Source organism: Vicia villosa, linkage group LG2 (assembly GCF_029867415.1).
Source record: "Vicia villosa cultivar HV-30 ecotype Madison, WI linkage group LG2, Vvil1.0, whole genome shotgun sequence".
Classification (NCBI taxonomy): domain Eukaryota; kingdom Viridiplantae; phylum Streptophyta; class Magnoliopsida; order Fabales; family Fabaceae; genus Vicia; species Vicia villosa.
The window spans coordinates 119,917,059-119,989,147 of NC_081181.1; the positions used below are offsets into that span (position 1 = coordinate 119,917,059).

Consider the following 72,089-nt stretch of genomic DNA (forward strand, 5'->3'; position numbering starts at 1 on the left):
CCCAATTTTTGACCTAAGATACCACCTCATATCATAGCATATGCATCATTTGCATCTCTAACAAATTGCATAGCTTGTGTTTGCTACTTGTGACTCAGCAGGATTTAATCAGGAAATCACTCATCAGTACAAGTAACAATCAATTAGGGTTTTGTTCTCCCTTCATCTCAAAAGAACTATCTTCATCAACAATCAACATTTGGTCCTCAGAGATTCATTTCAACAAGCTCAACAGCTTTGAATCGACTGAATTAGGGTTTTGACTGAAGACAGCATACTCCTGACTTTTGCTCAGAATTTGACCTAATGACTTGGGACATGACCTCAAGGCCCAAGTGAATCATTTTGACCTAATCCATTGGCTCAGAACATCTCCTATACAAAGATTGATCAGACAAATCCTCAGAATTAGGGTTTTGAACTATCAGGGACTGAAATCAGGGATCACATTTGGGAAACCCTAAAAATCCCCAGGAAGTCAATCAAAGGCTTCAATCATCTTCAAATAATCCCTATGACAATATACAATGGAAATTGTATCTCAATTCAAGATCCACAGGCATCAATTTCATCAGGTCGACAATTAGGGTTTTTGACCTAATTCACTGAACAACTGACTTTTTAATCAGGACATGGAACCACAACTCAAACTATGATTCAATATCCTCTAATGCCTCAATATGATCCATTCATACCATTCATTTGATGAGGATAGCCTGTTTCATTTGAAATCTCCAGAAACGCGATTCGTCTGAAAAAGTCAACTGTACAAGATCACCATTGACTTTTGGGGAATTTTGGTCAACCATGACTTTTGAAGTTTTGAATCATCAATATATGATATGAGAAGTCATTTGATCAAGGAAAATCAAGAAAATCAATCAAGAATCAAAAGTCAAAAATTTGACTTTTCATACTTAGAAAATTTTTCTAAGTGTTTTTCATGGTTTTTTCCAAACTTTGGAAGGGAATTTCTCAAAATTTCACCTACAAACTGAAAAAAACTTCCAACATGAAAGTTGTAGATTTTGATCCAATAAACAACTTTGACACATATAAAATTTTTCCATAAGATCAACCATTTAAGAGATATGGTGCTTCAAAGTTGGTACTTTTTGAAAACTTCACTTGAAATCTCATTTTCTTCAAAGTTCATGGATCTTTTTCACCCATTTCCTTAAAGGTCTTGAAGAAACTTTCAACTAGGGTTTTGAAGTGTGTAACATGAGCTTTCCAAAATGTCCAAGAGCATGAAAAAATATGGAGTGTAGCTATGGTTTTGAATTTTGCCATTAGTGAACTTTTCACTTGAAATTTCAAGTCATTTTGCCAAAGTTATGAACCAAATTGCCAAATGGACCAAGTAATGATGCATAGAGGCAATAATTGGAGATATTTTTTCTGATTTGAGACAGATGGGAAAGAGATAAGAAGCTTGGCCAAAATAACCATGGTTTAGTTACTTTAACCATTTGCATTTAATGTGAAAGATTCCATTTTATCTCTTAAGCCAAATCACCATTCTTTGAGCAAGTTGCAAAGCTTTGTATTCAGAATCCATGGCCTATAAATAGAGGTCATTTCCACTCTTCAAAATCACACCAAAACCTCATAATCATAGGTTTTCTCTCTTCTTTCTTAAGTTACAAGTTTCATGAGTTTCAAAGAGGGAGAATTGCAATTTCCATCTCTTGCAATTTCTAAGCAAAGTGAGGGTTCTAACATCCCATAAACATCAAATGTGAAGTGTTTGATCCATCCACACACCCCAAAAACACCCAAAACTCAGAATCACTACCTCACTTCCATAATTGCATAACCTAAGCCTTATCATGCCAAAATCAATTCCAGGTCATTTCTATCCAAACTAACACTTCAAACACCATCCATATACTTCATATGAACTATCCAAACACTCATCATCAACCTGAAACATCAGAATCATCAAGCTCGATTCTCACTTGCTCCTACTGCAGATCGGGTTCCACCAACTGATCCAGATGTTTTCAATCCACTCCAAGCATCCAGACACCTTCCATATGGTCCATTGAAGCTATCCAGATCATCAAACAACTTCTGTAACACCTCTACTGCAGAATTCGATTCCCAGTTTGGCCGTTTTTGAAGGTAAGTCACTTGAACTTCAAACTCATATTTGCACGCATCATAAATGAAATATTGTTTTGCCATCATGTTTCTGCATACATATGGATCATTAACCCTCAATCAATTGCATCATAACTTGCACATACACGATTTCAGATTGAATCATAGAATTAGGGTTCTTCGTGTTCATCAGAAAATTAACCATCTTAGAGCAAAAATAAATGAAATTAAATGGTACCATCATGTTCCTGGTGAAAAATCGAGCAAGATAGGCTATTCACTTGATCAAAACAACACAGTTTTAGAGATTTTCAAATTTCAGTTGGGATTGTGTTCTTGGCGCGTTTTTTGGTTCAGAAATTTCAAATATCAATTTCAAAATATAATTAAATGAACGCGTATGTTTAACAAGCCACAAGCGTGGCTCAGTTGGTCCATGTTTTGGTCTGCAAGCGTGGGTGCGTGGGTTCAAACCCTTGTGGAGACAAAACCAATATTTTAGCACCTATTTTCTTTCATTTTCTTCACAACTTTAACATTTAATTTAACCAATCAAATTAATTTATTTTCTCTTCATTTTTTACACACCTCTTATTTAATATACATATTTTGACAATATCAAAAAAAATCACAAAAAAAGATTTATTTAATGTGTTTTTAATTAGGTTTAAAATGATACATTTTAAGTGTTTTTAAATACTTTAAATATTGTTTTTCATTTAATTTTCAAACCTAATCACTTGTAAATACTTTTTTGATCAAACCCTAATCACTTAGGTCTTAATTAAAACATTAAAACTTGTTTTAAACTTAATTAAGTTGACTTTTGTCAAATTCAAATCGTTTTAAAGCGAGCGATCGCGATTCTTTTCAAAAAAACGATAAACCATTTCTTTTTGAAATTATTGATTAAATCTTTTTAATTGATCAAATGATTTTCAAAACGAAGTGGGGCCTCTCGAATATTAGAGAGTATAAGACCCACTCTTTTTTTTTTTTTCCTTTTACAGTTTTTCTTTGTACAGAAAACTTTTTCAAAACAATACTTTTCAAACTGTTTTTTAAAACAATAAATCTCACATCTTTTTTTTCAAAACCATCCACCCTGTTTTATGTAAATAAAACAGGGGCCTCTCGAATATTAGAGAGTGTAAGTCCCACTTCTTTTCTTTTTGTACAGTTTTTCTTCAAACAGAATAAACTTTTCAAAATAACAAATTTTCAAACAACTGTCAAACAGTTGTACAAAAGCGAAACCTCGCGTCTGTAAATAAACAATCAACGATGTTTTGTAAATACCACGGGCCTCCACGTAGGTATAAGTCCCAAGCCCTTTTGTACATACCCATTCCTGTACATGAAATTAGGTATTTCATTGTACACACACATTTTTGTACATATCTTAATTTGTTTTTTAACTTTGAATAACAAACCAAAAATGAAGGTTTCTTTAAATCTTCCCAAAAATATACCATGGGCCTCCATGTAGGTATAAGTCCCAAGCCCTTTTGTAAAAACCTGTTTACATAGCTTTGAATAAACTCAAGTGGACCTCTCCCCGAGTGTGAGTCCCGAGCCCCTGTGTATACAAATGGATCATGCTTACAGGTATATTTCCTTCATAAACTCCATTATATACACACACTCTGTCATATATATATATATAATTGTTCATACCTGTTCATGTTTGTTCATACTTGTTCATGTTTGTTCATATGTGTGATATGTGTGCTTGTTCAACTTAGTACAACACTAGGTTCCCCATAGCCTCCTATTGGGCTTCGTGCAAAGAATCTCCCTAGTTTAGGTTAGGACATAGAGTATGGTTTCCCGGTGAAATCGCTCTAAGAGCTCAGACCAACTATACCATGCCTCCCCTTGGGCTTTGTACAAACGAGTGACTCTCCCATAGCCTCCTCTTGGGCTTACAATGCAAGGACCCTCGATTGTCCCTCCCATAGCCTCCTCTTGGGCTTACAATGCAAGGACCCTCGGATAGCCTCCTCTTGGGCTTCGTACAAGGACCCACGGGCTTCTTATAAGCATCCCCAATATCCAAAACAAATACCCTAGGAGATTAGACATTTATCATCTCTATGATAGGAGTATCTCTTTTATATCATCACAAACAATCAATAAATCAAACTTCTTTTTGCCACAAGGCTGGCTAATCAATCAAACAGTTTTGCCACCATACTGGCTGATTAATCAAAGTTTTTGTCACAAGGCTGACTTCATTAAAACTTTTGCCACGAGGCTGGCTGATTAATCAAAACTTTTTGTCACAAGGCTGACTTCATTGAAAGTTTTTGCCACAAGGCTGGTTAAACAACAAAAAACATCTTTATCATTCTAAAGCGCCATAAGTGGCATGGCCCCGGGCTTATAATGAAAAGATTTTCAAACAAAAATCAAACAGATGTATGTGATGATATAGATTAGATACATCGAACATTTAGATGACATTTGTCTCTTATCCTTTGCTTCCACTAGCATAAGTGGGAACTACGATTGCTCTGACTTTCTCAACATCCCTTTGAGAATACGTAGGCACAAGGTCATATCCTTGGCGAGCAAAACTTCTCCCTCAAACCACTCAAACCTTAGCACCCGTAGACCCCGAGCTACAGATGCTCTGATTCCCTCTAGGGGATATGTATGCAGAGGATCGCGATGATCTTTGCGAGCATAATCAAACAAACACCTTAGGTCCCACCTATTTCACAACAGAACTTCTCAATAACATGGAATGAAAAAAAGCAAAGAAACCTATAGAGTACTATAGATACGTTGGGTGCTAATACCTTCCCTTCGTATAACCAACCCTCTTACCCAAGATCTCTCCCCCACTTTTAAGGTTATTGCAACTTTTTTCCTTTTCCTCCTTTGGAAACAATAAAAAGTTTGGTCCGTACAAAAGAAAAATCATTTTTTTGAGCACTCGAGCCCAAAGAAGGCATCAGGTGTCTCACCCCGAAAAAGGACAAACGATTTTTCCCCGCGACAGAGGTTACCTGCGGATTTCGCAGGTTCTTCTCCTTCTAATTTCGTGATTCCAAAACCTCCATGAACGACGTCACACGAATCCAAATCTCGCCCAGATCCACTAAAACGGTAGCTGGGAGTTCAATGGGACGGTCGTTTTGGTTATACGGAGCCTTGAACATGGAAAACGAAGGGTCTCTTCTTGGAAGCCCTAATAATGGCAAATGTCAATCCAGGGCTCTAAACCTCCATGCTACACGTCATACCTCCTCCAAATCACGGCATAAACTCAAAACAAATGTTAGTTCAGGGTATAATACGATCAAACATGCAAAACGAAAGCAAAACTTATATGGACATGATGAATGAACAGTACGTGTTTTTGGTTGTTTTCATCATCTCCTTCGGTTTATACTTACTCTCTTATACCTTATGAGAAGAATGGATTGAATTGGAACCCTTGAGATTGGCTGCACTAGGGCATACGAATTTTTCACCTTTTCTTAACTCTTTGTGTCTTGTAACCCTAGCCTCTCCTCTCCAAATTTCGTCCTCCCCCAATCCCTCAATATTTTTAGAATATATATGGCTCTCTTAGGGTTTCTTTTGGGCTTGGATACTAGGTTATCAAAAGAGAAAGAAAATTAATTAAAATCTCATGATTTTTCTCTATTTTTATCCAATATTTTTCTATCATCAAACCAAACTAATCTCAATGATATTATGATAATGACTTGAGTGAAAATTATCCTTGTTCATTCTTTAGAATATCTCCATCATTTATTTAATTTAAATTGAGTTTATTCGACTAAAATTCAATATAAAAGAAATAAAAATAATAGAGAATAGAAGAATGGATTTAGGGCTCTTTATTTGGGTCATCCAATGATTAAAATCGAAACCATATGAAGTGATTCAATAATTTTATATTTTTATTCGATTTATTTGTTTTTAAATTCAAATAAATATGAATAATAAACAAAAAATACCAAAATTATGAGGATGATTTTATGGTCCTTTAAATATGTCATGGATGTGTTTTGAAATAAAAATTCTAGGTCCATTAGTTAAAAAACCAAGTTTTGGGCAATTAGGGTTTCATGCGTATCCTGAAAATTGCCCAACTTCAACCATGCGTATCTCACTCAATTTTAACCCTATGGAGGTGTTCTTGATCGATTTAGAAAGCTTAGAGTGTCTTCTAAACGATCCTTTTTGTTTCATCTTAATTGAGTCTTCCATATTCATGTATGCTTCATTTGAAAAAGATGACTTCTAATTGACTTTCAAAAGGACCTGTAATGTTTTTGTCCGTATCTTCCAAATGGTGCATTTCTTGATTTTGGGCCCAACATCAAAGTTGTAGAGAATGAAATTTCCTTGAGAATAGGCATTGGTTGGACAATCTCTGACAAACCATGTGAAAGTTATGACCGGTCAAAGTTGAGTTGACTTTGCAGTTAAAAAACCCTAATTTGAACCTTTGATTAGGAGAGAGTGACTTGAGTTTAACCATTGAGCCTTGAACCCTTGAAGATGAAATAAGACGGGAAAATTTTGGGGTATGACATATACTCTCCTTGCTTCCTCTTAAATCACAACCTTAGAAGGTTGTGTGACATACACCTATTCATCTAAAGTACCATTCAAAAATGTTGATTTCACATCTAAGTGAAATGTGGACCAACCTTGCTTACATGTTAAGGCTAACACTAGTCGAACAGTATCCAATATTTGCTATTAGAGCATATACTTCAGAGTAGTCAACTCCTGCTCTTTGAAGAAATCCTCGAGATACCAATCTTGTCTTATGTCTTGCTATCGACCCATCAACATTGTGCTTTAACTTGAGCACCCACTTCACTTTGATAACTTTTGTGTGTGTTGGAAATTCGACTTACTCCCATGTGTTAATTCTTTTGATTGCTTGTAACTCTTCAACCATAGTTGTCTTCCATTTCTTTGTTATTTAAAACCTCTATATAGTTAATTGGTTCATCAACTACAAGTAAATCAAAATGAACTAATTTTCTATCTAGTGTGACTTCATCATCACCCGTCACTTCATAATCTTGAAATCTTGCTGGATGAACTCTAGTTCTTTGATGTCTTTGGCTTGTACTAGCCACACCCTCTTTTACTTCGATTGTGTCAGGAATGTCAGCAATAGCTTCAACTTCGATTCAACGGGAATATCATCAATTTCTTCATCTTCGACTTCATCTGTTTCTTAGATGTAGTTTATATTTTTTTCCAATAAAAATATGATAAATACATGATTTTTTCCTATATATACATATGTAATTTTCTCCTATTTTTACTCCTTAAAAAATATTTAAATATATTTATCATATTTTTATTGGAGAAAAGTATAAACTGCACCTATGATAAAATTATATCTAAGTATTCTCCATCAATTATTTAAAAGATTTGTAATTATCAACCTATATAGCAACGAATGAGTAGTTTTTTTGAAATTTTATATGCATGTTCAACGTGATAATATTAGATAATTTAAAGGTTAAATTTATATAATTCAATTTATGTATATAGTTATTAAAATTAAAAATCAAAATTTCAACTGCCATTTACTTAGTTTATAAAATAAAATACTAGTAATTGATCATACTAGTAACTGATCATGTGTGAGGAAATAGAAGGTTGAAAACGACGCAACGATTACAAAAACTGTCGGGGTAAGGTATGCAAGTTTATGTCGTTTATGCAAGTTGGCAAAGGGAGTTAGGAAGCTGACACGTAGCACCCACTTCCGCTTTAATTAGGACTTGACATTCTCACGCGCATATCTGCACAAATCATTTGGTGGCGCGTGGGATCCACCCATGTCCTTCCACTCACTTTGATCTACCCCAGTTAGTCCCATACACACTTGTACAGTGTTTTATAGACATCTTTTTTATTTCCTCATAATTCAGAAAACCATTACACACACTAGTGTAAATGTAATGGCCCAATAGGTACTAGCATTAGCATGAGTAGGGGTATAATTGTACTTATGTGATTTTTGTGTAAAAAACATTTATTTACAAAAAAATTATTTGATACAATTTGAGTGATTATGATGAATGTTTTAAAAACAAGACTAAAAGGTGGAATTGAAAAATATTCAACTAAATTATCTTGCGATTAAATTTTGTTTGCAAATATACTTTGTAATTTTGTATTATTTTGTTATTTGTGATACCTATTCTAAAAATTTGAATTTAAATTATGAAATTGTGAATTTATTTATGATATGATTTTTTCAAAAAATTTAAGTGTTAGTTATATTTTGTAGAGACTGAATCATCCAGTTTGACAAGTTTTATACCTATATAGTTTTGTTATAACATCCGGTCTATTCAATTGAGTTATCCGGTTAAATCCTGTGATTCGATTAGTGATTCAGTTGTTTGATCAATAAATCTCAATATCCTTGTCTGTTTGATGCTCAATCCAGTTTTTAAATCTCTGATGATTATGATAGATTTTGATAATATAATCAATTAATTGGATCATTGATTTTTCTCTCACACCATTAAATGAGAGTTTAAAAAACTCAATAATAAGTAATGTAAGTACATCTAAACAAATTTAAAAATTTTAATTCATATTTTTTACTTAGGGCCGCCAAATTTATTCTTAAAAATTAATTTAGTTATAAAAATAAAATAACATATAATTATATATATTTTCATAATGGAGTGAGTAAAAGAAAAAAAGATTAATTAATTCAACTTTTAACAACTATAAAATTAATATTTTATATATTTTAAAAAGTTTACTTTAAAAGTAATTTTAGCCTCTAAATAAATTACATCGCCATTTGTATCTACTTGAAAATATAAAAATATTTTATATAATTAGTTAATTATAACTGTTAATTATAATTTTTTTAACTGTTTTAAATCCATTGTGCAAAATCCTTTTATCTTAACATTACATGCAAATTAAATTTAAGTCAAGTCTTACATTCAAAGACATAAGTTATGACAATAGTTTCCAAAAATATTTTCTCTTTTTCCATTATAAATGGAATGTTGTAATATTTTTCTTTTTTTAGTATAAGGGTTCATATTTTTTGAAAATTATTTATTTATAAATATCAAATAATTTATTTGTATCAATAAATATAAATTAATATTTTTGTTAGAAATTAAATATTTGATCAATAATTTATATCCATTTTTATTTCTTTTAAATAAAATTTGGAAAATAAATTTTAACTTGTGTCCTAACACATGAGTTTAAAACTATATTTTTTTAAATTTAAATTTATATTTTATTTTCTTGAATACATATTTTTAGGATATAAGTTATTAAGATTTATAAAATTATTTGACTTATGGGATTGGACACCCAAGAATAAGGCGGATTAGACCTTTGCATGAACCTTAAAAAAACAATTAAAGAAATTTTAGGCCTAAAACAACAAAATTTAAGATTTGTTATATATATATATATATATATATATATATATATATATATATATATATATATATATATATATATATATATATATATATATATATATATATATATATATATATATATATATATATATATATATATATATACTTTTATCTATAGTTTCGAGGCTTTTGGGAGTTTGAAGGGGAAAAGAGGAGAGGATTTTGAAAAATAGGAAGAATTGGGTGAAAAGGATAAAAAGATTTTGGATAGGAGGGTTTTGGAGGATTTGAGTTTATTCATAACACCAAAAACCCCATAAAATGGGAGAACTCAAAAATTGTATTAAAGGGGGGTTTTGGAGGGTTTACATAAATTTTTTCAATATCTTTTAAGTTGTTATAGTATTCTAAAAATTAAAAATTTAGTAATGATAATGACTCTTTTATCGTTCTAAACAAAATAATTTTTTCAAAAAATAACAAATATTTTCCTATATTTTTTTAAAATTTGGTTTTTGGAAGTCTTCCCATCACCTCTTCTCCAAACTCTCAAATACTTATATTGGCAGGTAAAATGGAAAGAAACTGCTAGAGGTCTTATGGAGAAAATATATATCAAATAATATCTAATTGAATACTTTGATGAGTTAACTTTTCTGATTATTAGGTTATTTACAAATAAAAAATAATTTTTATCTATTTAATGATGGAGAAAATCTACCTATAATTTTTTAGGTGAGGTTTACACTATTCGTCAATAAAAATATGACAAGTATACTTTAACATCATTTAAAAAATAAAAATAGAAAAAAGTTGTATATGTATAAAAAGAAATTGTATGCTTGTCATACTTTAATTAGAAATTGTACAAACTACACCGAAAAAATTGTATATAAAGTATTCTTCTTGAATTATAATATTAATTTGATATTCAATTTTAAATTTAAATATTTTTAATATCATTTTTTTTAATTCTTACTTTACATAAAAAATAAATTCAGAACTATTTGATTATTTTATGTGAACTTAGATTATATTTAACTTATAATTATACTATAAATAGACTATTGATAGTTATAAATTTTACTACTAAAAATGTTTTAACTAATTTCTTAAAATTTATTTTTTCTTCTGTTACTTTTTTTAATAAAACAGTTTCATATAAATTGATAAATAAAAAAGATATAGTACATGAGAGGTTACAATACGATTCGCTAACTTTTTGTTCTACTTCTGAAGTCTTCCGTTTGAAGAATAATTCAATTTTGATAAAAACAAAAAAAAAAAAATTTAATTAACATTAATTTTATAGCCGTTCTTAACAATATTTTATGATATCTCCATAAAGAACTTTTAGCTTTTAGCTTTTCAGTTTTCATAGCTTTTAACTTTTAGCTTTTCAGTTTACATTAATGAAAAAGCTCTGTTTGGTAATTCTCTTTTAGCTTTTAGCTTGTAGCTTTAATTCTCTTTTAGCTTTTAGCTTGTAGCTTTTTTACTAACTTTTAACTTTTCTTTCAAAAGCTATTTGAAATAGCTTTTGAGCTTGTAGCTTTTATCTTGTGACTTTTTATTCCATTTATACCCTTATTATTTTAATAAAATATATTATTACTCTTATTAATTAAAATGTCCTTTTATATCATTTAATATCTATCAGCTAATAAAACAGCTAATTTACCAAACACTCATGTTAGCTTATCAACTATCTACTACTAGTTATCAGCTACCAGCTACAAGCTACAAACTACAAGCTAGTTTTACCAAACAGAGCGTTAGACCGTCCCTACTAAGAGAGGCAATCAAATTGAAATGAAGCGAAACTACAATTTCAACATTCAAGCTTTGTCCCACTAAGATAATTTGGCTACTTGAATTTATTTTTGTTATAACATTCTATCTAAAACAATAGTTCTATCTAAATCATTTTAAATTAGGCAAGACTAATAATTTAAAATTCAGATTGATAATCAACTCGATCATTAGATTCTTGGTTGGAACACATAACTAATGAATATATCAATATTTTAAACATTCTAAAGATAATATGACATAAATTTTATATTTTAAAAGTTAAAAGTTCTAAAAACATAATTTTTAATTCGTTAAAATAAAAAATACTATTTTTATTTTCCTTAAATTTAATTGTTAATAAGAAAAAATTATCTTAAAAGTTTCCTTCTCTTAAAAGTATTTAAAAGATTTTTATGTTTTGTCGATTAGTTGAAACTGAAAATTATTTGAAGTTAATTCAGTTTTTGTATATGACAGTTAGAAAATTTTGTTGGAAATTAAATCAATAACAATTAATCACATATACATGTTCTGCCTATTATATCATATACTTTAGTGCGAAATAAAATAAATAAATATGAACATGTGTATATAATTACAGGAACTAGGACATGTTAGTATATGAGAGATTAGAATTCAAGAATACTTGGATTCATAAGATAAAAGTCTTTTGGCAATGATAAATGTGATCCTGAAACATAAAAATATAGAGACAAATGACCGACACTTGTTAGCTTGTGGATCTTCATCAATCGGTACTCCTAATACCTTGAACACTCTTCAGATGGGAAGAAGTAAACTATTTGTGTACGTGCTATATTGGGCCCCATAGCCTATATATAAGGTGATAGCCAATTAGGGTTCCCACTATTATGAAATGGGTCATCCTGACATTATGGAGCTTGAATCTCACAGATCCAACACCTTATTGACTCATCATGGAACTTTAATCTCACAGATCCAACACCTACAATCTTGCAAGCTTTGTTGTTTCCCAGCAGTACGAATCCACCATCTTGATCACATAATTCTTCGACACAAGTTTTTGTTTGGAGTCATGTGCCAAGTGCAACCTGAATCCATAATCCACCCTCTTCTCGAGTCACTGCTTGAAACCACAAGAACATCAGATGATTCGAAATCATCTTGAACAATGGCTGCATTGCCATTATCCTTACCTCCATGATCTTTCATGCGTTCAGGGCACACTTTTTTTGTGTGACCCTCCATCTTAAAATGATAGCATTGAATGCCAGATGCTTCGCCACTATAAGACTTTTGCTGACTTTTGCCTTTCTTCTTGTCGAACTTACCATCCTTTTGCAATAATTTTCCTTTAACGGCCAAACCTTCACCAACCGTCGAAGGTTTATGCTCCTTTCATTCATTCAAGTCCTTAGAATACAGGGCTGATTGAACTTCCTCAAAGGTCAGGGACTTCCTTCCATACAAGAGAGTTTCTTTGAAGTGAGCATGTGATCGAGGCAAAGCGCACAATTGTAACAACGCTTGATCTTCATCATCAATCTTCACATCAATATTTTCAAGATCAAGAATCAGCTTGTTGAACATATCCAACTGCTTAGCCAACATTTTGTCTTCAATCATCTTGAATGAATACAAAGCTTGCTTCAGGTAGAGTCGATTTACCAGCGATTTGGTCATGTACAAACTTTCAAGTTTCACCCATAACCCTGATGCCTTCGTCTCCTTTGACACCTGTCGAAGAACCTTATCACCAAGGCTCAACAAAATTGCGCTGTGTGCTTTCTCGGTCATAGTCGTCTTCTCCGCTGCCGTTAATTCAACATTCATGAATGCCTCTTCCTTCAACGCTTCCAAGCAACCTTGCTGAACCAGTAGGGCTTTCATCTTCAAGCGCCACAGACCGAAATCATCCACTCCAGTGAACTTTTCAATCTCATACTTTGTTGAAGGCATCTTCTCCATGCTCACCACACCAATTTGTTGTGAATTCAATGCCAATAACAAAATATAAAACAAGGGATGAATAAAGAACAAGGAAGAAGAAGAACACAATAATTGGTTATAACTACTATTCTTTTACTTTCTTTTAGAAAACAAGATTACAAGAATAACAAATAACCTCTCTCACCCTAAATTAGGATTTGCAGTATGCAATGATGAGAGACTAGTATGCTATTTATAATAAAACCTAACATACTACCTAACGGGCTTTTCCCACAAGACTCATTACACAAGCTAACTTAATAAATAATCTAACTTAACTAATTAGGGTTTAAACACTAAAACCTAATTTAACATGCTAACAACCCTAGCATCTTCGACACCAGCATGTGAACAACCTTCGACTTCATGCTTAATCCTGTCGAACCAAGAAGCTACCCTTCGACCATACTAGAGTTCAATCCAATATCTCACACTTTTAAACTTTATTTGACCACTTAATCAATTAGGACTCTTAATTTGATAAATTGATAATATAATTCATATAAATATATTTGCCACATGATAATTATTGGAATATAATAATTAAATAATATTTAAATATAAAATATTCCACCACGTTTTGCAAGTGAAACTTGCAACATAAGAAAAGAGTCACCGTTTTTTGGGTTATTTATTTATTTAGTGCTTCCTTAACAATATAAATAGCTTTCTCATTGTATGTGAATTCTAATTATATTATAATAATACCCCTCTCTCTCTCTCTCTCATGCACACAGGCGAGCGCAAATACACACACACACAAACACACAATCTATGTATTTCTCTATTCTCTCTTAATTTCCTCAATTTACAAAAAGTTAGAATATAAATTATCCACCAAATTGGTAAGAGCACAGATTCGATCCTCAATCTTTATCCACGACAAATGAAAGTACAACCTCCCAACAATTCCCAGTAAATATACCATTTTTAAAGAGAGAGCATTATGATAAATGGTGTGCATATGTGAAAGTAATATTCATATTACAAGATATACTTGAAATCGTGAAGGATGGTTTCTTGGTATTAGAGGAAAATTCTACTGAGGAGCAAAGAGATACTCATTCGTGAAATGAGCAAGAAAGATGGGTAAGGCTTGTTCTTGATCTATCAGTGTGTATTTAAATATTTTTTAGAAGATTATATATTGAGCAAGAAATGACTAAAGATGTGGGGGATACTCTAAATAAGTGGTATGATGGGGATGATAAATTGAAGAAAGTTAAGTTGCAATACTTGAGGAAACAATATGAGAATTTGAAGATGAATGATGGTGAAGCAATTGATAAGTTCTTCTCGAAATTGGTGGTATTGAATAATAAGATAAAATCACGTGGAGAGAATATTTTCTGAACTGTAGAAAATGGAGAATGTTCTAAGAGTTCTTCATGCCAAGTTTAATCACATTGTTGTGGCCACTGAAAAGTTCAAAGATAGGTCAGAAATGAAGCTTGAAAAATTTCAAGCATCTATTGAAGCTCGTGAGTTGAGGTTGAAAAAGAGAATTTTGATAAGGTGCCTGAACAAGCTTTGCAAGCCAAATTCTTCAAGAAAATGAAAGAAAACTCCTCAAAGAACAGCAAAAGTAAAGAAAAAAGAAAAATGGAAGAAGAAGTGGAATGAAATTGATGGTGCATAAAAGAATTCAAGAAGACAGGGCGAGACAAGCAAGAATGGTTCTCTTCTCGATAAAAAGTTTTAAAAAAATGTGGAGATGAAGGAAGTCTAATGTTTTTGTTGCCAAAAGTCTAATGTCATATGACTAAAAATTAAAATTGGTTCATTAAGCTTGATGAATCAATGAGTAGATCCATCAGATTTGTAGATAATTGCATGGCCACATCACAAAGAATGGGGAACATTCTCGCGAATAAAAAGGATATACAACAAGCAATCATATGTGATGTGTTATATATGCCTTTTATGGCAAGCAACTTGACCAGTTTGAGTCAATTGCTTGACAAAGACTACACAATGAAACTAAAAGATAAAGAAATCAAGGTGTTTGATGGAAGTTCCAAGCTAATCTTGAAGGAACCCTTCTTAAAAAATAGGACATTCAAGATTATGATCAATATGCTAGACCATCAATGTGTTGCATCAACCACAGTTGGAGATCAAAATTGGACTTGGCATCAGAGGTTCGGCCATCTCAATTTTAGGAGTCTCGATTTGATGCACATAAAGGAAATGATATTTGGCCTTCCTAAAATCATTATGCTAAAGCAGCTATGTGAGGAGTGTTACATTTCCAAGCAAGCAAGAAGGTCATTCAAACATGACTTGCCAATGAAGTCACAAAATAAACTTAAGATAGAGCATTCAAATGAGTGTGGTCCCTTTGAAGTGAAGTCACGAGGAGGTAATTGTTAATTCTTAACCTTCATATATGAATTCACTAGATATGTGTGTATTTATCTTTTGGAGAAGAAAAATGAGGCGTTCACCAATTTTAAGAGATTCAAGTTGGTAGTTGAGAATCAGGTTGAATGTGCAGTCAAAACTCAATTAGTTATACTAAATGATCTTGAGAGGTTTCCATATCAAGCCATAAGAGTTAATGGTGACCTTATTGAAGAATCCATGATGGCTGAATGAAAGTCAATTGACCATGTTCTAGCCATGAAAAATGAGAATTTTCAAGGTGCAATGAATGAAAAGATAAACGTTTATTGATTCATTAGTTAATAAAAAAGGTAATAAATGTCATATGGGTTTGTAAGTTAAAGATGAAGCCAAATGGTGAAATTGTCAAATATATGGCAAGATTGGTGGCAAAATGCTTTTTTCAAAATCCTAACATTAATTTCAAAGAAGTATATGCACGAACCGTTAGACTTAACACCATAAGACTGATTGTACCTATTACAACGTATAGAGGTTGAAAGATATACTAACTTAAGCATATAAATGGCTCTCTCACGAAAATTCTAAATTCATTCTAAATAATATCTTTCTCACAATAACTCTTAATTCTCCCTTAATTTTCTCAATTTGTAAGTAACTTAAAATATAAGTTACCCAACAAAAACCACTACTTTTTATAAATGATTATTGCTCTTCTATTAACTTTTTAACAAAAATTTATTAATACATTAATACTTGAATAAAAACTTATCTAGATATTATAGTATTATACAACCGTTAAATTGAGCAACACATGTCAATGAGGGCAACTTGACATTTAACTTCTTTAGGTAGTTTTATATTTTAGCAATATCTTTTTTTCTCTTTACTTAGGCTGCACTGAGATATAACATTTTATAATATCATATTGCATCTTGGATTCAAGTACTATTAACTTATGCGTTTCTTTATATAAAAAGTAGCATAACCGTCATTCATAATTTTTGTTAATTTTGACAGATTGAATGTTAAATTAAATTAATAAACAGATTTTAAATATTTCAAGAGACGCGATGCAAAATTAAACCGGTTTTATTATGTTTTCACCGTCGTTGGAGAAACCACATTCAAGTTTATAAATGCATATTTTCTCTTTCTCATTTATATATTAAAATATTTGCTGATTTAAAAGTCGATTAACCTAGTTGATTCAGTAATGATTGACGATCTACTTGATAGAGATGACCTCAGTTCGATCATCTACAACTGCGATCGAGAAGGAACTGGATCCCTTGATGTCATTCGATCCCCACAACTGCGATCGGGAGAGAGCTGAATCCACTTGATATTAAAATTGACTTCCGAACCAGAACCAGACTATACCGATGATGATAAGAGAAAAAAAAAAATCGATTGAGAATCAACCAAAAAATTTACATGTTTTTTTTTTACAGATTCTCCTATACTTAAATATATCAAATAAAACATTTAAAGAGAGGTAATCCAATACCATAATTAATTATAATAATGATCACTTTAGCATTGACCCGATCATTAAACATTCGAACATCTCGAAAAAATTAGGAGGATCATCTTTGGGTTCATAAACTAATTATAATTAATGTCAATATTGGAGCACCTTTCAATTAAAATTGAGGAGGACAAACTACTAACATTGTATAGTTTAATCAACCAAAGCAAGTGGCTGATCTTGTTTCGTAATCTCATTATTATATATCCCAGTATCTTTGTCGTGTACTAATCTTCTCTATGATCTCACTACTAATTTGTATAAATACAATATCTTTGCAACACCACCATGTCAATGATGTGACACTACAAGTGATCCAACTTGCAAGTCATTTTATGCCATATTCCAGTATCTTAATGACTGATAGTTTATTTGTATATTATAATGAAGAATATATTTTAACTTTCTTTTTATAGAAGTACTTATATGCTCATGTCAAACTAAACATTATCTTCGACCTAAAACCAAAGCTATAATTATATTCGCATTTAAGTTTAAAATTTAAATAAAGATATATTGTAAGTATAATTTATATGATAGTTGTTGTTCTATCATTCACCAAGTATAATCAATTTAAATGTAAGTAATATTGTTTATGTTGGTACATAATATTTAAGAAGATGTAAATGAAGAAGAGAGAGAAGAGAGTATAACAAACTTTCTAACAAATTTTCTCTTAGTGAAAAACGGTTACAAGTGAAATCTTTTCTAAACTGAAACTTGAGTTTAGCATTTATACCACTTAAAACAATTAAATGAAACTCAAATTAAATTGAAATATAAATGTTGAAACTAAATGTGTTAAATTTGGATTACACTCAGGGCCGGTCTTGGGCCAGGACAACCAGGCCCACGGCCCATGGCCTCAAATAATCGGGGGCCTCAAAATCGAAAATTGGGTTAAAAAATTATAGTAAATTATTTTATATATAATGTTCATGCTATATTATTAACATGTAGTAATCATAGCTAAGCGGTAAAGGTTATGATTCTAAAGTTCATTTTGGTGTGATCGATTCCTACATGCGTCATTTTTACATTTCATAATGTTACTTTACTGAAAAAATCATAATTTTATTTTACTTGAATGTTACTACTTTACTGAAAAGAAAGCGTAAGAAAGCGTGTATAAAGACAACAAATAAACCATAAAGATTTATCATATAACAAATTTATATATTATCTAATACATTATTATTGTTTTAAAACTATATTATTAAATTTTATTTTATAATAAAAAATTAAAATTTTAAAAAATCAATATTATTTTTAATTAAGTCAACATAAATAAATGGATTATAAATTAAATTATTAAAATTATTCTGAACAATTTTATTAGAGTTAATTTAATTTATATTAATAAGATTCTATAATTTTATTTAACTAGGTTAGTATCCAATTCTAATAAAATCTTGAGGCTTATATTATTATGTCTTAATGTTTTGAAAGTTTTATTATTTTTAAAATACAAATTTTTAATGTTTATTTTAAAAATAATAAGTATTCTCATATTTTACAATTTTAAAATTTAGTTGTTTATTAATTAAAACACTTTGATATTAATAGTGAAGAAATAAAAATCATAATTGTATCATTTAGTTTTTTATTTTTTAATGTTATTTATAGTTTAAAATAAAAATTGAGTTAAAAGGTTTGCACTAACCGTGTAAAATAATTTTACACTGTCATCCAATAAAAAACTATCAATTAGCCATGTTATTAAATTATTTTTTAAATAAAAGAGTGGTTTAATTAGATACATGGTGGTGATTGGTTGACAGTGTAAAATTCATGGATGACAATATAAAATTCACATCTCATGTATTTATCTCATTCCATTTGAATTGATATATTGTCTTTTTACTCTCTCCGAAAGGAAAAAACACAATAAAAAAAGAAAATAAAAATTTGCCGTTAATTGCTGAATTTTTTAATTAAAGCTTGATTTTTATTATTTTGCCCAGGGCCTCTTAAACACCAGGACCGGCCCTGATTACACTTCAACACCATCTCTTAATTCATATTTAAGACTAAAAATCAACAACATCAATTTTATCCTTCAAGTAGATAAAATGTCTAGTCTTGATAGCATTAGTCAGAACATCTGCAAATAGCTTTTGAGTGGTACAATGAACAACTTCTATCACTCCATTATAAACTTGATTGCGTAGAAAATAGAACTTCATATCAATGTGCTTGCTAATTCCATGCAACACTAGATTCTTGGCAAGGCTTATAGCTTATTTGTTGTCAATCATCAACCTCATAAGATTGCTCACCTTGATCTATAGATCCTGCAATAAGTTCACAATCCAAACAACTTGGCATGCAGACAAAGCACATACGATGTACTCAGTTTGATAGGTTGACAAGGCAATCACAGGTTGCTTTTCGGAGCACCAAGAAATGAGACTTCCTAGATACTTAAAGAAATATTCAGAAGTATTTCTTCTGTCAACTTTGTCTCTACACCATCAGAGTCTGAATAGCATATCAGTTCTGAATCAGATTTAGCATCAGAATGGAATAAAACTCCATACTTCAGAGTCCCCTTAATATACCTCAGTATCCTGACATCAACTTGGTAAATTCCCGTCCCGTTTAGGCCCGCTTCGCAAAAGCCCGCAAAAAAATGGGGCGGACATATTTGAGAGTGCGGGTCTAAAACCTTGCCCCGTCCCACAAAAAAATGAGGGTGGGACGGGGAAATTCCGCGGACAATGAACCTTTTAGGCCTAAAAAGAGTAAAATTGTATAAAAAAACTCAGGCCCGCAAAAAAAAGGAGGTGGGCAGAGTGGGCACATTAAAGGGAGCGGGCTTAAAACCTTGCCCCGCCCCGCGAAAAAGTGCAGGCAAATGGGCATGTCCGACGGGCCGGGCCCGTGTTTCCACACCTAGTGACCACTTTGGTTTGTTCATAAACCTACTAACTATTCTAATGCATTGCAAATGTCAGGTCTAGTGTTACATAGATATGTCAATGAGCCAACCAATTATGTAAAAGTTATAACATTTATATCATTTCAACATTAGAATCCAGCTTGTGATTTGTTTCAACAAGTGTGATTGTACACTTGCAATTTGTTAACTCAAATCTCTTCAGAAGCTCAAGTTCATACTTCAACTGATGCTAAATTATACTCTTCTCAAAGTAAAGAATCTTTGTACTAGAAAATATACAATGTTTCCTATATCAGCCATCTCAAACTCATTCATCAGAATCTTCTTGAACTTGACTACCTCATTTGAACAACTTCATGTTAGCAATATGTCATCAACATAGAGACACACTAGAATTATATTGCTTTCAGAGGTATGTTGAACATAAACCCCATACTCTATCTCACATTTTCTAAATCCTTGAAGCTTGAAAAATGAATCAATTTTCAGATTCCAATATCTAGGAGCTTGTTTCAGTCTAAACAAGAATTTATGCAATTTATACATCATCCCTTCTTAATTCTTTTTCACAAAATCCAAGAGGTTGTGACACATAAACTTTATCTTATAAAGGACCAATCAAAAAAGAAGATTTTACATATAAATGTATCAGAGGCCAATTTTTATTAGCAGTAATAGCAATCACCAATCTAATTATTTTATGTCTAGCTACAGGTGCAAACACCTCAAAGTAATCTAATCTTGGTTTCTATAGAAATTCTCTAGCTACTAGCCTTACTTTGTGTTTTCCAATCGATCCATCTAGATTTAGTTTCAACTTGTAAACCCATCTGACACTGGTGGATTTCTTGTTCTTTGGAAGCTCAGTTAACTCCCTAGTCTTGTTTCTTTCTATAGTCTTAAGTTCTTCTTTCATGGCCTTCAGCAAAACTTTCTTCTTGAGAGCTTCTTCACTAATAAGTGGTTCAGAGTCTACTAACATGAGACACTGAATGACTCCTCCTTCAGAGTCTATCTGCATATCTTGCAACATGTTAAACTCTACAAATCTTCTTGGTATTTGTCTGATTCTTTATGGCCTCTGAACTTGTTCAGAATCTTCTTTAGATGTTGGAACAATATCAAATGTTGGACTACCTTTAGAAGTTTCACCTTCAGAGGTATGACCACCGTCAGAGGTTGTATTACCACCAAAGTCTAGATTAAAATCATAATCAAATTCACCTTTAGAGTCAAACTCGCCTTCATAGTTTTCTTCAACGTCAGAGTTACCTTCAGACTCTGACTCATCTTCAGAGGTAGATTCTCCTTCAGAAGTTAACTCGTGTGTCAACATTACACCAGAATTGGATTGAGACTTGTTCTAATCCCACAATTATGCTTCCTTTATAATGACATCTCTATTGACTTCAACTTTGTTAGTGATTGGACAATAAAGCTTATAAGCACCTATACTGTGGTACCCAATATGCAACATTACTTTGCTTATGTCATCCAACTTCTTTCTAGTAGCACCTGGAACATGTTTGTAACAAATAGAACCAAATACTCTAAAATGACTCACACTTTGCTTATCTCTAATCCATTTCTCAAAAGGAAGAGTTTCCTTCAACTTCTTGGTTGGACACTTGTTGAGCACATATGTTGTAGTGGCAACAGTTTCACCCCACAAGGTGTGAAGGAGCTTCTTCTCTTTCCGCGTGCTTCTTGTCATATCAAGCAAAGTCCTATTTCTTCTTTCTGCAAGACCATTGTGTTGTGGAGTATATGGAGAAGTAACCTCATGCTCAATTCCATTCTCCTCACAATACTTCTTGAACTTTATAGAGTTGTACTCACCTTCACCATCAATTTTGAGAACTTTCAGCTTCCTGACCACTCTTTTTTTCAGCCTTCACTTTGAACTTTTGAAACTCAGTAAACACATGATGCTTAAACTTTATGAGTGCTACCCATGTCATTCTTGTGAACTCATCCACAAAAGGCACAAAATACTCGTTTCCTCCAAGTGAAGGTACTTCAAATGACCCACATACATCAGAATGCACTACTCTTAAAGCATGTTTTACTCTTGGAGCCACTTATAATGCAAATGATAATCTAGGTTTCTTTCCTTTCATGCATATCTCACACGACTTCTCAGGTTTCTCAATCTCAGGAATGCCATGTACCAGCTTCTTAGAAATCAGATTCCCTATACTTCTGAAGTTCAAATTCCCCAATCTCTTGTGCCACAACTCACTCTTATCTTCAGCACCTTCTGCATTAAGGCATTTAGTTTCAGTTGTCTCCGCATTCACTTTGAACTTTCTGTTTCTTCCTTGCTCAAATTTCATAATCAACTTCTAATCAGAATCATACAACTTCAAGAGATTGTACTTCATAGTTACAAAGAAACCTTTCTCAATTAGTTGGCCTACGCTAATCGGACTTCTCTTTATACCAGGAACATACCAAACATCCTTGATCAGAACAATTTTTCCATTTTACACACTGACTTTGACATTTCCCATTCCTTCAGCATTAAGATACTTATCATCATCACATCTGATCTTTGTCCTCTTTCTAGACTCAAAATCAAACAGCTATTATTTGTTTCCAGTTATTGACAAGATCAAGAACATCTTGAGCGCGAAACAACACACACATCTAAATTATCAAGTGATTCCAGTTCTTTCCATCAAATACTGGAAGCTTTGTGTTTAAGCAACCATTTTTTCCGTTCATCTTTGTTCTTGTGCAAATTCAATCATATCTCACCAACACTCGTGTTTTCCAATCCCTCAGAATCAAGAAATGTAATTTTGTTCCAATTCTAATCTTCAATTCACTATGAATTGAATGAACATAAATCAATCAAACACGTCTCACGTACACTCGTGTTTCCCTGTGAGAAAGGCTTGCGTGTGGAAATAAAGTGTACTTAAAATGGAAATCTCTCAAGTGTGAGGGAAATGGATTAACCTCTTTTTAATGAGGTGAGAAATTATAAATTGTATGTGAATGTGTGTGTGTGTGTGAGTGAGAGAGAGAGAGAGAGAGATCCTCTATTCATAATCTCTTTACTATTTTATTTTAATACTCTTTATCCTTGAGAATATCAGGGAAAAAATCAATCCAACACAATTCAAACTTCTTATTTATTGTGTTTTTCTTGCCTTCAACATGTTGTGTAATGCTCAACATGTCCCATAGAAAGCATGTTACATTCTTCTCCCTCTGGAGACAACATAGAAAGCATCTTTTACTTTTTTAATTGTTAATTTTATTTGATAAGTTAAAAGTTTGTTTGACTGTAAGTGTATAATTTAAGTTAAAATTTTTAAATTATTTTGAAAAAGATTAGACAGATTATCCATTTGTATTCTATTTATATAAATATAGAAATCAAGAACAAAACTCTAAACTAGTCCTTAAGAGTCAAATATGCCATCTACTTTCATTCCTTAAATTCATACCACAATTTAATCGATGAATGAAAGCAGAAGAATGTCTGAGTTTGGAATTGGAATCTTTGAAAGTTGCGAGTATGTGATCTTTCAATTTATAGAGTTCCTTAGGGTTTCTTAAATCTCTTCTGATGGAGATGAAGAGAGAATCATGATAAACCATGTATTTCAATATTTGCATGTTCCCACCAGATTTTCTTCCTTAACATGTGGCGCACGCTCGCAAAAATGTGAACAGAGTCGCCACCAATATATTTATCCCATAAGGGAAAGGAATATCAGAAAACCTAACAGAGTAAGGAACAAGGTCTTGCGACCAGAGAATCAAGGTACGGGAGTCGGTTACGCAAGGGGAAGGTATTAGCACCCCTCGCGTCCATCGTACTCGATGGTATCCACCTATGTTTGTTTCTTTCTAAAGGGTGTGTACTATGTCTATGTCTAAATGCGAACGCATGCAAAAGAAATACGGGGAAAAGAAGGAATATTTACAAATGTGCTCGTTCAAGCCCCGCGACTTGATGCCTACGTATCCCTTTCAGGAATCAGAGCGCCGTAGTTCGGCTCCATAGTTTTGTTTGTTTTGTGTTTTTTAGTTGGGCGGCGTTAACATTCGCGCTCTTGCACAAGGGGACAACCTAGGATGCAATGGAGCGGAAATAACGGTGCCCTTAAGAAAGCGATGGGAGAGAGAGAGAGTTCGAGTGTTTCGAGGAAATCCCTTAAGCAAGGGAAATTCGAGTTACTCTTTGGTTTGTGTTTTTTAGAGGTTGGGAATTTACGCCTGAATGGAACCCTTAAGCGAGGGAGCCACAAGCACTCGAACATCCCTTAAGCAAGAGAAGTTACAAGCTTCCATTCCCTTTTTATTAGTCAAAGTATTTATTAGTCATTTTTTATGAGTTTTCTTGGTATTTTTTATGGGAATTTTTATTCAAGTATTTTTAAATGGATTAAAGTTGAAAAGGAAAAGAAACTAGCCTAAGTATGAATGAGGAATTCTACTTATTATTATCATGGTTTCTGCCTAAGGTTAGGATTTAAAAGAGGCATGAAAAATAAGGCGCTAAGTAGAATATTGCAAAGATAGCATAAGAGCATAAAATCGAACAAGTCAAAAGTATAGCAAAAAAGTGAATTAAAAGTACTATTATTTTTATGGTTTTTTTATGAAAGAAATGAGTTCAAAAAGATTAATGTCAAAATTAACCTAAAATCTACTTATTTTATGAGTTTTATTACCTAAAGTTTAACAACTTTTAATGGTATTTTTATTGTTTTTATTACTAAAATAAATGGAAAAGCAAGTCTAAATCTAACTAGCAAAATGTGAGTTCAAGGGATGTAAATTGAATATAAGGGGTGCAGTCAGTTCTGGGCGCAGGGCCCAATGGGGAATAGCCCAACAGAGTGTCTTGTTCAGTTTTTCTTTATGCCAAAAATGGCAGTGTTATGGGCCAAGGGGCGAACAGAATATGCAGCCCAAGGTTTTTTGATTCATTTTATTATAATATCCAAATTAATATCAGATTTGTTTATAAAAGAAAATAAAATAAAAAATAAAATAAAAAGAAGCGAGATTAGAATGAATGGAAACGGTGCGCTTTGGTATGGTTATGACCATCGAACTTCAGAACCTCTTCCCCTTACTTCGTTCATTTTCTTCTTCGCGAACGGCGATTTTGTGACGAAACGCCGCCGCCATCGCCTCCTTCACAGTCATTCTAACCACCGTGATTAAAACCCTATCACAAAACACCTCCTTGTCCTGAATTCGGTGTCAGATTTCAGAGAAACGTAACCATAGCTCTAGATCGGTGGATGAGAATTCGAAACCCTAAGCTTGAAATTAAAGAACGACTAGAAGGAAAATCGTACTCTTAATTTGGGATAACGCATCAGAAGCGAGGAGTTAAAACTACATACCAACGGAACCGAGGTTCGTTCCGGAAGCTGTTGATATCGAAGATGCAAGTAGAAGACAAAGCCAGAGGTGAGGTAATAGTTAGCTTCCAACACTCTTCTTTTCTTGATTTTCGTTTTGCATGAATGATTCTACTTCTTCTCCCTTCTTCTTCCGCTTTCGATTTTCTGTGTTCTTCTGTGTGTGTCGAAGTTGTTGTTGAGTGCTGCGGGTGAGGGAGAGAGTGGTTTAGCTCATCTGTTAGAGCTTCAGATGTTGAAACTCTAACAGTTATGGTGTGAGAGCTCTTGGTGAGAGGGTGAGGGAAATGAGGTTGTAGGGAGTGAGAATGTTTGAACTGAGGTTTCACGATCCTTCCTTCAAAGTCTGCAAGCGAGACAATGATGGTGATAGTGCTTAGGTGTTCTTTTCTGAATGGTGGCACTGACTTTTATACTGTAATGATTGGGTAATCATTAGGAGTTCTTAGATGTGGGACTCAGAATTATAGCTTGCAAAGTGTTTTTTCAGTTTCTTGAATGTGGGACTGATAGGATTGCAGCATGGTTTTGATTCTTTGAATGTGGGACTCAGAATATGATTGGCAGCCTGTTTTTTCATTTTTCTTGAATGTGGGACTTTATCAGGTATGTTAATAGCTATCTTTTTTGTTATGTGCATAGCAATGGTTAGTCTAGAAATGTGTGGGCTACTGTTAGTGTTTGGACTGTGTAGAATGACTTTGTTAATTGGTTTAATTTGCAGTGTTTTGTATGGTTTTGAATATGTGGTATGGAGTAGTATGTATGCAGGCTGTTTAAAATTCTGTTTTGGTATTTTGGTGTGTATAGGTCTGTTACCTCTGTCAGTGCTTGGTTAAATGCTAGGATCGGTTCCCGAAATTGCTAGAAACCAGAGGTGTTAGCTTGACGTTCTGTCGGTGAGTTGGCAGCTATTATGGTTAGGAATTGGAAAGAGGGTTAGAAATAGGTTTTCTCAACTGATGTTGCAGGGCTGCATTGGACTAGAAGGTGAATATTGGTTCTCTTTTGAATTTGCTAGGCTGCTGCAGATTTATATGTTAGAGAATTCGATGCCCTGTGGTTGCGTTGCCTTTTTCTTGTACTGAGCTGGGCATTTTCCGAATCATGTTGCTCATCGTATGTTTTACGAATTGCTTTATTGTAGACTGATGTAGTGGTGAAAGGCCCTGATTTCTATTGAATGTAGCTTAGACTGAATCCCCCCTCTTTTTTTTAGAACTTGTATAAACTGCCAGTTATATTCAAAATACTTGAATGCAATGTGTTCCTGCATTTTCCCATCTATTGCTGGACAATAACACTGAGCTTTCTAATATGGAATATCGGTCCTTTCAGGCCTGCGCAGGTGAGAGTTATAGAGGATTATGAGCTGCTGTTTGTAATGAGCGCATTAAGTTGAAATCATGTTCAGATGCAGTGTACGCAGCCTGTATGTTTGGCTTAATGGTCTTGAAATGTCAATAGGTTAGAACTTTGTATTGTATTTCTTTTATGCAAACTCTGAATTGGTGTCATGCTGCAGGTCTGATACAGGTTTTTCACTTGGCTTGGACATGGAGTGAAGATATAGTTGGATGAAAATGCTTGAAGGCAATTGGAGGCGTGGTTACGAAATTAGAATTCGAGAAACAGGCTTGAACACTTCAAAAGAACAGGTTTTAGGAAACTGATCATATTGTGGAGATATTTTTTGTGTAAATTATTTTTGGTGGTGTAATGATAATTGAAGTTGTTCTCTTCAAGTGGACTTTGAAATATCATGGGAATGTAATTTGACAGAACCTAAGAATAGTGAAGTGTTGACTTTTGATTTGAATGTTGACCTTTTCAAATAAACCTTGACTTTTCCTTGTACTTGTAATGGATTTGAATACATGACTTCACTCTTGTACTTTAAGTAGTTGATAACACGATTTTATATCGTATATTTAGCCTAAAATCCATAGATATTTATAGCATTTTCCGTTTATTATGTTAATTTATTATGATATTACGCGTGTATTTGCTTTGTTTCAGGTTTTACACTTCAATTACGACTATTTGCGAAAAGGAAAGAAAATCGAGCTTAAATGACCAATATTTATGCTTAAAAGACGAAAAGGGGTGCTGAGACGAAAGAGGGGTGCAATTAGGACCCAAAAGGCCCAAAAGAGCGAACCAGCCCACAAAGGAACAAAATTGCGTGGCCCAAACCTGCCCAGCAAGTGGAGACGCACGTCTCCACATCCTCTATGCCACGTCAGCAAAGGGAGACGCACGTCTCCATGTTCCTACATCTTCTCCACTTGAGACGCACGTCTCAAGTCACGTACCCAGTCTCCCTGAAGAATCGGAGACGCACGTCTCCAAGTCCTGGTCTGCAAAAAGCTCCGTTTCTCACGCAAAGCAACTGCAAAGCCTCACCTATAAATAGAGGCAGTCACTTCAGTCCAAAGGGTCCGATTTCCTGCCAACGAAGTGCTGCCGAAATTGTACCGCGAACTGCTTTTCCTTATTCTGCTTTCATTTAACCGTCTATTTTCTCACAACGATTTCTACACTGGAAATTGTTGTGAACTTTTCATAGATCTAGCCTTACGTTAGGTTTATCGCTTTATTTTCCTTGTTTTTATTTTCTGCCATTTAAATTCCGAAGAACGATCCAGCCAACCTGTGGTGGAAGTTCGAGTACTTCAAGATTCAATTCAATCCAGATTTATTTTAATTCAGGTTTTTTATTTACCGCCTTATTTATATTATTTATTTGCATGATATATTATATGCCATTTAATATGCTTATTATTATGAACCGAACCGATTTATGCATGTTTAATCGTATTAATATGTCTGGCTAAAATACTAAAGGTGTCGGTATGTAAAGTAAGTTAACCGTAGGGGTCCGAAATAAATTGGCTTAAATTATGTTTTATTAATTATCACTTATTTTTGGTTTATATGTCTAGTTTAATTAGTAAGTCTTAAAACCAATAGAGCGAAAGTTTGAGGGATTAGGACGGTCAAAGGTTAAAATCAATAGAGCGAAAGTTTGAGATCTTTAACTGGATAGTAGACATAGGACATTAGTTTTAAGGATGGCGAAAGCGTATTAAAACTAATTGGAACTTATTTATTTTCAAAAATTGTTTTTACACTCGAGCGGGATGGCGAAAGCGTACGTTAGGGATATTAGCATGTTCCGAGTCAACAGAGCGAAAGTTTGAGATTAGGAGATTTAAATAGATAACGACCTCGTAAAATAGGCATTTTATTAATTACATTGTTTCCAAAAAGCTCTTCTAAAATCTAATGGGATGGCGAAAGCGTACATTAGGATTAGGATAGTAGTCTGACTCAACAGAGCGAAAGTTTGAGACGAGGATTTTTAACCAATTGGAATTAGTAAAGATTTTTAATTTAATTATGCAAAAGCCAATGGACCTTCGGATTACCTTTAGTTAAACGAAATACATACTGATACCTGTCTTTTATTATTATTCTTTATTCTCTCGCAATCACTTTCCCTTAGGAACAATCGAAATTTTAGTACTCCTAGCTTTACATAGTAACCTTAGATAACGGTAGATCGATTCATAGTCCCTGTGGATTCGATATCTTTTAAAACTACACGACACGACTGTGCACTTGCAGTTATCAGATTTATAGACACGTAAAGTCGCGATCAAGTTTTTGGCGCCGTTGCCGGGGACTATTTAAGTCGATATCGTAACTCACTGTTACACCGTAGAGACTAGGAAAATTCTTCCCTTTCTTTTTGAACGATTGTATGCCAAATACTCGTTCACAAGGAGGAGACTTAATACAACGAATTAACGAGATCGAACGTTTCATTAACGTTAAACGTCGAGCTCGCAACCTTCCCGAAGTAGCAGAAATTCCGATTAATCAGGAATTGATTTTTACTGATCAAATCAATCAAATCACCCCGAAGTTAGAGATGGCTGCTATTCGTCCTCTTAGAGACTATGCCGCTCCTTCGCGCGCTGAACCGCATTCAAGTATCGCACCACCTGCGATTGAAGCGAACAATTTCGAGCTGAAACCTTCACTGGTCCAAGCTGTTCAACAGAATCAATTCTCTGGAAGCCCTGTAGACGACCCCAATCTCCATTTATCTGTGTTCGTGCAATACGCCGACACTATCAAAGCCAACAACGTTAGTTCCGAAGCTATTCGATTACGCCTTTTTCCTTTCTCCTTGAGAGATAGAGCGAGAGCGTGGCTTCAATCCCTGCCTTCCAATTCCATAACTACGTGGGACGAATTGAAGAGAGTATTCTTAGCAAGATACTTTCCGCCTAGCAAAACTGCTATGCTTAGAGGTCAAATCAACGGATTTACCCAGAAAGATAACGAATCGCTTTTCGAAGCTTGGGAACGTTACAAGGACATGCTTAGAATATGCCCTCATCATGGACTCGAACCATGGCTGATCATCCATACCTTTTATGGTGGTCTCTTATATAACACTAAAATGACTATAGATGCCGCTGCTGGCGGAGCATTAATGGACAAACCCCATGATGAAGCATACAAACTCATAGAGAACATGGCACAAAACCATTACCAATGGGGAGGAGAACGCGCCGCTCTAGAGAAAGCCCAAACCAAAGGAGGAATGTACGAAATTAGTGGTATAGACCGCGTTAACGCTAAAGTAGACGCTTTAACTCAAAAGATCGAGAATTTGACCATCACTCCTTCAGCCACCGCTGCCGCTGTAGCACCTAACTGCGAGATTTGTGGATTGACTGGGCATGTAGTTGCTGAATGCCAACTCTTGACTGGAGTCCCATCTGATCAAGTAAATTACGCTCAAGGAAACCCTTATTCTAACACGTACAACCCTGGATGGAAAAACCACCCGAACTTTTCTTATAAGAACAACAATGCGTTGTACGCGCCTGGATAAGCACCTGCTGTACCACCTGGCTACCAAAAAGCGCCTGTAGCTGCTCAAAACACCCCTAGGAAGTCAAACCTAGAAATCATGATGGAGAACTTCATAGCTTCCCAACAACAAACCAATAAAGACTTCCTGAATCAAAACATCCACAATAGCGAGCAACTAAAACAACTATCGAACAAAGTAGATGCTTTAGCTACGCATAACAAAATGTTAGAAACTCAAATCTCACAAGTAGCTCAACAACAAGCACCTACTGCTGCCCCTGCTGGCACGTTTCCTGCTCAACCACAACCTAATCCTAAAGGACATGCGAACGCGATAACACTACGAAGTGGAACTAATTACGATGGACCCATAGATCCTAGAACCCAAAACGTACCCATGTCACAACAAGAGCCAAAGGAAACCCAAAAGAAAACAACCGACGAACAAACTGCTAAGACTGATGAGAACAATAACGAAGTGGAACCCGAAAAAGAGAAACCTTATGTTCCACCACCACCTTACAAGCCACCAATTCCTTACCCTCAAAGATTAGCCAAATCAAAAACCGAAGCGCAATTTAAAAGATTTGTAGAACTTCTGAAGCAATTAAACATAACCATACCATTCACAGAAGCCATAACTGAGATGCCTTCGTACGCTAAGTTCTTAAAAGAAATCTTATCAAACAAAAAGAAACTCGAGGATAACGAAACTATAACGCTTACCGCTGAATGTAGCGCTATCATCCAAAACAACATGCCTCCAAAACTGAAAGACCCTGGTAGTTTCTCTATACCCTGCGTAATTGGAAAAACCATCATAGAGAAAGCCTTGTGCGATTTAGGAGCTAGTGTTAGTTTGATGCCTCTTTCGACCTGTAAGAAACTCAATCTAGGTGAGCTTAAAGCAACAAGAATGTCTCTTCAACTAGCAGACCGTTCAGTCAAATATCCTGTAGGAATGTTAGAGAATATCCCTGTTCGTGTAGGTCAATTCTACATCCCGACTGACTTCATCATTATGGATATCCAAGAAGATTCTAACATCCCGATCATTTTAGGAAGACCATTTTTAGCGACCGCTGGTGCAATTATAGATGTAAAGCGAGGAAAGCTTACTTTCGAAGTAGGAGAAGAGAAAATAGAATTTATCCTTTCCCAATTCCTAAAAGCACCTTCTATAATTGACACATGCTGTTATGCTGACATAATCGACGACTGTGTCAAGGAAATAAAATCCGAACCAAATAAGGAAACCGAAACCCTAAGAATTCCTATGCCGCCAATTTTTGAAGATGACAACTGGCGTGAGGAATATCAAGATAACCACCTGAGTGAATGCTTAGCTTTAACCCCTGATCCTATACCTGGACCAAAGAAACCTGCTATAGAGCTGAAGACACTTCCTACCGATCTTAGATACGAATTTCTAGACGAAGAACTAAACCGACCAGTTATAGTGAACGCCAACTTGGGACGAACCGAGACTGAAAAATTACTTAATGTCCTAAGAAAATACCCTACCGCTTTAGGATACAACATATCAGATCTGAAAGGTATAAGCCCTTCTCTGTGTATGCACCGCATTATGCTCGAAGACGATAGTAAAACCTCTAGGGAACATCAAAGGCGAATAAATCCTATTATGAGCGATGTGGTTAAAAAGGAAATCCAAAAACTGCTAGAAGCTGGAATAATATATCCTATATCTGATAGTAAATGGGTTAGCCCTGTTCACGTCGTACCAAAGAAAGGAGGAGTCACTGTAATCACTAACGCAAAAGGAGAATCTGTAGCACAACGTACCCAAACTGGATGGAGGATGTGCATTGACTATAGGAAGCTAAATAAAGCTACCCGAAAAGACCATTTCCCTTTACCTTTCATAGATCAAATGCTCGAACGCCTAGCTAAACACTCACATTTTTGTTATCTGGATGGATACTCCGGATTTTTCCAAATTCCTATCCACCCTGACGACCAAGAGAAGACCACATTCACCTGTCCTTATGGTACATTCGCCTATAGACGAATGCCTTTTGGACTCTGCAATGCACCCGCGACCTTCCAAAGATGCATGATGGCAATATTTGCCGACTTCCTAGATGGAATAATGGAGGTCTTTATGGACGACTTCTCTGTCTGTGGAGGAAGTTTTGAAACATGTTTAGAAAACCTTGAAATGGTGCTTAAACGATGCGTAAGCGTAAACCTAGTCCTTAATTGGGAAAAATGCCATTTCATGGTTCGACAAGGAATTGTACTTGGACACATCGTATCCGATAGAGGAATCGAAGTTGATAAAGCAAAAATCGAAATTATCGAAAACCTTCAACCTCCCAAAACCGTTAGAGAAATAAGAAGTTTTCTGGGACATGCTGGTTTTTACCGACGCTTCATTAAGGATTTCTCTAAAATAACCAAACCCTTAACTGAACTACTCATGAAAGACGCCGAATTTGTTTTCACCGATAAATGCACTGAAGCATTTCAAACGCTTAAACAAGCATTGATCTCTGCGCCAATTATGCAACCTCTCGACTGGAATGAGCCTTTCGAAATAATGTGTGACGCAAGTGATTATGCTGTAGGAGCCGTTCTAGGACAAAGAAAGGATAAGAAACTACATGTCATATATTATGCGAGTAGAACCCTAGACGAAGCTCAGATGAATTATGCCACGACAGAAAAAGAACTATTAGCTGTCGTATTCGCATTAGACAAATTCCGTTCTTACCTGGTAGGAGCCAAAATAATCATATACACTGACCACGCCGCCATTAGGTACCTCCTAACCAAAAAGGACGCTAAACCAAGACTTTTGAGATGGATCTTGTTACTACAAGAATTCGACCTGGAAATTAAAGATAAGAAAGGCACTGAAAATGTCGTAGCAGATCACCTCTCTCGATTGGAAAATCTGAAACCCGAACAAGTACCAATTGACGATGATTTCCCTTATGAAAGACTCATCGCCCAATTAGAAGCAAATGAATTCGAACCATACCATCCAAACTCTGAAACCGAGAAATTAGCTGAAATAGCTTTAGCCCGATCTGACGCACCTTGGTATGCAGATTTCGTAAATTACCTAGCTGCTGGTGTGCTTCCTCCTGATCTAAGCTACCAACAGAAAAAGAAATTCTTCCATGACCTAAAACATTACTATTGGGACGACCCACTCCTTTTCAAAAGAGGCCCCGATGGAATCTTTAGACGTTGTGTACCCGAGGAAGAGATAAGAAGCATAATAACACACTGTCATTCTGCACCGTGTGGAGGACACCATAGCACATCTAGAACCTGCGCCAAAATCCTTCAATCTGGACTTTTCTGGCCCAACCTGTGGAAAGACGTCTATTTTGCTGTACTAAGCTGTGATAGATGCCAACGAACTGGAAACATTTCAAGACGCGATGAAATGCCTCAAAAAGGCATTCTAGAAGTAGAAATATTTGACGTCTGGGGAATAGACTTCATGGGACCGTTTCCGTCATCGTTTGGAAATCAATATATACTCGTAGCCGTCGACTATGTTTCAAAATGGATAGAAGCTATCGCCTCTCCTACAAACGATACACGAGTAGTTATTAAACTTTTCAAAAACGTCATCTTTCCTAGGTTCGGTGTGCCAAGATTGGTAATTAGCGATGGTGGTTCCCATTTCATTTCAAGAATACTTGAGAAACTCCTTCGAAAATATGGAGTAAATCATCGAATAGCCACACCATATCATCCACAAACAAGCGGTCAAGTAGAAGTATCTAACCGTGAAATAAAACAAATATTAGAGAAAACTGTTGCTATATCGAGGAAAGATTGGTCAACCAAGCTAAATGAAGCTTTATGGGCTTATAGAACAGCTTTCAAAACTCCAATAGGAACTACCCCATTCAAACTCGTTTATGGAAAATCATGCCACCTACCAGTAGAGCTAGAACATAAAGCCTATTGGGCCATTAAGAACTTAAACCTAAACTACACTGCCGCTGGTGAGAAACGACTTCTAGACATAAACGAATTAGAAGAACTTAGACAAGACGCTTACGAAAACGCCAAAATCTATAAAGAGCGAACGAAAAAATGGCACGACAAGCGTATATCTAGGAAAAATTTTAGCATAGGCGATAAAGTGCTCTTATTTAATTCTAGGCTAAAATTATTTCCTGGTAAGTTACGATCTAGATGGTCTGGCCCTTTCGAAGTAACTAACATATTTCCGAGTGGAGCGATAGAAATCAAAGGCGAAACCGTCAAACCTTTTGTCGTAAATGGGCAACGTCTTAAGTATTACCATCATCTCGAATACGATGAAAACATCGAAGTTTTTAAACTTGACGAACTGCCCGTTTTTTCGAAAAAATAGTTTTCTATTTTTAAATCGTCGAGCTTACGACATTAAACAAAGCGCTTGGTGGGAGACAACCCACATTTATTTATTCTTCTATTTTATTTTATTAGAACTTTAATTTTTCTATATTTTTTATTTTATTTTTATTTTTCATTTTTAAAACTTTATTCTATTTTTAATTTTAATTTTAATCATTTTTGATTTTTCATACATCTTATAATAATTATTATAATTATAACTACTATCTTGATTTGAGAAAATATTTCCGTTATAATTATATCTATTATTATAACTTGTTACCTAAGCTTAATTTTAATTTTTTTTATTTTAAATTAACACTAGCCTAATTCTAACTTATCCTAATATTTTCAACTTCTAGGTTTTTCATTTAATTACTAACTACGATGCAAGAAGTTGACAATATGGAAGTTGTGTTCCGTGGTAGAGGACAAGAAGCAAGATTTAACAAGCTGGCTGAAAGACACATGGAATTGACTTGCTATCCTCACCAACCAACTATGGTGAAGCTTGGTATCGAAGAAAGCATCCTACACCTGCTTAACCAAATCGGTTGGACTGGTTCTCACTTGTTCCGCAAGTTTAGCACTTATCGGAAGCTCACTCTGGAATTCCTGAGCTCCCTGACCTATCTTCCAAACTGTGGACAAGGGCTAAAAAAGGGAGTTATTCTCTTTAGACTCTTTGGTATGGAGTTTAATTTCTGCATCCGAGATTTTGCTGAAATGTTAGAACTACCTCATGGACCTGATGCATACGCCCAAGTAGCTGAAGAAAATCTTCCATACTGGGAGTTGGAAAAATACTGGGGCAAGATCACTGGAAACGACAACCCTGAAGAGAATGAATTTCAATCTGAGAATATCCACAATCCTGCTTTCCGCTACTTTCACAAAATCCTTGCTCACTATATTTTTGGCAAACCAGATAATGTCACTGAAGTAACTAGAGAAGAGTTGTTCATCATGTTTTGTACATCTCAGAATCGCCCGGTCAATGCCATCGCATTCATGCTAACAAACTTCGAGCGCATCACGCAAGACGAAGTTTCACCCATTAGGATTGGCGGATTTGTCACTATGATCGCTAATGCCATAGGAATGAGAGTGCCTTTGCTTAGATTGACACCTTTTGGTACCCATACCTCTATGGACATCAATTTCTGCTTTAATCGAGGTATCATCGGTAATCTTGGACCTGATCGTTTTGAATTGCTCATTGATAACAAAGTTTGGTATCAGTTCACCTTACCGACTCCTAGGACAAGTGTGCACAACCCTACCAACTGGCTTTACTATGGTCAGATTCCTGAGAGAGAGCCATCACCTGAGACTCCTCAAGCTTATGAACATTTTGATGAGGAAATGCCTGCATCTGAATCTGAACCTGAAACACCTCCTGGTTATTATGAACCTCTTCCTGTTGATGAACCCATTCCTGATTATGAACCTCTTCCTATTGACGAGCCTGTATCTGAGTATGAGCCTGAAACTCGTTCTGAAGATTCCGTTGAAGATCACACTGTTGATATGACTGATGTCGAGGTCGAGCAACAACAACCCGCTACATCCACCGCATCGGTGAATCAAAGAATGCCTAATCTGAATACGCACGAACAAGCAATCAATGCGCTACAACAAGATGTACAACATGTGCGCAACGAGCTTCACACTTTGCAAATGCATTTCTTCGATTTCATCGACACCGTCAATGCTCAGTTCGACGAAGTTTTCAAACACATTCAGTCTAATCAGAACAACAATAGACGTGGCTAGATGTTACCGTATTAGATTATTAAATTTTTATTTCTAGTTTTAGTAATTTCTATTTCTAGTTTAGATTTTCATTTTTTCTGCACTTTTCCATTCTGCTATTGTTAACACTCAGTACTGATTTAATTTTAAAATGCAATATTTTATTCACTACTGCTGTTGTGTTATATTACACTGCTATTAACTGCTATATATATTTGCCTGGCTATCACTTTTTGCTGTTAATGGTATTGAAATTCGACACTGTTCTGAACTGATGGACACCTTTTTGCTATTAATGGTATCAGTCAGCACTGTCTGGTCACCTGCATGCGTGACCCACTTGCATGTCACAGGAGACGCCCGTCTCCACCTCTGTGGGACCAGACCTCAGCATGCAAGGACAGGAGACGCACGTCTCCATGCTCTGCCCCAGCAGACTGCCTGCCTGAAACGCACGTCTCCCAATGCTAGCAGTCTGCATTTGACCATGCAGACCATTCCTCTCTCCCTCTTGAATTTTGAATTTGAATTTCAAAATTCATTCTCCTCATTCTTCCCCTATTTATTCCATTTAAACTCCATTAACCTCATTCATCTTCCATCATTCACCTCTTAAACTCCATTCATTTCCCATTTCTCTATTCTATTCAAAATTCAAACACCACCATTAATCCATATTTAATTCTCCATTTACCACACCATTTTCAAACCTCACTATAAAACCACACCACCACCACTCTTATTCTTCACAACCTTCATACCATTTCTTTTCTACCATTCTAATACCATCTTTATTTTTCATCTTCAAACTCATCATGCCTCCACGTTCAATCATCCGTAGTGTGCGTCCTGAGAGACCATCCCCTAACCTTAACAATATTATATTCCGCGAAGACGACAATGATGCTCAAAGAACCAAATACCTCGCTTTCTACGAACGTTCGGTTGTTCCCACAAAATTTGTGAACACCGAATGTCTAGAAACTCTAGGCCTCATTGATGGTGTTACCCGTTTACTCACTAAATCTAGCCTACACCATCTCTGTACCGAACTCGTACCCACTTATGAGCCGCTCGTCTTAGAATTCTTGAGTTCTTTCAGTTACGACACTCCTTCTGATCAACCACTCTCAACCGGTAGCATCCAATTTAGGATGTTCAACCGTGAATATACACTGGATCAAGAAGTTGTGGCTACGTACTTGAATTTCAATACATCACCGAATGCTCTCCGCAATATCTTTCAAGAACTCAATGGTCGTTCATGGGAACAACATGCCTTCGACCTATGGTTTCACCTCACTGGCGAAGTTCAAACTGGTTGGAGGGCCCTACATGCTTCTCACATTCAAAACCCCGCTATACGTTATTTTCAACGTGTTTTGGGGCATACTATTTTTGCGCGATCCAACAACCACAAGGTAAATCAACATGAACTATTCTTACTTTACTGTGCGCTAAACAACATCCGTTTTAATGCCGCACCGTTTATGCTCCAACACATCCAAGGCTGTGTCAACGCCCCCGCTACAAATCCCTTTTTGTTTGGCGGAATTATTACTTCCTTGGCCTGTGCTTTAGGTCTTGGTGACGAGCTCCTTTCACTCTCTCATCTCATGATGCCTGCTCAATCACTTGACCTCACCTATTGCCGTGACTCCCACTTGGTTTCGCCACGCCATGATGGCCGATACACCTTGGTCGTCAACAAAGTTCTGATTCCTTATGTCATCCTTCCATGTCCTGAAAGAATCAACATCCGTTATGTTCAGCGTTGGAGGCTTATTGAAGACAATCCTCAAGATAACCAACCTGATCATCCTAATGAACCTATGGATGCAAATGAAGAAGAGCTCAACCAAGGACAAGCTGATGTCAACCAACCTCCTCCAAACAACCCTCCGCCTATCACTCTTGAAGCCATGTATGCTGCTATTCAACGCCAAGATCAACTCGTTCAAGCTATGCAGACAAACCAAACTGAAACAATTAGGCTCATCCGAGAGATGCAACAGGAGCACCGTGACTATGCTATTAGGAACGAAAGTCAATACGCTGAAATTGCCACATATTTGCATGATCTTGACATTCGTGTTAATGACTCTCCTGATAGACATCGCCGTGTTCGTACAAGAGGCGCGAGCAGTTCTCGAAACCGCAACAATGAGGTTTAGTTCTTATGCACTGAGGACATTGCATCATCTAAGTCTGGGGGAGTCGTATTATTTATATTTCCTTTAGTTTTATTTCCCTTCAGTTTATTTCCCTTCCTTGTAATGTTTTTCTAATTCAATAAAAGAATATTTATGGAATTTAAGTCTTATATGTATAATTCCGTAGTTATTTCAATTTCTTCCATTTTCTTGAGCCATAACAAAAATTTTTGCTCCTAAACGATAAACGCAAACCCCACACGTTCAAGAAATACGAAGCTACTCAATCACTCAACGAACCGAAACTGAATTAGTCAATATCCTTATTGTCGCAACACTCTAAAACCCCCGAGTATACATAACCGATTTGAATACCCGTTATACCAAAACCATCGACTTTAAGTTTTGAAATAACCCTTAGTAGTTTATTCTAGCAGTCGGCACCGTCTTAGATACAAACTACGCAGAGAGTCGATGAATATAAGTGTATGATCCTCATAATAATTATGTGTTCAGCTATAAGAAGAAATGTGCCTACTAAGTAAGGTGATCCTCACAAGATCATTTAACCTAACGGTCGCAAATCTCATATACAAAGAATCTAAAAACTCACTGTCGATTGGTTCAGAAGTCATCTGGTAATGAACTTGGTAGGAAGGACTATTGTCCGATTCCCCACAATCTACAAGTGAATGCTAAGGAGTATACCACATATTGTGCCAGAACTCCATGAGAAGGATCATAGTCACTAACCGACTACTCTGCTATGTGCGTGTCAAGATAATGGGCTTAATGTGATTGCGCGCGAATGAAAAGGGTGAAACATGATGACAAGTCAAATAGGTCGAGCTATAATGGCATGATTCGGATTGGTATGCATACTGGGAGTTGTTTAGTGTTGTTACTATAGGTTTATTGCTAAGATTCGTTATTTCCGAATAAGAACACTATGTAGCTAAGTATGACTGAACGACGTGGTGGAAGTGTGTTTCATTTATCTTTATCTTCTTATTTTGCTTGAGGACAAGCAAAGGTTCAAGTCTGGGGGAATTTGATAACACGATTTTATATCGTATATTTAGCCTAAAATCCATAGATATTTATAGCATTTTCCGTTTATTATGTTAATTTATTATGATATTACGCGTGTATTTGCTTTGTTTCAGGTTTTACACTTCAATTACGACTATTTGCGAAAAGGAAAGAAAATCGAGCTTAAATGACCAATATTTATGCTTAAAAGACGAAAAGGGGTGCTGAGACGAAAGAGGGGTGCAATTAGGACCCAAAAGGCCCAAAAGAGCGAACCAGCCCACAAAGGAACAAAATTGCGTGGCCCAAACCTGCCCAGCAAGTGGAGACGCACGTCTCCACATCCTCTATGCCACGTCAGCAAAGGGAGACGCACGTCTCCATGTTCCTACATCTTCTCCACTTGAGACGCACGTCTCAAGTCACGTACCCAGTCTCCCTGAAGAATCGGAGACGCACGTCTCCAAGTCCTGGTCTGCAAAAAGCTCTGTTTCTCACGCAAAGCAACTCCAAAGCCTCACCTATAAATAGAGGCAGTCACTTCAGTCCAAAGGGTACGATTTCCTGCCAACGAAGTGCTGCCGAAATTGTACCGCGAACTGCTTTTCCTTATTCTGCTTTCATTTAACCGTCTATTTTCTCACAACGATTTCTACACTGGAAATTGTTGTGAACTTTTCATAGATCTAGCCTTACGTTAGGTTTATCGCTTTATTTTCCTTGTTTTTATTTTCTGCCATTTAAATTCCGAAGAACGATCCAGCCAACCTGTGGTGGAAGTTCGAGTACTTCAAGATTCAATTCAATCCAGATTTATTTTAATTCAGGTTTTTTATTTACCGCCTTATTTATATTATTTATTTGCATGATATATTATATGCCATTTAATATGCTTATTATTATGAACCGAACCGATTTATGCATGTTTAATCGTATTAATATGTCTGGCTAAAATACTAAAGGTGTCGGTATGTAAAGTAAGTTAACCGTAGGGGTCCGAAATAAATTGGCTTAAATTATGTTTTATTAATTATCACTTATTTTTGGTTTATATGTCTAGTTTAATTAGTAAGTCTTAAAACCAATAGAGCGAAAGTTTGAGGGATTAGGACGGTCAAAGGTTAAAATCAATAGAGCGAAAGTTTGAGATCTTTAACTGGATAGTAGACATAGGACATTAGTTTTAAGGATGGCGAAAGCGTATTAAAACTAATTGGAACTTATTTATTTTCAAAAATTGTTTTTACACTCGAGCGGGATGGCGAAAGCGTACGTTAGGGATATTAGCATGTTCCGAGTCAACAGAGCGAAAGTTTGAGATTAGGAGATTTAAATAGATAACGACCTCGTAAAATAGGCATTTTATTAATTACATTGTTTCCAAAAAGCTCTTCTAAAATCTAATGGGATGGCGAAAGCGTACATTAGGATTAGGATAGTAGTCTGACTCAACAGAGCGAAAGTTTGAGACGAGGATTTTTAACCAATTGGAATTAGTAAAGATTTTTAATTTAATTATGCAAAAGCCAATGGACCTTCGGATTACCTTTAGTTAAACGAAATACATACTGATACCTGTCTTTTATTATTATTCTTTATTCTCTCGCAATCACTTTCCCTTAGGAACAATCGAAATTTTAGTACTCCTAGCTTTACATAGTAACCTTAGATAACGGTAGATCGATTCATAGTCCCTGTGGATTCGATATCTTTTAAAACTACACGACACGACTGTGCACTTGCAGTTATCAGATTTATAGACACGTAAAGTCGCGATCAGTAGTATATGATTCTCGCATCTTCTCTCATACTCATTTGAATTTTAAATTCAAAACATATACTTTCTTAGATTTCCATCTTTGCAAACTTAGTGAAGCAATCCAAGTGGAATAGTAACCAAAGATATGGATCAACATGAATTTAGTCAAAAGGGCAACTTTGCTTGATGTAGTCAACAACCTTGCAAATAATCTTCACACGTCTTTTTTCCTCAATAAATCAATAACATCTTTAATTGACTTGCAAGACATTCTTAAGCATGCCGAGACCACCAAATGCCTAGGGAAATAAACCCTAGGTCAAAACATTCCATGTGAATAGAATTCCTCTCATCAAGTGCCTTTCAAGATCTGAACTAATCATAGTCTCGATCATGTGCAAGACGCCATCCTTGAGGAGATAAATAACCTTGCAAAGACCTAAGTGAAACCTCAACTTGCTTTATGACCTTTGATCCCATGCTTTTATATGCTTTATGTAATTAATGAATGCAAAGCCGTGCAAATGCCCTAATGAGGGTATGCGGATGAAATGGGAGGCTCAAGCCAGTTAAAAGTAAAGGGGTAGGACAAATTTGGGGTATGACAGCTGCCCCTATTTAATCGTCTTAAACCTGAAGGTGAGATTGGCGCTAGCCTTTCGAACATTCGAGGTAGAAGAAGATTAAATATCAAAGTACCAGAAATTTGTCCTAAAAAGAAGATGGTGCAAGCATTATCCTTATTTTTTTGTTTTTGATATCTGCTGGGGAAAGAGAAGAAAATTTTTTTTTTGAAGGGGAAGTTTGTTTTCTTTCTGGTGGAAATGTTTACAGTGAGTAATCAGATGAACGGTGGTAGCTTGTAACGTAGCCAAGGTGCCAATACAAGGTTCTCAAAGGAGGTGATTGTTACATGGAACAGTAATTGGAAGACATGGACTTGACGAAGAAATAGGGTAACACAGACGAGTGTCAAGGAGGGATACAGATGAATATCGAAAGGAAATACAGACGAGTACCAAAAGAACGACCCATACGAGCGTCAAAAGGAGATACAGACGAGTATCGAAAGAATGACACATACGAGCATCAAAAGGAGATACAGACGAGTATCGAAAGAATGACACATACGAGCATCAAAAGGAGATACGGACGAGTATCGAAAGAATGACACATACGAGCATCAAAAGGAGATACAGACGAGTATCGAGAGAATGACACATACGAGCATCCAAAGAAGAGATACAGACGAGTATCGAAAGAATGACACATACGAGCATCAAAAGGAGAGATACAGACGAGTATCGAAAGAATGACACAGACGAGCATCAAAAGGAGATACAGACGAGTATCGAGTGAATGACACATACGAGCATCAAAAGGAGATACAGACGAGTATCGAGTGAATGACACATACGAGCATCAAAAAGGAGATACAAACGAGTATCGAAAGAATGACACATACGAGCATCAACAGGAGAGATACAGACGAGTATCGAAAGAACGACACATACGAGCATCCAAAGGAGATACAGACGAGTATCGAGTGAATGACACATACGAGCATCAAAAAGGAGATACAGACGAGTATCGAAAGAATGACACAGACGAGCATCAAAAGGAGATACAGACGAGTATCGAAAGAATGACACAGACGAGCATCAAAAGGAGTTTGGTAGATGGACTTACTGGGGATTGGGGATTGGTAAAACCAAGTATCGGCACCATGGTGAAGGGGATTTGCGATGTAGTAGCAGATATCAATCGGGGTTTTCATGGACAACACTTTATGTGGAGAAGTGCCATTGGCTTGATTTAGCACTGATTTGTATTATCTGGCTTATGCTTTGTATGCATGTTTGACTTTTTCTATGGCGTAATGTTCCGCTTTTGACGGATATGTTACGCTTTTGAGGATGCAAATGCTATGTGCGATGGATTCTATATGCAAAGAGTGCCAAATAAAGGCCCTCGGTGGAACCGGAGAGTAGGATCATTGGGGTCCGTTGCCTTGTGATCTTGAACCATCATCGTGAATTGATATTGGAACCCTACAGTACCAAAGATTATTGGTAACTGCGTTGAGGGTTGGAACATAGCCCTGCTGGGGATGAAATGATTTTGCTCGACTTTCCTTACATCCTAAGCCGCTTGGGGAATCACGAGTTTTGAGAGACCGCTCTTCGTCTGTCATATGGAAGAGGGATATGGACCTTTTCAGGTGCCCCATGTTTACCAGTACTGATGAATTATACTCTGGAACTTTCACGTGGGATGATGATGACTTTTGTGACACATCATGAGCCAAGGTGATGGCTAGAACCTGCAACCTGCACAGAAAACAACGTTTGGATGCAAATGGTGCCCCTTAGAGCACTTTTATGTTTATGTAACATCATGTTTCGTTTTGATTCTGTGATTATTGCCCCCAGGCTTTCAATGCAATGTTTAATAACGAATTAAATCATACCTCGCATGTGCAAAATTGAAAAAGAAAGAAAGAAAGATTTTGCATCAAAAGATCATTTTATTGATGGAATGCCTGTGAATAGGCTTCTGTACAGGGAAGCAACTCCTAAATGAGGTAGTTGGAAAAATAAAATAAAATGCAAAGAGTAAAATGGCAAAGAGAAATGCTCGGATTTCCATTAAAACTGATATTGCTACAGTTCCCATATCCTCGATCCTCTCAATGCTTTACTTCAGAAGGATAATGGTTGGATTGATCCATCCGTTCTGTCAAGAGCGTATAGTGGTCTTTGTGAAGGATATTCAGACTGCAGCCTCTCGCTTTTGATCCCTAACTTTTGCCTGGATCGCCCTTTCGGGTTTTCAATCCAGTGGGATGCCCCTTTTTGCCTAAGTCGCCCTTTCGGGTTTTCAACTTAGCGGGTTACTCTTTTTTTGTTTTATCCCTAATTTTTGCCCAAACCCTTTTGGTTTGCCGGGACGCCCTTATTTTTGCCTAGGTACGTCGACCTAGCGGGTCTTTTATGCGTAGTATTTTTTGACTGAGTCTGAATTGACTGGAAGCGGAACGTCTTCCCCATCCATCTTTGTCAGGATTAAAGCACCACCTGAAAATGCTTTCTTCACAATGTATGGTCCCTCATAGTTGGGAGTCCATTTGCCCCTTGGATCAGTGTGAATTGGCAAGATCTTCCTTACGACTAGGTCACCTGTGTGGAATTCTCGAGGCCGAATTTTCTTGTCATACGCTTTCTTAATCCTCTTTTGGTACAACTGGCCATGGCAGATAGCAGATAAGCGTTTCTCCTCAATTAGATTGAGATGATCAAGCCTCGTTTGAACCCATTCTGTTTCATCGAGTTTGGCGTCCATCAAGACTCTCAACGAAGGAATTTCCACTTCGACAGGTAGTACGGCCTCCATACCGTAGACAAGAGAGAAGGGAGTTGCTCCAGTTGAAGTACGAACCGAAGTTCTATAGCCATGCAAAGCAAATGGCAACATCTCATGCCAATCTTTATACGTTCTAACCATCTTCTGGACAATCTTCTTTATATTCTTGTTAGCAGCTTCGACTGCGCCATTCATCTTTGGCCGATAGGGTGATGAATTGTGATGTTCAATCTTGAACTCTTCACACAACTCTGCCATCATCTTGTTATTAAGATTGGACCCGTTATCAGTGATGATCTTGTTTGGAACCCCATATCGGCATATGATCTCTTTCTTGATGAAGCGAGTAACGACCTGCTTGGTTACGTTTTTGTAAGAAGCAGCTTCAACCCATTTGGTGAAGTAGTCGATAGCAACAAGAATAAATCTGTGTCCATTTGAAGCTTGTGGCTCTATCCGTCCGATCATGTCTATGCCCCACATAGCAAAGGGCCAAGGCGATGTCAGGACATTCAGAGGAGTTGGAGGAACATGAATTCTGTCAGCATACACTTGACATTTGTGACATTTCTTCACATACACATAACAATCACTTTCAATCGTCATCCAATAATACCCTGCTCGTAAGATCTTTTTGGCCATAGAATGTCCACTGGAATGAGTTCCAAAAGATCCTTCATGAATTTCCCGCATGATCAATTCTGCTTCGTGTCTATCCACGCATCTGAGCAAAACTGAATCATAGTTTCTCTTGTACAGGACGTCTCCTGACAAGAAGAATTTGGATGCTAACCTTCGAAGCGTTCGCTTATCACCAATCGTAGCATCTTCGGGATACTCTTGCTTCTCAACGTACCTCTTGATGTCGTAATACCACGGCTTTTCATCATACACATCTTCGGTAGTGAGACAATGAGCAGGGAATGCATGGGCAGGCTCTTTGTAACGGAGGATCGTTATGTCTGGCACTTCTTTAGGGGAGCTCACTCTGAACATAGCCGCCAAAGTGGCCAAAGCGTCTGCCAATTGATTTTCCTCTCGGGGGATGTGATTGAAAGTGATTTCCTCGAAAGCGGGCAGCAACTCCAAGATATAGTCCTTATAAGGAACTAAATTGGGGTGTCTTGTCTCCCAATCACCTCTCACTTGATGTATAACCAAGGCGGAATCCCCATAAACCTCAAGGATCTTGATTCTCATATCAATGGCTGCTTCGAGACCCATTATGCAAGCTTCGTATTCTGCGACATTGTTTGTGCAATCAAAGCATATTCTAGCTGTGAAAGGGATGTGAGTTTGACAAGGGGAAGTCAAAACTGCCCCAATACCATGGCCCATAGCATTTGATGCACCATCGAACGTGAGAGTCCATCGCTCTCCTGGTTCGGGTCCTTCATTATCATCCAGTTTCATGATATCTTCATCAGGAAAGTCAAACTTCATTGACTGATACTCTTCTAATGGCTGATGAGCAAGATGATCTGCAAGGACACTTCCTTTGATGGCTTTCTGCGTGACATACTGGATATCATACTCTGATAAAAGCATTTGCCACCGGGCTAGTCTTCCTGTAAGAGCCGGTTTTTCAAAGATGTACTTTATCGGGTCCATTTTGGAGATCAATAGAGTGGTGTGAGTCAACATGTACTGCCTCAGTCAGCGAGCAGCCCATACCAAAGCACAACAAGTTTTCTCGAGTAGTGAGTAACGGGATTCACAATCGGTAAACTTTTTGCTCAAGTAATAAATGGCGCACTCTTTTCGACCAGACTCGTCATGCTGGCCCAGCACACACCCCATAGATCCTTCAAGCACAGTTAAGTACATAAGAAGCGGCCTCCCAGGAACCGAAGGCATGAGAATTGGCGGCTCTTGGAGATACTGTTTAATCTTCTCAAAAGCTTCTTGACAATGATCGTCCCAACGGATATCTTGATTCTTGCGCAGCAACTTAAAGATGGGTTCACAGGTGTCAGTGAGATGAGAAATGAACCTGGCTATATAATTCAATCTCCCAAGGAACCCTCGAACTTCTTTTTCATTCTTCGGTGCTGGCATATTCTGTATTGCTCTTACTTTGTCAGGGTCGACCTCAATCCCTCGTTGACTCACAATGAATCCAAGTAACTTTCCAGATCGCACTCCAAAAGTGCATTTATTTGGATTAAGCCTCAACTTGAATTTTTGCAAACGAGCAAACAATTTCTCAAGATATACCAAATGTTCCTCCTCAGTTTGGGATTTTGCAATCATATCATCAACGTATACTTCAATCTCCTTATGGATCATATCATGGAAGTCACCATTGCTCGTTGATATGTTGCACCAGCATTCTTAAGACCAAAAGGCATCACCTTATAACAATATGTACCCCACGGAGTGGTAAAAGTAGTCTTGGTCATATCTTCAGGAGCCATCTTTATTTGATTATAGCCAGAAAAACCATCCATGAAGGAGAACACCGAATACTGAGCAGTGTTGTCGACTAGCACATCAATATGAGGCAGAGGAAAATCATCCTTTGGACTTTCCCTATTCAAATCTCGGTAGTCAACACACATGCGTACCTTTCCGTCCTTCTTAGGAACAGGTACTATGTTTGCAATCCAAGGAGGATATTCACATACTGATAAGAAGCCTGCCTTCAACTGTTTTTCAACTTCCTCCTTGATTTTTAAAGCCATATCAGGTCGAGTTCTTCGTGGTTTCTGCTTTACAGGCGGACATTCTGGTTTGAGCGGTAACCTGTGCATAACTATATCTGTGTCTAAACCAGGCATGTCTTCGTATGACCAGGCGAAGATGTCAACATACTCTCGGAGCAGCTCAATCAACCTTCTCTTTACATCACTTTGCAAAGCGGCCCCTATCTTGACTTCTCTCTTTGCTTCTTCTGAACCGAGGTTGATGATTTCTATGGCTTCCTGATGCGGCTGAATAGATTTCTCCTCTTGTCTCAAAAGTCTTGCCAATTCTTCAGGGACTTCACAATCTTCCCCATTATCCTCATCGGCTTGGTCAATTGGATTCTCAAGGATATTAAGGCGTGGAACTGTAACATTATCATTTTTGATGGAATTCGAGCCGGATCTGCACGATGGATGATTTATGCCTTAGAATGCAACACATAAAAAGAAAAGAGAAAAGCAAAGCTTTGCCATTTTTGAAAAAGTTTTTAAAACAAAAATGAAAGAAATGGAACAGTAATTGCATGCGAAGATATGATTTTCATTCAATATTAAACAAATTGAAACAACATGGGGGCCCTTCTTTATACAAGTGGTCAAAATGCTTAGGGAGAAGCATATGACTTATCGAAACAAGAAAATTACATCTCCATAAAAGTGACTCTGGGGATGTCCAAGATAGTCCAATTGTTGAGCTCCTGTCCAGGCGCAGCGTGGCAAATGAATCTGGAGAGATCTTCTTCATCATCATCATCCACGGCGAGAACCTGACTTCCAGAACTGGTGCTTGCACTGACGAACACTTGAGAAATGGGGGGAATCACCTTCTTTCCAGGGATTACGCTGAGCTGAGTAGAGGAAGATGGCTGATACCCAAGGCCATACTTGTCTCGCTTCTCATGAACATCAATCAGCTTGCCCCAAGCACTATGGGGAGTACCAGATTCTAAGAAGGCCTTAGCATCATTTAGAGACGAGAGGGGTGCTCCGAGTTCCTTCTTATTCTCAACCACGGGGAGTTTATCAACCGACACAATCTCTAAGGCCTGAAAAGGTGTCTCTTGTATCTCTCCCTCCACTTCAACATAACGGTATGACGCCAGATTATTGACAATCAGATCCTCTTCACCAGTGATCACAACAATCTTGTCATTCACAACAAATTTCAAACACTGATGGAGGGTAGATGTCACAGCCCCAGCAGCATGGATCCAAGGACGACCCAAGAGGCAAGTGTATGAAGGACTTATATCCATGACATAGAAGGCAATATAGAACATGTGAGGGCCAATCAAAACAGGCAGATCAATTTCCCCTTCTACGGACCTTCTAGAGCCATCAAACGCTCTGACACTCATAGTGCATGGTCTCATCATAATCCCATCCATACTCAGCTTAAACAAAGTAGTCTTGGGCATCACATTAAGGGAAGAACCGGTATCAATCAGTACTCGAGACAACACAGCATCCAGACACTTGACGGAGATATGCAACGCTTTGTTGTGTGCTCTACCCTCAGGTGGAAGCTCATCATCAGAAAAACCCAAACAATTACCAGCAGCAATGTTGGTCACAACCCCTTCAAACTGAGGCACGGTAATGTCTTGAGTTACGTGAGCGGAAGCCAGAACTTTCATCAGAGCATCACGATGAGCTTCAGAATGCACCAAGAGAGACAAGATGGAGATCTTGGCTTGGGTCTGATCAAGTTGGTCAATCACTTTGTAATCACTCTTCTTAATGATCTTCAGGAGTTGCTCGGCATCTTGTGCATTACGTGTTACAGGAGGATCAACAGCAACTTGCTTTCCTTTTGCTTGTGCACTAGCCTCTTTATTAGTCTCTTTAGGAGGCGGAGGAGGGGCAGCAAAGATCCGACCACTACGGGTAATACCACTAGTGCCAGTAATATTTGTGATACTCGAAGTACCCACTGGAGGACAGTCAAACTTCTTCCCTCGAATATACACGGCATTATAACTCCAAGGAACAGCCTTAGAATCATTCACAGGAGAGGGAGCAAGAGACGAGGTTGAAGGAGTCGAAGGAGCATTTGGAACCTGAATAACCATCGGGATTCTCGGAGCCTGAATGACCAAGGGAGTACTCGGAGCACGAATGACCAAGGGAGTATTCTGATTCTTTGACACCTCATTAGGATAGTAAGGTATCTCTAGAGTAGCCACATCTTCGACAGGAACGACCCTTTCCACTCTAAGAACACCTTCATCCATTAGTTTCTGGATTTCTTCTTTCAACCTAGTGCATTCCTCAGGGTTAGAAGAACATTGCAAACAGTAGTCATGTAGTTCACACAAAACCTTTTGTTGCATAAGATATTCTCTGACAACTGCTAGCGGCATCCTAACCTCATTAACATCATTTACCAGGATCTGATCATCACATAACTCAATAGCATTGGTCGCACCAGCATGAGGAGGCATAGGATTATTCTGCACATTAGGACCAGTGGGAGCGAACGAGATAAGTTTTTCATCAAGGAGGTCCTGAACTTTGTACTTTAGTGCTCTACACTTTTCGATAGTATGGCCCGGGGCCCCTGAATGAAATTCACATCGAGCATTAACATCATAACCAGGAGGGAGAGGACTAGGTGGAGGTCCAAGTTCACGGAGTTGCACCAATTGACCAGCAAGCAGCTGGGGGAGAAGCTGAGCATACGGCATGGGAACCGGATCTATACGCCTGTCAAGGTATCTTTGCCTCTGTGGACCTCTCTGACCTTGAGGCCTAGGATTCTGTTGGCGATTCTGAGGAGCAGCAACTGGTTGTTGTGGCACGAAAGGCTGTTGAGGTGCCATCCAAGGTTGCGGGGGAGCAACAGCATATGCCTGAGGGACATATGGACCAGGAACAGCATAAGGCATCGGATAATAAGGAGGTGGAACGGCAGAATATGCAGGAGCTCGACTTTGATCAACAGAAGCGGTACTAGTCTCACCTTTCCTCTTCTTCACAAACCCAGAATACGGCTTCTTACCATTACCATTAGAACTGCTAGGAGTAGCAACATCTTGAATAGTACCAGCTTTAACACAGTTTTCAACCTGTTCACCAATGATGACCACATCTGAGAAGGACGGAGAAGTATTAATAACCATGTGCTGAAGATACGGCCCCTTCAGAGTTCCCATAAACAGATCAATCAACTCACGGTCGAGAAGAGGAGGTTGAACTCGAGCAGCAAGTTCACGCCACCTCTGGGCGTACTCCTTAAAAGACTCGTCAGGCTTCCTTGACATATTTTGTAGCTGGGCACGGCTACGAGCCATAGCTGTATTGTAGTGGTATTGTTTCAGGAAGGCGTCGACAAGTTGTCCCCAAGTACTAACATTAGACCTCTCCAGTTTCATGTACCACTCTAACGGGGCTCCAGTGAGACTATCCTGAAAGAAATGCATTAGTAGTGGTTCATTCTCAGCATGAGCGGCCATCTTACGGCAGTAGGAACGAAGGTGAGTCTCTGGGCAGGTGACTCCCTTATACTTATCAAAGTCTGGCACTTTGAACTTTGGGGGGATCACAATCCCAGGTACCAAGCATAGAGCAGCAGTGTTGAAACTCGAAGTTTTAGCAACCTCAACGGCCTTAAGACGTTCTTCAAGAGCTTGGTACATCTTAGCAGTCTCGGTCAACTCAGCAGTAAGATCATGTTCAAGATCAATAACCTCATGGTGGTCATCCACTACTTTTGCTATTCCCTCAACAGGAATCTCTTTAGTTTTTACTCCCCCATCAGCAGAGTTGGTAGGAGTATCTTTGACCATTCCAGCGACGCTCTTTCTGAGCTCTTCTTGTCCTTGGACAACGACATGGAGAGTCTCCATAAGTTGGGTCATTCTTTCCCCCATAACATCCATATCCCTACGGAGGGCAGCTTGATTCTGCTCAAATTGATCCATGATTCTCTCGTTGCTCCTGGTGCGGTAAGGATGTAAGAAAGTCAGCTTCGTCGTCGGAAAAGAAATCTGAAGTTGGAAGGGACCCCAATTAGAATCTGATAAAAACCTGAAAATGCAGTATGATATGAGTGCATGTGTGCATGTTATATTATTTTCAAGAATTTTTGGCTTTGTCTCGAACCAACACTACAAGATAATGAGAAATAACGAAGCGCAACCAATATAAACAACCATAATCCATTAATTCCACAACCATGTTTGAAGTACAAAATATTCTGCTCTCATGAGCCAACAATACAGAAAATGGAAATAAGAACCCCATCCAACAAGACTGGTGGTGATTCTATAACAAAAACCAATACTAAGCAGGATCTCCCATGTCCAAATGATGAAGTGGGCTATCTCCAATGTTCTTATAGCTCCAAGCCTTCATTTCTTCAAACAGCTTTTTGGTCTCAGCATGGGTTGGTCTTTTAACAACTTCTTGAATCAATAGGTCTTTTCTGAAATGCATGGTCTCCAAGTAACGGCTTCTCAATTCCCAACCTCTGGCTTCCTCTTGAGCTTGAGTATCACTTTGCCCCTTTTCCTCCACTCGACCCTTCAACTTGCGAATCTCTTCATAACACCCCTCAATCCTTGCCTGACGTTCCAGAAGGAGCTTGTCTGCTTTCTTTCGACGGGCTTTCTCTGATTTGGATATATCAGTTTGGATTTGGAGCCTCTTCGTCAATTCCGCCAACTGATCCTCATAATGCTCTTTGATCTTCCTCTCTTGAATCTTAGTGGACTTGGGATCGGCAACCACTCTCGGCCTCTTCTGAGAAGTGCTTCCCTTGGCGTACAACTCTTCAAGCTCTATTTCTCTCATTTTCAACTTATGAAGGGCAGAAAGCTTCTCCTGCCTATCAGTATTCATCTTAACTTGCATTGTCTCCATTTGTTCAGTCAATTTCCGATTCTGCTCAACGGTCTGATTATAATGAGGCATGGAGACAATGTTGGGTTGTGCGCCAACAGGAGGGTACAAACGATCCTTAATAGGGAAAGGCATCCCTTGGGTATTAGCCACAGTTTCGACCCACTTAGTATAGTCTTCATAAGTCGCACAGTCCCTTTGACCAAAATGCTTCTTGTCTCTCCAACAAATACTCTTCCAGGCTTGTACAGCTTCTGCCATCTGCCCATTGTCGGTGACCACATGATAGAAAATGTTCTCAGCTATCTCAGATTGTTCAGGAGGACTGACGAAAGCATATCCATAAGTTCTCCTAGCCAAGACGGGATTATAATTGATCCCACCTCTAACACCCATGAGGGGCACATTATTGAACTTTCCACAACTCATGATAACCTCCTTGTCTTCCAAAGATCTGTTATACCATACAATGTCTTTGGCTCTAAGTCCCATAATCCTTTCAGCCCATTTAGAGGTGTGCCTACTATCAACGAAAGCTCCACGTTCAGGCAAATGTGATCTGAACCAACGGTATAGCAAAGGAGCAAAACATCTGACCAAACCCTTCTTTTGACGATTCTTTTGATGAACTGAATGATAAACATCCCCCAAGAGTGTAGGAACAGGATTCTGTAGAATGAACAGATGGATTGCACTCATGTCAACAAAATCAGGCACGTTCGGGAACATTAGGATACCATAGATACTTAGAGCCAGGATAGCCCTAAAAGTGTCCCATTCTTTCGCTTCAGCAGCATCACACCCTCTTTTGACCAGGAACTCCATATGAAAACCCTGAGATCTTCCTCTCTCGGAAAGATTTGCATCAACAACTGACTTGCTCAAATAAAGAGCCTTGGAGATTTCAATAGAAGTGGGAGCCTCCATGGTGCTATAGTACGGAACTTCTCCCTTCTTGATCGGAACACCAAGGAAAAGAGAATATTCTTCCAATGTGGGAACCAAAAGGTAGTCAGGGAACGTGAAGCAACGGAGAGAAGGGTTGTAGAACTGAAGCAAGGTATGAACTCCTTCTTGCTCGTATTTGGTGAACGGCATCTTGAGAAGACTCAGAATATACCCATACTTTTCACGGAACCTGGTTGTTTCATCCGGCGTGATCTTCTTAACCAAACAGTCGAGAGAATCCAGATTCGGATTTAGAAATGTGTAGGAGATGTTGCGACTACCAGTCTTCAATGGAGGAGCCATGAGTTGGTCGGAGACAAAGCCAAATGTTCCTGAAAATAAATAAACATGCATGTTAAATGATATGGCGGAATGCATTTCATCGGGAGAATCCTAAAGTCCATTCGCAATTGCATATTTTCTTTTCTTTTCTTTTTGTGGAGTAAAATATTCTCTTTTTCTTTTTCTTTTCTTCTTATTTTCGAAGTGGACTTTAGAATTCTCCTCAAATGAAGTGAGGTGGATGCAGTAACATGATGTGTCATGGTGCAATGTGGTGAGAGACTGAGTGCCTCTCGCAATTCTGAATATCTGAGTAACACTGGGTATGACAAGTTCAAAGTTTCGGCTTCAGATTGCAATGTGAAAATCCGGGTATGATGGAGGCTAGTATCCTGTCCCTCCCCAAACTCACGGGTATGAATTCTAGACACGGACAGGTGGTCCCTAATGGTCACTAGGGTCTACAGTTCCCATGGGGTACGAAGTGTTTGAGGCAACAAGCGTGCCAGACACAGTGTTCCATGAAAGAACCTCGCCCAGTTGTGGTACCCCATATTGAACTCATCCATAGCAAGCGCTACGGTAGTCAACATGAGCATCCACGCTAATCCTATGTGTCACTTGGCCTGGGTAGTGGGCCTTTTACCTCATACAAACCCCCACCTGCAAAACAGAACAGAAGACCCCAAGGAACACAGAATATAATCCATATGCATGATGTGCAAACAGAAATAAACATGATATGCAAGCAGAAAATAAACATGCAAACATATAGACAAGATATAGACATAAAGCAAATAAACACCTAGTAAATAAACAAACAAACGCAGGCTAGGATCGACTCACTAAGGATGGACCAGCAGCAGGTCTAGCAACATCCCCAGCAGAGTCGCCAGCTGGCGCACGCTCGCGAAAATGTGAACAGAGTCGCCACCAATATATTTATCCCATAAGGGAAAGGAATATCAGAAAACCTAACAGAGTAAGGAACAAGGTCTTGCGACCAGAGAATCAAGGTACGGGAGTCGGTTACGCAAGGGGAAGGTATTAGCACCCCTCGCGTCCATCGTACTCGATGGTATCCACCTATGTTTGTTTCTTTCTAAAGGGTGTGTACTATGTCTATGTCTAAATGCGAACGCATGCAAAAGAAATACGGGGAAAAGAAGGAATATTTACAAATGTGCTCGTTCAAGCCCCGCGACTTGATGCCTACGTATCCCTTTCAGGAATCAGAGCGCCGTAGTTCGGCTCCATAGTTTTGTTTGTTTTGTGTTTTTTAGTTGGGCGGCGTTAACGTTCGCGCTCTTGCACAAGGGGACAGCCTAGGATGCAATGGAGCGGAAATAACGGTGCCCTTAAGAAAGCGAGGGGAGAGAGAGAGAGTTTGAGTGTTTCGAGGAAATCCCTTAAGCAAGGGAAATTCGAGTTACTCTTTGGTTTGTGTTTTTTAGAGGTTGGGAATTTACGCCTGAATGGAACCCTTAAGCGAGGGAGCCACAAGCACTCGAACATCCCTTAAGCAAGAGAAGTTACAAGCTTCCATTCCCTTTTTATTAGTCAAAGTATTTATTAGTCATTTTTTATGAGTTTTCTTGGTATTTTTTATGGGAATTTTTATTCAAGTATTTTTAAATGGATTAAAGTTGAAAAGGAAAAGAAACTAGCCTAAGTATGAATGAGGAATTCTACTTATTATTATCATGGTTTCTGCCTAAGGTTAGGATTTAAAAGAGGCATGAAAAATAAGGCGCTAAGTAGAATATTGCAAAGATAGCATAAGAGCATAAAATCGAACAAGTCAAAAGTATAGCAAAAAAGTGAATTAAAAGTACTATTATTTTTATGGTTTTTTTATGAAAGAAATGAGTTCAAAAAGATTAATGTCAAAATTAACCTAAAATCTACTTATTTTATGAGTTTTATTACCTAAAGTTTAACAACTTTTAATGGTATTTTTATTGTTTTTATTACTAAAATAAATGGAAAAGCAAGTCTAAATCTAACTAGCAAAATGTGAGTTCAAGGGATGTAAATTGAATATAAGGGGTGCAGTCAGTTCTGGGCGCAGGGCCCAATGGGGAATAGCCCAACAGAGTGTCTTGTTCAGTTTTTCTTTATGCCAAAAATGGCAGTGTTATGGGCCAAGGGGCGAACAGAATATGCAGCCCAAGGTTTTTTGATTCATTTTATTATAATATCCAAATTAATATCAGATTTGTTTATAAAAGAAAATAAAAAAAAAATAAAAAGAAGCGAGATTAGAATGAATGGAAACGGTGCGCTTTGGTATGGTTATGACCATCGAACTTCAGAACCTCTTCCCCTTACTTCGTTCATTTTCTTCTTCGCGAACGGCGATTTTCTGACGAAACGCCGCCGCCATCGCCTCCTTCACAGTCACTCTAACCACCGTGATTAAAACCCTATCACAAAACACCTCCTTGTCCTGAATTCGGTGTCAGATTTCAGAGAAACGTAACCATAGCTCTAGATCGGTGGATGAGAATTCGAAACCCTAAGCTTGAAATTAAAGAACGACTAGAAGGAAAATCGTACTCTTAATTTGGGATAACGCATCAGAAGCGAGGAGTTAAAACTACATACCAACGGAACTGAGGTTCGTTCCGGAAGCTGTTGATATCGAAGATGCAAGTAGAAGACAAAGCCAGAGGTGAGGTAATAGTTAGCTTCCAACACTCTTCTTTTCTTGATTTTCGTTTTGCATGAATGATTCTACTTCTTCTCCCTTCTTCTTCCGCTTTCGATTTTCTGTGTTCTTCTGTGTGTGTCGAAGTTGTTGTTGAGTGCTGCGGGTGAGGGAGAGAGTGGTTTAGCTCATCTGTTAGAGCTTCAGATGTTGAAACTCTAACAGTTATGGTGTGAGAGCTCTTGGTGAGAGGGTGAGGGAAATGAGGTTGTAGGGAGTGAGAATGTTTGAACTGAGGTTTCACGATCCTTTCTTCAAAGTCTGCAAGCGAGACAATGATGGTGATAGTGCTTAGGTGTTCTTTTCTGAATGGTGGCACTGACTTTTATACTGTAATGATTGGGTAATCATTAGGAGTTCTTAGATGTGGGACTCAGAATTATAGCTTGCAAAGTGTTTTTTCAGTTTCTTGAATGTGGGACTGATAGGATTGCAGCATGGTTTTGATTCTTTGAATGTGGGACTCGGAATATGATTGGCAGCCTGTTTTTTCATTTTTCTTGAATGTGGGACTTTATCAGGTATGTTAATAGCTATCTTTTTTGTTATGTGCATAGCAATGGTTAGTCTAGAAATGTGTGGGCTACTGTTAGTGTTTGGACTGTGTAGAATGACTTTGTTAATTGGTTTAATTTGCAGTGTTTTGTATGGTTTTGAATATGTGGTATGGAGTAGTATGTATGCAGGATGTTTAAAATTCTGTTTTGGTATTTTGGTGTGTATAGGTCTGTTACCTCTGTCAGTGCTTGGTTAACTGCTAGGATCGGTTCCCGAAATTGCTAGAAACCAGAGGTGTTAGCTTGACGTTCTGTCGGTGAGTTGGCAGCTATTATGGTTAGGAATTGGAAAGAGGGTTAGAAATAGGTTTTCTCAACTGATGTTGCAGGGCTGCATTGGACTAGAAGGTGAATATTGGTTCTCTTTTGAATTTGCTAGGCTGCTGCAGATTTATATGTTAGAGAATTCGATGCCCTGTGGTTGCGTTGCCTTTTTCTTGTACTGAGCTGGGCATTTTCCGAATCATGTTGCTCATCGTATGTTTTACGAATTGCTTTATTGTAGACTGATGTAGTGGTGAAAGGCCCTGATTTCTATTGAATGTAGCTTAGACTGAATTCCCCCTCTTTTTTTTAGAACTTGTATAAACTGCCAGTTATATTCAAAATACTTGAATGCAATGTGTTCCTGCATTTTCCCATCTATTGCTGGACAATAACACTGAGCTTTCTAATATGGAATATCGGTCCTTTCAGGCCTGCGCAGGTGAGAGTTACAGAGGATTATGAGCTGCTGTTTGTAATGAGCGCATTAAGTTGAAATCATGTTCAGATGCAGTGTACGTAGCCTGTATGTTTGGCTTAATGGTCTTGAAATGTCAATAGGTTAGAACTTTGTATTGTATTTCTTTTATGCAAACTCTGAATTGGTGTCATGCTGCAGGTCTGATACAGGTTTTTCACTTGGCTTGGACATGGAGTGAAGATATAGTTGGATGAAAATGCTTGAAGGCAATTGGAGGCGTGGTTACGAAATTAGAATTCGAGAAACAGGCTTGAACACTTCAAAAGAACAGGTTTTAGGAAACTGATCATATTGTGGAGATATTTTTTGTGTAAATTATTTTTGGTGGTGTAATGATAATTGAAGTTGTTCTCTTCAAGTGGACTTTGAAATATCATGGGAATGTAATTTGACAGAACCTAAGAATAGTGAAGTGTTGACTTTTGATTTGAATGTTGACCTTTTCAAATAAACCTTGACTTTTCCTTGTACTTGTAATGGATTTGAATACATGACTTCACTCTTGTACTTTAAGTAGTATATGATTCTCGCATCTTCTCTCATACTCATTTGAATTTTAAATTCAAAACATATACTTTCTTAGATTTCCATCTTTGCAAACTTAGTGAAGCAATCCAAGTGGAATAGTAACCAAAGATATGGATCAACATGAATTTAGTCAAAAGGGCAACTTTGCTTGATGTAGTCAACAACCTTGCAAATAATCTTCACACGTCTTTTTTCCTCAATAAATCAATAACATCTTTAATTGACTTGCAAGACATTCTTAAGCATGCCGAGACCACCAAATGCCTAGGGAAATAAACCCTAGGTCAAAACATTCCATGTGAATAGAATTCCTCTCATCAAGTGCCTTTCAAGATCTGAACTAATCATAGTCTCGATCATGTGCAAGACGCCATCCTTGAGGAGATAAATAACCTTGCAAAGACCTAAGTGAAACCTCAACTTGCTTTATGACCTTTGATCCCATGCTTTTATATGCTTTATGTAATTAATGAATGCAAAGCCGTGCAAATGCCCTAATGAGGGTATGCGGATGAAATGGGAGGCTCAAGCCAGTTAAAAGTAAAGGGGTAGGACAAATTTGGGGTATGACAACATGTTTAAAGGAGTGTATGTAGAAAATATTGGTTAGTGTCCTCAGTCTGCGTCGTCTTTATGAGGATTTTCCTTTTTTTTCTGGCTCCCACCCTTATTTGAGGTTTCTCATTCCTTGGTTCTTGTATTTGGCTGAGACCTTTTCCTAGTAGTTGACATAGGTTTAGGCCCTATTTAGGAGGTCGCTTAAGCTACAAGCTTCTTCCAGCCCTAGTTTTTCACGGAATATGCAATATGAACTCAACCTCTTTTTAAATTTCCAACATTTTAATCCATCATTTATACCTCCTACTTGCACTTCTAACTTGGTAAATCGATCGATGTACTCTTGCAGGGTCTATTTATTATTTTTCCTGATCCCATAGAGTACAACCATAGTGGTTAGTTTTTATTTTCGAGCAGTAAACTAAGTAGTGAATGAGTCATATTGCTCCTTCCATGAATCTATGCTCCTGTATGAGAGATTTTTAAACTGATTCAAACATACCCCTTAAGGGTTAATGAAAAGAAATTGCATTTCACAACTTCTTGGAATGGTAATACTCCAATTTGTCCATATGTTTGACGTGTTCATTTGGATTTCTAGCTTTGGGGGCTTGTCAAGAGACCTCGGGATCCTACGATCAAGAATGCCTATGGAGAGTTGGTTCCTCTTTCGCCTGGAGGACGATGTATTTGTGATGTGCCTTTCTTTTCTCTATGAGAGGTGTGTTGGGGAGCTAAGAGGACGGCGAACCTTTTGTGGAGTATGCCTTTCTTTTCTTCCTCAAGAATCGGGTGAAGGATTCTAATGTCCCCTATTTTAGTTATGACCTAGTGATCTCAAGATTGCAATATGCGATGAAGTCGCGTCTATTAGAATCTAATGTGATATGACTCCTTGGTTGTTACACGAAGCTGCCTCACACATAGTATTGGTTCTCGGAGGAGTGCACTATAAGTTCTCTTCAATCCTGAGTATCATGTAAGTCAGGGCTTGAGAGTTTTGTGTTGTACTAAGATATAGACATTGTTTAGTATATATGTAGCTCTTTGCATGCCTAAGATAGCTTGCAGTTGTTGAATATTTTGAAGCATCTCTTGTCTGGATATTAACGACTGAGAAGGAGGTTTCTTCGAAGGTTGGCCTTGGCAAAGATATTGTAGAGGTTGGAAAAATGGAAGGGCTTGGAACGTTCCCCGATCAACTCTCGGAGGAACAAAATCTTATTGCGCATGAACAGACGGAGAGGACACTAAAGCTTAATCATCTTCTACCGAGGATAAGTTGAAGCCTTGTTAACTTCTGCTGCCGCAACAATGGTGTGACGTTGAGTGACAGATCTAGTAATCTTCAATGTCACCATGGCTTTGCGAGTTCGATATTTAATATGTTCGATAAAGAGGTCAGTACTTCGTGAGAAGAAGATCAGTGATGTGAATCGTTGATGAATAGATAGTGTTTTTCACGAAAAATGGCAAGAATCAACAATTGATTCTCATAGAAGGCTCCAGTGTTCCATTCAAGAACTAGAGATAGGTGATGAAGTGATGGAATAGAGCTCAGATGCGAAGGATAGGTCTTCTGGTGCAGTGGATCGTTTTTCTGTGCGGTGGAGAGGGGGTGGATCTGCAAGGTTAGCATTATAACATTCAAGTCATTGAATGAATGAAAAACAGTTTTAGAGTGGAAATAGATTGAATACATGAAATGGTGTGTATTAACTTTATATAGAATGAGTGGTTACAATCATCCGTGCGTGATTCAGCGTGCTATGCATGTTATCATTCAATTAACTCCAACAATACGAGTTGTGATGAAGGATGTGATTGTCTATTCTTGACAAAAAGACGGTCAACCTATTTCATGCGCCTTCTTCTTTAAGACTTATCACTAGGCCTTGGGTATTTTTCGTAGGCCTTGCGGGTGGCCGGAAGGGTACTTACATTAGTTTTTAATAAAAAAAGGAAGATGATAAATTAGTTTGGCAATAATTAATTTTCAAGTGGGATCAAGTGGTATATAGTTCAAAAGGTACCCCGTAATATATTTGTGTCAAATTGGAGTCGGCTGGTGCCTTTTTGTCTTAATTCTACAGAATCCTCTTTTTTGGACATAATTCCATAGAATCTGCTAGCTTGTTCAAATTCATCATATTGTAACTTCTCTATAAATAAATGTATAGTATTAAATTTCTACACATCACATAAAATTCAAATGAACCTATAGTTTTATAGTTTTTTTTTAAGGTATGGTTAGATTCAAGACTCGTTCCATAAAAGAAGGGATTTGTTTGATTGAACTAGAAATAATTCTTATTTTACATCTACATGATTGTGGAGATTGCAGTGTCATACACACACACAAATTACATATTTAGGCCATAATTTATTTAATAATGGGCCAACTGAAACAGATTGCGGCACCTGCACTACATGATTTTCTACTCTCTTTTTAACTGACATTAATTATATTATCTATCATACTTAACTGCTTTATAATTCATTTGTTGTCAGAAAAGATGATCATGATGATGATGATGGGAATTATTATCATTATTTAACAATGATGATCATGTTAGACTGACAACTTTTGAGGACTTTTGAGACCACTAACTGTAACTGAGCTTAGTTAATGCTTTGTTACAATTTGCATGTTGTGTTGTAAAATGGAAAAAGACGAGAAGAAAGTTAACTAGTTGTTTCTAAAGTAGACCTTACCGAAAGGGAGAAAAGAGAATGAATTTTGTTTTGTTGTGATGGGAATTTTGATATGAGTTGTACTTATATAATTGATAGCACAATCCAAGAGTAATTATTGGCATATACGAAAAGGACGAGGGGGGGTGCAAAATTTACGGTCTTGCTAACTTGGTGAATATTGTACATAGAGTTTGGGACAATGTGGTTAAAGGGTGAGATACCATGCATTACAAGAATTGGCCAAAACAAGTGATAGTGATTAATGAGTGATACTCATAAATTTTTATTGACTTTTAAGTTACTCTTCTTTTTACTTTTTTTACAGCTTTTTCTCCTACTATTTAGCTTAATATATTAGTTTTGATCCAATTAATTAAGAGAATTTCTTTACCCACCTCCCAAAATTCTAGGTCACCTCTGATGAAAAACCATATATGCCCCTGACTTCGACAATGCATTTCCGAAAAGTAAGAAAATGTTGTTTTCGGAAATGCATCTCCGAAAGCGCCTTTTTTTTCTTCAAAATTTGTCTTATTTCGGAAATGCATTTCCGAAAACAACATTTCGGAAGTGCATTTCCGAAATATTGCGCGTTTTGCAGATTTAGCAAAACAGCCCCCTCCCCCAATTCATTTACCCTAATCAACTTCAAACTCAACCCCAAGGAGATTTTTTGCAAACCACTTCCAAGGCTACATCAAAGGCTCCAATCACCTTGCTATACTACATTCAAAAGCCCTTCAATCTCTTCAATCGGTAAGTTTTTCGATTTTTAGATCTATGATTCAAATCTCTATTAGGGTGTTTAGAAATTGCAAAAATTATATTGGGGTAGGTTGGTACTGCTATTTAGGTTGTTTAGAATGATCAAATGTAGTTTTGAAGTTTGTTTTTGGTGTTTGCCATGGAAGTTGCAGAAAACTTCTTCGTAGGGGTGTTTCGGAAGTTCATTTCCGAAAACACCTCCATTCCCAGTTTCGGAAATGAACTTCCGAAGTGTATCAGAAATGATTTTTTTTTTTAGTTTTTTCTATTGTCTCGCATATTTATTGTTTTCAATTGTTTTCAGGAACATGGCAGGCAACCAAGCACGCATCAGACAGGGTAGAGAGACTCATACTGCGTCGGCTAGACGCGAGCGGGTGCCGCAACTGGCGTCGACGCAGGGACGGGGGCAGGGCCGGGGACGTGTGCGAGTTCCCGTGCAGATGGACGAGGGTACCTCTGCATCTGGATCGAGGAGTCGTATGGCTCGGGTATCTTCTTCCCGCCAGAGAGAGGAGGAGGAGGAGGAGGCAGTGACATACCACGAGGCGGAGGAGGTACCGGATGTTGACCCTCCACACGGAGAGGAGGAGGAGCAGGAAGAGGGCTACCCGGGAGGGCCCAGTGACACTACCTTGCTGATTACCTACCACGAGCACATCGCTCGGCGTATCTGGGAGGAGAGGTATTTTTTATAATTTGCCCGACTATATTATTTAACCGTTTATAATTTAGCCGTTTATTCAATATTTTCTTAACGGTCTAATTAACATACTTTTTATTTGTTTTTGTTGTAACAAGAGAGAGAGAGAGAGAGAGAGAGAGAGAGAGAGAGAGAGAGAGAGAGAGAGAGAGAGAGAGAGAGAGAGAGAGAGAGAGAGAGAGAGAGAGAGAGAGAGAGAGAGAGACTTTGAAAATGGTGAACCACTCTCGGAAGGTTTTCAGTCTGTTTAAACTGAATGCTGAGTGGTTTAACAACGCGGTGAGAGCTTCAGGGCTTAGTGGGTTGTGCATGACGGGGTATACCACCATCAGCCACGGCATGCAGGGTGCCTTTGTGGAGAGGTGGCACAGGGAGACGTCTTCTTTCCACTTACCGGTTAGGGAGATGACGATCACCTTGCATGATGTGCAGTGTCTTCTCCACTTGCCGATCAGGGGGACGCTTTTGGACCACTCCCGGATTCAGAGGATCGAAGCCAGTGAGTGGATGGCGCTCTATTTGGGTATGGAGCCCGAAGTTCCTGACTTTGAGTGCATGACGACAAATGGGCCTCATATCCGGTTCACCATACTGAGCGCTTATTTCGAGCACCACCTGGTGGCGGCGGCCGAATCTGAGGAGGCGAATAACGCCCTATTTGTGCAGTATCACCGTGGCTGCGCTCTCCGGTGCTGGTACATGTTTGTGGTAGGCGCTGCACTCTTTGTGGACAAGAGTGCAAGGTACGTCGACGTGACCTACCTCCGCTATTTCATGGACTTGACTACCGTTCACCAGTGGAACTGGGGGTCAGCTGTTCTGGCATACCTATACCAGAAGCTGAATGAGGCCTCCAACTGGAGGACCAGGCAGTTGACCGGATCCTGCACACTACTTACGGTACGTTTCATTTTAATTGTTTCACATTTATTTATGTTTCGTTTTTATTTTTAATACATTATCGTGTTTGTGTTTCAGAGCTGGATCATCTCCTACTTCTCCCGCATCCACGGCTTCCGCGTTGATCCTGAGTACGAGGACGCCATGCCCGGGCCGCCAGATACGTTCTATAGAGGGGGAACCATACCGTGGGTACCTCGATCGCACGATGCACGATGACGTCACTTGGAGGCCATTCAGCGACTACACTCATGTTGTCCCCTTTGACGGCATATCGTTATATTCTGGCTGGTTGGCATGCGGGACCAACACCATGGTGCGGTATCTCCCTGAGTGGTGCATGTGGCAGTTTAGATATGTGCAGATGATACCCAGGTCACCTTTTGAGGCTGCTCCCGACACAGTGACCCGAGTGCAGCTCACTGGCATATTTGAGGATTGAGAGCGTCATGTGGTCCCGGAGGAGTATCGTCGCATTCGGGTCACCCAGAACTGGTACAGTGTGGAGGGCTATGTCACATGGTTCTATCGGGTGTCACATCCTCTGATGAGACCCGACGCTCCCGGTGCTCCTAGGCCAGCACACGAGGAGATCCTGGAGAACCAGCAGGCCGAAGATGACCACGCCATTGATCTCCTGCCGATCTGCCAGCAGATAGAGATGCTTGGGCGGGACGCGTTGGATCGAGGTATCGTTGATCGGGGCGGTCCAGAGGCAGTCGCTGTGATGGAGAGGATCGTCACTGATGCGGGCCGTGCGGCGGCATACAGGCGGCAGAGGAGGTCCCAGGGAGAGAGGGTTAGGCATACCCAGTAGGGGTCCAGGTTTATTTTTTTTGTATTCGGATTATATATTTTGCACATTATGACTCGGTCTGTATATATTATTTGAATTTTATTTATTATATTAGTATTTTACGTTGATATGTCGTTTGTTTTGTTCGGTTTTTCCGTTTTGTATATATTATACGTTTTGTATATCTTTCATACGAGACTATTAGAAAAAGCATAAAAAATAAATACTTCTGCATAATTCGAAATGCACTTCCGAATTACACTGAAATCTGAAAAAAGGTGTTTTCGGAAATGCATCTCCGAAAACACCCCCCATGAGGTGTTTTCGGAGATGCACTTCCGAAGTCTGAGAAATATAAAAAAAAAACTTTCGGAAATGCATTTCTGAAGCAGGAGTAAAGTGGGGTTTTCGCTGGGGGTAACCCCCATAGAGAGGTGGATAAAGAAAAACTCATTAATTAATGTCAGTTTTTATAAAATTTGATCTCACATTTTAATTTTATATGATTTTAATCCTCTTATTTTTGTAATTTTTGAAATTCAACTCAACACCTAAAATTTTGATAATTTAGAATTTTCTTTTGCCAGCATGAAATACTTGAATTTCCTGCGGATTTTAGTTAAGTTTTGCAGGAAACACGTTACTTGCAGATTTTTCTGCGGTTTTTTTTCCGGCTAAAATTTTCGTTGGTAATATTTTTGGTTGGAAGTTCCGCAGGTAGTTCCGCAGCTAAATCCGCAGAAAAATTCCGCAGGTACTTTCTATCTCAAATTAAATAATTTTTTATTTTAATTAACTTTTAAATCATTATAAATTATATATTAAAATAACTATAATATAAAATAAAATTACAATTTAAAATGTTTTCAATTTAAATAAGACATTCAAATTCATAGAACAACAAAGTTACCATAAAATCTACTACAAAGTTTGTAACAAGTACTTACATAGTCACATTGACTTGAAAAACCAAGCTATTACTAATCATTTGTCAACCAAGTTGAAAAGATAAAACAATCCAAATTACAACCAAGTCAAAAAGAAAAAAGTACAAATCAAAATTCATTACTAAGGTCTTCTTCATCTGATTCATCGACGTCATCTTCATTAGTGTGATCACTTTGATTAGTGGGTTCTGGTGGATGAGAAGAAGACCCAACAAATCCTAAATGATTTATTAAAAATGAAATTTTATTATTCGCTTCGGCCATCTCTTTTTCTTGTCGATGCAATTGTTGCCTCATCACCAACTTCTCTTCTTCTTGTATTTGTAATGATGCATGTAAAGCATGGACTTGACTTCTCAAAACATCAACCTCTTGAGAGTCACTTGAAAGACTTTAGGGTTAGCGGTTCCAAGATCAAATACCCTCCATTTCTCCTTTCCAATCGACTCTACCCATATATCCAAATCAGGTGGCATTTCAATAGTTTGTTGACTATCTGCTTCGTCCTCTCCTGGAATTGTTGGATTCTGAGAAGAAATCTCCAACTTTTTCTGTTCAAATTTATCCTAAAAGAAAATTAAAAAAATCGTAAGGAATTAAATTCAATAAAAGTGATACTTTCCAAAAGACTTGTGTGCAGATTTGAAATTCAATCAAATTAACAGTTTCTGAAATATTTACATATGCAGATTCAGCACGAACCCCTACCCAACTTTGATCCTTTTTCCGATGTGTGCGAAAATAGAACTCGGTCAATGATGGATATGCACCATTTTCCTTTCTCTACAAATTACAAAAGAAATAGTGTCATTTATTATAGTTAAGAAATATAATGAAAAACATATAATATCAATCATTCTTTTCCAATGCAAACGATGAGGAATAGACCCTCCAATGTGAAGAGATGCGTCATTCATAGAAGACCGATTTCTTTTATTTGTTTCATATGCTTTTTTGAACTTTAACGATTTCCAATCTACAAATAATTGCTGCCACACATCATCTCCCATCCAACCCGATCTGTACTCCAAGTTTTTGCGAACATCTTGTAGTAGCTGAGACATCTTAGCGGCACCTCTTATTTTAAAGTTACGTCGCACCGTAACCTTGTGTTATGGTGGCCATGTAAACTTTTCCTGTATTAAGAAATCATGTTATACATCCTTCAAATATACACAATAAAGTAAAATGGAATTGTATCATATAATGAAATGCATAAAAATGTTTGGTTTAACTAATATATTGTTAAGGATAGATTATTTCAGCAAAGAATGTGAAATTTATATTGTGGTATGTTGTTAAGGATGCATTGTTCAAAATTGTATCATATACACATAACATGACTACTAGCTTTGAATAAGAGTACTACCTGTAACAACAATTATACTAGATTTGAATAAGAGATTAATCTTTTGCTCACTGGATGAAAAAATATTCCAAGGGACACAAAAACATACATGAAGACTTCATCTCCTAAAATTATATGAATCACTCTTTATAACTAGTATTATAATATATTTTTCAAATTTCGCAAAGTGTGGGAGCAAGGTTGTTAAAATCTCGATTTAAAACCTAAACTCTATAGATTTCACGTTTCTATGTCAGCATTTTGTGTTAAATCGCATGTAAAAACCTTTTTACGTAAAATCGTATTTTGAAATGATTTTAAGAGTGTGTTTGGATGGAGCATTTTAATGAGAGAAAGTAATTTTTTGAGGGAATTTAAAATGATTTGACCAAAATCCATTGTTTGGATACAAAAATGAAGAATTGTTAAAATGATGGAAATTTATGGAGTATTTCATCTAAGTCAAATTTAATCATTTTGAAATGACACCAAAAACCAAAGAATTTGAAATTCCTCTCATATTCCATAGAATGTATTTCTTATTATTATTTATTCAAATTTTACAAATTGGTCCTCATATTTTCCAAAATTATAAAAATTGACCCCAAAAATTTTCAAAAAATTGCTAATTGGTCCTTAATAATTTTTAAAATTTACAATTTGGTCCTTCAAATTTTTAAAAATTGTAAATTAGTCCCTACTTTTTCATTTTTTAATTTGGTCCAAAAATTTTAAATTTTAAAAAAAATGACACCAAAAATCTAACAATGAATTATCTTAATACTCCATCCAAACAAAATAATTTAAAGATAAATGGATTTGAATTGAATCATTTGAATTGCTTTGAATTTTAAATTGCTTTAAAATTTTTAAATACCTCATCCAAACATACTCTAAGTGATTTAAATTATTCTAAAATCGATGAAACCGTGTAAAATCATTTAAAATTGTGTAAAATCGTGGGATTTTACTCTTTGACCTTATTTTCCTTTCATTTTATCAAAATTTATAAATCACATTTTATATTTTGTCCATAAATTTTCTCTATGGATTTTTAATTTTATTCACATTCATATCTTGGTTATAATATTAAATAATCTTTAATTGTAGAGATGGATTTAATCAAGTCGAATATGAATGCTTTAATAAATATGATGTTGTAGAAGGATTAAACTTTTGATTATTATTATCATCAACTCACAAGACTCATTAAACCTCCTTCATTTTTACAAGATTATCATTGTAATTTGATCGAGAATACAACTCAATCTACTCACTCAGTTAATGCATTAACCTCTTATCCAAGTAAGTATCCACTATCCTCTTCCATCTCTTACCATAATGTCCCTACTAGTGATACTAAATATATTCTCAATTTTTCATCTATTTCCGAGCCTCATTAATATGAAGAGGCCATTTGTGATGAAAATTAGAGTCATGCTATTCAATCTGAACTGACTGCACTGATGAAAACCAACACATGGAAACTTATTACCTTGCTTGATCATAAGAAAGTTATTGGATGAAGATGGGTGTTTAAGCTCAAGCTACATTATAATGGCAAGGTTAGTTTCCAAGGGCTACACTCAAACTGAAGTACTTGACTACCTAGATACCTTAATTCTAGTTGTTAAGATGACAACCATCAGGGTTTTCGTGGCCATTGCAGCAACTCAACAATGACCCTTGTTTCAACTTGATGTCAATACAAAAAATTTACATGGGGATCTCTGTTGAACAAGTGACCTCAAGCACAAGAGGGGGTGAATTTTGTTTTTTGAAATATGTGATTAATTTTCCCTTTCTCGATTAAGATCACCCTTAGTAATGTTTTTTTAGTAATAAAGCGTAACGGAAGTAAAGTAAATTTCAAAAAAATTAAAAGAGTAAGGATAGAAATATTGCACCAAAGTGTTATCCAGGTTTGGCCGATCGTTGGCCTAGTTCTGTCCCCAAAAGGTCTTCTTGAGATTTTTCACTATAGACTTGAGAGATTTTTATTGGTTATGCCCACGAACCTTAACACAATATGATCTTTGAATTTGAACAAGCTTATCCCAACCTATGGACGAATTTTACCCCAACTTAATCTATTGAGACTTTTAAGAGATTTATGGCAGATCTCTTTAGCCAAAACAAAGCTTTTTCCTGCTAAGCTTAATAAATTAATAACAGAGATTTATGGTTGATCTCAAGAATAAAAACTCAATCTCTTAAAGGTACCGCGCCCTTAAGACTATAAACGACTAGCACGACCACTTACAAAATAATATTCTTCTCACAAATAAAATTTCACTCCAAAGCACTAAGGCAACCACAAGTGAAGAAAAATTTTCTAGTAAGAGAATGAGAGAACTTAGAGAGATCAATCCCAAACAAATATGAAAACGTTGGAAAGTGGCTTGATTTCAAGTGAGGGAGACCTCCCTTTATATAGTAGTTGGAATCACCAAAAAAGAAAAAATCTATGGGCCTCATTAACTATTTAATCGATCAAAATAATCGATTAGATTGATTGAATATTCTCGTTATGATTCTTAAAATAGAAGGTTGTGATATAGAATTGTTGCAAATTTTTTAGGAATTTTAGAAATGTCTTGGGCGTAAGTTTGATCTTTTCTAATTGATTATTAAAGTAGATAAATTTTCCCTCTAGTCATTTTTAAAGCTCCTAAGATATTTTGCACAACTTCCAAGACATTTTTAAATGTTTTTCTTTTTGGAAAAAAAATCAGTGTGTGTGTGTGTGAGTTGCGTTAGTACTTTTAAGCTTCTACTTTATTTTTACAGTACTCAGTTCCCTCAGATAGAGCGACATACAAGACCTGGAGAGCTTTCACATATTTCTTCAAAGAGGCTTCAAGACTTTTTGCTAAATAGTATCTTATTATATAGGAACTTTTATCTTGAGTCCTCTTTTGTAAGCACATATAGATCTTTATGCGTTATCGTCATCAAAACTTCAGATGCTAATCTTTATTAATGGTTTATTACTTACAAAATAATATTCCACTTCCTCCCCCTTTTTTATGATGACAACGAATGTCTCGGGGAAGGTGGTAAAAAGAGATCCCCATGATTTAATGTAAGCAAGTCTAGCATAAGCATTTGATCAAATATCACTCTTAATAAATACTATTATAAGCAAAGGGTGATAATTAGACATTTGTTTTATCATCTCGAATGTCTGATAAGCTATCATATGTCTTTGCATGCAAAATAAGGTTTCTAAGTGCATCATAAGTGTTTGAAGCATAAATATTTATGGAAGGTAATGATAAACATGATGAAGCATAGGACAATATCACACAGTTAATCATATTTAAGACAAGATTTGAAATAAAACAAAAAAATTATATTCCATGGCATAAAATGTTTATCATTAGCATGAGATGTGTAAATCAATTGTTTTACGAGTTTTCTTTAACTCATTATTCGTATCTCACTATTTGACTGTTAGAATTTGATTTAATGGTTGTAGTTATTCAATCAACACTTTCTTTTTACTAGTTTATTATGCAAAGTATATTAACTTTTTAGAATGAACTAGTAAAAAAAGGAAGTGCTGATTGAAGAACAACAAACATTAAAGCGAATTTTAACAGTCAAAGGGTAAGATACGAATAATGGATTGTAGAAAACTAAAAAAACATTAATTAGTGTAACTTGTTCTAATATAACTTAATTTGTCATATTATTAATTTTTAAATCAGATTGAAAGGTAATATGTTAATTGACAAGTTAGTGAAATAAGCATTCCACATAAGTTATAAACTCAAGTATACATATCATAATGATCGCGAGTTATAACCGTAGAGAAATATTGTACGCTAAGTCTTTCACTACGGTTCTTAGTTATAACCATAGTGAAATTTTGAAAAATCACTCAAAAATCCAGCATTGTGTATCGAACCTTTGACCTCCATATTTTACTAGGGTTGTGTTTTACAACTATAGTCATATGTAAACGTGCTGCTGGATTTTTACTACGGTTTCCAGCCCATGGTGGCAAATCTGGCTTGTACTACCACACCTTACCTTACCACGCTTGATCAATCATGATGGTATCACTTTAAGAACCTTGATGAACGGGCCCTTCCGTAGTAATGGTGGTTTAAGGCCGAACTAGGATAATCTGCTTGTGTGGTCTATCTAAACTATATCTCTCTATTTTTTTCTTTTATCTTTTTCACAACTCACCTCATTTCTCTCTCTTGTGTTTAGAGTCGTTTGTTCAACACCTCTTGATTTAGAAGTAGAGGGAAAAGAGGATAGAGTATACAAGTCGCACAAGGCCTTGTATGGTCTGAAACAAACACCAAGGGTCTAGAATAAATTGATAGATAAGTTCTTCATGGAACAAAGATTCAAAAATGCAACTCGAAATGTTAAGTCTATGTTTAAGGCAAATGATAGGAGAATTTACTGATCATTTGCCTTCATGTAGATGACCTATTGGTAACAGAAAGTTATGACAAAGAAATTGATCGACTCAAATCTAAGATGAAGCTTTTTTTTTAATGAGTGACATAGGCATGATAGCTTATTTTTTTGGCATGGAATTCTTAGACACCTCAATGGAAATATCTTGCATTAAGAAGTATGCAAATGAAATATTGAAAAAAAAATTAATATGTTGGAATTAAATTGTACAATCACACCATATATATATATATATATATATATATATATATATATATATATATATATATATATATATATATATATATATATATATATATAATTGATAGGATCACTGAGATACTTATGCAAAATAAACTTGACATAAGCTTTTAGTAGGATTGGTGAAGAAGTTAGAAATCCTCTTAGACAACATTACATTGTTGTAAAAATAATCATGAGATACATACATTACATTGTTGTAAAAATAATCATGAGATACATTAGTGGTACACTACATTATTATATCTTGCTTCCATTTTGCAAAGGGCCTAAAAGGCTTGGGCTCATTAGTTACTTTGATGTTGACTGATGTGGTGATAAGATTAAAGGAAAAGCACAATTGAATACTTATTTAAGTTTCTATAAGCTCATATGTCATGGTGTCCAAAAAACTATTAGGTGGTGGTTTTATCTAGTTGTGAAGATGAGAATGTTATAGGTGTTGTTGTAGTTTGTCAAATAAATTGGCTTTAAACCTTGTTGCTTGATTTGATTATCAAGCTTGAACATCCAATCAATTTATTGATAGACAACAAATCAACCATCAATCTTACTAAAAATTTCATTACACATGAGAAGAGAAAATATATAGAGATAAGATTCCATTTTTTTAAGAGATCAAACCAAAAA

At 36.8% G+C, this 72,089-nt stretch overlaps 1 non-coding gene across 1 annotated transcript; it reads right to left on the reverse strand.

The window, feature by feature from the left end:
- Positions 1 to 29,752: 29,752 nt before the first annotated feature.
- On the reverse strand, positions 29,753 to 29,859 carry LOC131654346 (small nucleolar RNA R71). Its single transcript, XR_009299387.1, has one exon. It is a non-coding gene; the product is annotated as a small nucleolar RNA R71 (small nucleolar RNA).
- Positions 29,860 to 72,089: the final 42,230 nt, after the last annotated feature.